The following is a 72,089-nucleotide window of genomic DNA, read 5'->3' as shown; positions in this document are numbered from 1 at the left end:
TGGTCGTTGTTTTTTGCCCATTTTGACTTTGTGATTTCATACCTTCCGGGCTCTAAAAATGTGAAGGCGGATGCTCTGTCTAGGAGTTTTGTGCCCGACTCTCCGGGTGTATCTGAGCCAGCGGGTATCCTCAAAGAGGGAGTAATTGTGTCTGCCATCTCCCCTGATTTGCGGCGAGTGCTGCAAAAATTTCAGGCTAATAAACCTGATCGTTGTCCAGCGGAGAAACTGTTTGTCCCTGATAGGTGGACGAATAAAGTTATCTCTGAGGTTCATTGTTCGGTCTTGGCTGGTCATCCTGGAATCTTTGGTACCAGAGAGTTAGTGGCTAGATCCTTTTGGTGGCCATCTCTGTCGCGGGATGTGCGTACTTTTGTGCAGTCCTGTGGGATTTGTGCTCGGGCTAAGCCCTGCTGTTCTCGTGCCAGTGGGTTGCTTTTGCCATTGCCAGTCCCGAAGAGGCCTTGGACACATATCTCTATGGATATTATTTCAGATCTTCCCGTTTCTCAAAAGATGTCAGTCATTTGGGTGGTCTGTGATCGCTTTTCTAAGATGGTCCATTTGGTACCCTTGTCTAAATTGCCTTCCTCCTTTGATTTGGTGCCATTGTTCTTCCAGCATGTGGTTCGTTTACATGGCATTCCAGAGAATATCGTTTCTGACAGAGGTTCCCAGTTTGTTTCGAGGTTTTGGCGAGCTTTTTGTGGTAGGATGGGCATTGACTTGTCTTTCTCCTCGGCTTTCCATCCTCAGACTAATGGCCAGACCGAACGAACCAATCAGACCTTGGAAACATATCTGAGATGTTTTGTTTCTGCTGATCAGGATGACTGGGTGTCCTTTTTGCCTTTGGCTGAGTTCGCCCTTAATAATCGGGCTAGCTCGGCTACCTTGGTTTCGCCATTTTTCTGCAACTCTGGGTTCCATCCTCGTTTCTCATCAGGACAGGTTGAGTCTTCGGACTGTCCTGGTGTGGATACTGTGGTGGACAGGTTGCAGCAGATTTGGACTCAGGTAGTGGACAATTTGACCTTGTCCCAGGAGAAGGCTCAACGTTTTGCTAATCGCAGACGCTGTGTGGGTCCCCGACTTCGTGTTGGGGATCTGGTTTGGTTATCTTCTCGTCATATTCCTATGAAGGTTTCCTCTCCTAAGTTTAAACCTCGTTTCATTGGTCCGTATAGGATTTCTGAGGTTCTTAATCCTGTGTCTTTTCATCTGACCCTTCCAGATTCTTTTTCCATACATAACGTATTCCATAGGTCATTGTTGCGGAGATACGTGGCACCTATGGTTCCTTCTGTTGACCCTCCTTCCCCGGTTTTGGTGGAGGGGGAGTTGGAGTATATTGTGGAGAAGATTTTGGATTCTCGTGTTTCAAGACGGAAACTCCAGTATCTGGTTAAGTGGAAGGGTTATGCTCAGGAAGATAATTCCTGGGTCTTTGCCTCTGATGTCCATGCTCCCGATCTTGTTCGTGCCTTTCATGTGGCTCATCCTGGTCGGCCTGGGGGCTCTGGTGAGGGTTCGGTGACCCCTCCTCAAGGGGGGGTACTGTTGTGAATTCTGCGGCAGAGCTCCCTCCTGTGGTCACAAGTGGTACTTCGGCTGATTCTCTCTGTGAGCTTCCGTTGGTGGAGGGAAGTGGTACTGCGGCTTCTGAGTTTCCTCCCTCAGGTGATGTGGTGAGGTCGTTAGGTGCTGCTCTACTTAACTCCACCTAGTGCTTTGATCCTGGCTTCCTGTCAATGTTCCAGTATTGGACTTGTTTTCCTCCTGGATCGTTCCTGTGGCCTGCTGCTCTGCATAGCTAAGTTTTCCTTTGCTATTTTGTTTGCTTTTCTTCTGTCCAGTTTATCTATTTGTTTGCTGGAAGCTCTGGGACGCAGAGGGTGTACCTCCGTGCCGTTAGTTCGGTACGGATGGTCTTTTTGCCCCCTTTGCGTGGTTTTTAGGGTTTTGTGTTGACCGCAAAGTTACCTTTCCTATCCTCGCTCTGTTCAGAAAGTCGGGCCTCACTTTGCTAAATCTATTTCATCTCTACGTTTGTCTTTTCATCTTACTCACAGTTATTATATGTGGGGGGCTGCCTTTTCCTTTGGGGTATTTCTCTGAGGCAAGGTAGGCTTATTTTCTATCTTCAGGCTAGCTAGTTTCTCAGGCTGTGCCGAGTTGCATAGGTAGCGTTAGGCGCAATCCACGGCTGCTTCTAGTGTTGTTGGATAGGATTAGGGATTGCGGTCAACAGAGTTCCCACGTCTCAGAGCTCGTTCTATGTTTTTGGATTATTGTCAGATCACTGTATGTGCTCTGACCTCTATGTTCACTGTGTTACTGAATTGCCTAATCATAACACTTACCCTTGGGAAAATACAAAACTGGGGGCTAAAAAATAATTTTTGTGGGAAAAAATGTTTGTTTTATTTTTACGGCTCTCCATTATAAACTTCTGTGAAGCCCTTGGTGGGTCAAAGCGCTCACCACACATCTAGATAAGTTCCTTAGGGGGTCTACTTTCCAAAATGGTGTCACTTGTGGGGGGTTTCTACTGTTAAGGTACATTAGGGGCTCTGCAAACGCAATGTGACACCTGCAGACCATTCCATCTAAGTCTGCATTCAAATGGCACTCCTTCCCTTCCGAGCCCTCCCATGCGCCCAAACAGTGGTTTCCCCCCACATATGGGGTATCAGCGCACTCAGGACAAATTGGACAACAAATTTTGGGGTCCAATTTCTCCTGTTACCCTCGGGAAAATACAAAACTGGGGGCTAAAAAATAATTTTTGTGGGAAAACATTTTTGTTTTATTTTTACGGCTCTCCATTATAAACTTCTGTGAAGCCCTTGGTGGGTCAAAGCGCTCACCACACTTCTAGATAAGTACCTTAGGGGGTCTACTTTCCAAAATGGTGTCACTTGTGGGGGGTTTCAATGTTTAGGCACATCAGTGGCTCTCCAAACGCAACATGGCGTCCCATCTCAATTCCTGTCAATTTTGCATTGAAAAGTCAAACGGCGCTCCTTCCCTTCCGAGCTCTCCCATCCGCCCAAACAGTGGTTTACCCCCACATATGGGGTATCAGCGTACTCAGGACAAATTGTACAACAATGTTTGGGGTCCATTTTCTCCTGTTACCCTTGGTAAAATAAAACAAATTGGAGCTGAATTAAATTTTTTGTGAAAAAAAGTTAAATGTTCATTTTTATTTAAACATTCAAAAAATTCCTGTGAAGCACCAGAAGGGTTAATAAACTTCTTGAATATGGTTTTGAGCACCTTGAGGGGTGTAGTTTTTAGAATGGTGTCACACTTGGGTATTTTCTATCATATAGACCCCTCAAAATGACTTCAAATGAGATGTGGTCCCTAAAAAAAAAATGGTGTTGTAGAAATGAGAAATTGCTGGTCAACTTTTCACCCTTATAACTCCCTAACAAAAAAAAAATTTGGTTCCAAAATTGTGCTGATGTAAAGTAGACATGTGGGGAATGTTACTTATTAAGTATTTTGTGTGACATATCTCTGTGATTTAATTGCATAAAAATTCAAAGTTGGAAAATTGTGAAATTTTCACCAAATTTCCGTTTTTTTCACAAATAAACGCAGGTACTATCAAAGAATTTTTACCATTGTCATGAAGTACAATATGTCACGAGAAAACAATGTCAGATTCACTGGGATCCGTTGAAGCGTTCCAGAGTTATAACCTCATAAAGGGACAGTGGTCAGAATTGTAAAAATTGGCCCGGTCATTAACCCCTTCATGACCCAGCCTATTTTGACCTTAACCCCTTAGTGACAGAGCCAATTTGGTACTTAATGACCAGGCCAATTTTTGCAATTCTGACCACTGTCACTTTATGAGGTTATAACTCTGGAACGCTTCAACGGATCCCGCTGATTCTGAGATTGTTTTTTCGTGACATATTGTACTTCATGTTAGTGGTAACATTTCTTCGATATTACTTGCGATTATTTATGAAAAAAATGGAAATATGGCAAAAAAATTTAAAATTTTGCAATTTTCAAACTTTGTATTTTTATGCCCTTAAATCAGAGAGATATGTCACGAAAAATAGTTAATAAATAACATTTCCCACATATCTACTTTACATCAGCACAATTTTGGAACCAAAATTTTTTTTTGTTAGGGAGTTATAAGGGTTAAAAGTTGACCAGCAATTTCTCATTTTTACAACACCATTTTTTTTTAGGGACCACATCACATTTGAAGTCATTTTGAGGGGTCTATATGATAGAAAATAATGAAGTGTGACACCATTCTAAAAACTACACCCCTCAAGGTTCTCAAAACCACATTCAAGAAGTTTATTAACCCTTTACGTGCTTCACAGGAACTGAAACAATGTGGAAGGAAAAAATTAACATTTAACTTTTTTTTGCAAACATCTTAATTCAGAACCATTTTTTTTATTTTCACAAGTGTAAAAACAGAAATGTAACCATAAATGTTGTTATGCAATTTCTCCTGAATACGCCAATACCCCATATGTGGGGGTAAACCACTGTTAGGGCGCACCGCAGAACTTAGAAGTGAAGGAGCGCCGTTTGACTTTTTCAATGCAGAATTGGCTGGAATTGAGATCGGACGCCATGTCACGTTTAGAGAGCCCCTGATGTGCCTAAACAGTGGAAACTCCCCACAAGTGACACCATTTTGGAAACTAGACCCCTGAAGGAACTTATCTAGATGTGTGGTGAGCACTTTGAACCCCCAAGTGCTTCACAGAAGTTTATATCGTAGAGCCGTGAAAATAAAAAATCGCTTTTGTTTACACAAAAATGATCTTTTCGCCCACAAATTCTTATTTTCACAAGGGTAACAGGAGAAATTAGACTACAAAAGTTGTTGTGCGATTTCTCCTGAATACGTCGATACCCCATATGTGAGGGTAAACCACTGTTTGGGCGCACCGCAGAGCTTGGAAGTGAAGGAGCGCCGTTTTACTTTTTCAATGTAGAATTGGCTGGAATTGAGATTGGACGCCATGTCGCGTTTGGAGAGCCCCTGATGTGCCTAAACAGTGGAAACCCCCCACAAGTGACACCATTTTGGAAACTAGACCCCTTAAGGAACTTATCTAGATGTGTGGCGAGCACTTTGAACCCCCATGTGCTTCACAGAAGTTTATAACGTAGAGCCGTGAAAAAAAAAAAATCGCATTTTTTCTACAAAAATGATATTTTTGCCCACAAATTTTCATTTTCACAAGGGTAACAGGAGAAATTAGACCACAAAAGTTGTTGTGCAATTTCTCCTGAGTACGCTGATACCCAATATGTGGGGGTAAACCACTGTTAGGGCGCACCGCAGAGCTTGGAAGAGAAGGAGTGCCGTTTTACTTTTTCAATGTAGAATTGGCTGAAATTGAGATCGGACGCCATGTCGCGTTTGGAGAGCCCCTGATGTGCCTAAACAGTAGAAATCCCCCACAAGTGACCCCATTTTGGAAACTAGACCCCCCATGGAACTTATTTAGATGTGTGGTGAGAACCTTGAATGCCCAAGTGCTTCACAGAAGTTTATAATGCAGAGCCGTGAAAATAAAAAATATTTTTTTTTCCACAAAAAAGATATTGTAGCCCCCAAGTTTTTATTTTCACAAGGGTAACAAGAGAAATTGGACCCCAAAAGTTGTTGTCCAATTTGTCCTGAGTACGCTGGTACCCCATATGTGGGGGTAAACCACTGTTTGGGCACACGGCAGAGCTCGGAAGGGAAGGAGCGCCTTTTTGGTATGCAGACTTTGATAGAATGGTCTGTGGGCATTATGTTGCGATTGCAGAGCCCCTGATGTACCTAAACTGTAGTAACCCCCCACAAGTGACCCCATTTTGGAAACTAGACCCCCCAAGGAACTTATCTAGATGTGTGGTGAGAACTTTGAATGCCCAAGTGCTTCACAGAAGTTTAGAATGCAGAGTCGTGAAAATAAATTTATTTATTTTTTTTCACAAAAAAGATTTTGTAGCCCCCAAGTTTTTATTTTCACAAGGGTAACAAGAGAAATTGGACCCCAGAAGTTGTTGTCCAATTTATCCCGAGTACACTGATGCCCCATATGTGGGGGTAACCCACTGTTTGGGCGCACGGCAGAGCTCAGAAGGGAGGGAGCACCATTTGACTTTTTGAGCGCAAAATTGGCTGTCGTGTTTGGAGACCCCCTGATGTACCTAAACAGTGGAAACCCCCCAATTCTAGCTCCAACCCTAACCCCAACACACCCCTAACCCTAATCCCAACCTGATCCATAATCCTAATCACTAACCCTAACCATAATCACAACCCTTACCCCAAAACAACCCTAATGTCAACCCTAACCATAACCCTAATCAAAACCCTAAATCCAACACACCCCTAATCCTAATCTCAACCCTAACCTCAAACCTAACCCTAATCCCAATACACCCCTAATCACAACCCTAACCTTAACCCTAATCCCAAACCTAACCCTAATCCCAAGCGTAACCCTAATGCCAACCCTAACCCTAATACCAACCCTAATCCAAACCCTAACCCTAATCCCAGCTCTAACCCTAACTTTAGCCCCAACCCTAGCCCTAACTTTAGCCCCAACCCTAACCCTAGCCCTAAGGCTACTTTCACACTTGCGTCGTTTGGCATTCCGTCGCAATCCGTCGTTTTGGACAAGAAACGGATCCTGCAAATGTGCCCGCAGGATGCGTTTTTTGCCCATAGACTTGTATTGCCGACGGATCGTGACGGATGGCCACACGTCGCGTCCTTCGTACACTGGATCAGTTGTGTTTTGGCGGAGCGTCGGCACAAAAAAAGTTCAATGAAACGTTTTTTTGTACGTCGCATCCGCCATTTCTGACCGCGCATGCGTGGCCGTAACTCCGCCCCCTCCTCCCCATGACATAGATTGGGCAGCGGATGCGTTGAAAATCTACAGCTGCTGCCCACGTTGTGCACAATTTTCACAACGTGCGTCGGTATGTCGGGCCGACGCATTGTGACGGCCCCGTACCGACGTAAGTGTGAAAGAAGCCTAACCCTAAATTTAGCCCCAACCCTAACCCTAAATTTAGCCCCAACCCTAACCCTAAATTTAGCCCCAACCCTAGCCCTAACCCTACCCCTAACCCTACCCCTAACCCTACCCCTACCCCTAACCCTACCCCTAACCCTACCCCTAACCCTAACCCTACCCCTAACCCTACCCCTAACCCTACCCCTAACCCTAACCCTACCCCTAACCCTAATTTTAGCCCCAACTGCTGTTCTCCTGCCGGCCGGCAGATGGAGACAGATGGCGGGCGCACTGGGCATGCGTCCGCCATGTTCTTCTGCCGGCGGCCAGGAGGAGCAGCAAGAGGATCCAGGGACCTAGGTGAGTATGCTAGGGTCCCCGAATCCCCCTATTTCTCTGTCCTCTGATGTGCGATCACATCAGAGGACAGAGAATTACACTTTACTTTTTTTTTTTTTTTGCGGTCGCCGGTAAACAGTTAATTACCGGCGATCGCAAAACAGGGGTCGGTAATACCGACCCCGATCATGCTCTTTGGGGTCTCGGCTACCCCCGGCAGCTGAGACCCCAAAGATTCTCCCGGTGCCGGCCGGCGGGCGCACTGCGCATGCGCCCGCCATTTTGAAGATGGCGGCGCCCACCGGGAGACACGAGGAGCTAGGTGAGTATTGGGGGGCCACCTGGGACCCCTTTTCTCTGTCCTCTGATGTGCGATCACATCGGAGGACAGAGAAATTAAAAAGAGATCGCTTTTTTTTTTTTTTTTTTTTGCGATCGCCGGTAAACGGTTAATTACCGGCGATCGCAAATGCGGGGTGGGTTAAACCCCCCCCCGAATCATGTTCTCTGGGGTCTCGGCTACCCTCGGCAGCCGAGACCCCGGAGAAAATCGGCCTCTGGGGGGCGCTATTGACTTTTTCCACAGCGCCGTTAATTAACGGCGCTGTGGTTTAAGTACCCTTAGCGGCCGCCGTTAAAAGGCGTATCGGCGGTCGCTAAGGGGTTAAAGACCTTGCCGTTTTTTTCAATTCTGACCAGTGTCCCTTTATGAGGTAATAACTCAGGAACGCTTCAACGGATCCTAGCGGTTCTGAGATTGTTTTTTCGTGACATATTGGGCTTCATGTTAGTGGTAAATTTAGGTAAATAAATTCTGCGTTTATTTGTGATAAAAACGGAAATTTGGCGAAAATTTTGAAAATTTCGCAATTTTCACATTTTGAATTTTTATTCTGTTAAACCAGAGAGTTATGTGACACAAAATAGTTAATAAATAACATTTCCCACATGTTTACTTTACATCAGCACAATTTTGGAAACAAAATTTTTTTTTGCTAGGAAGTTATAAGGGTTAAAATTTGACCAGCGATTTCTCATTTTTACAACGAAATTTACAAAACCATTTTTTTTAGGGACCACCTCACATTTGAAGTCAGTTTGAGGGGTCTATATGGCTGAAAATACCCAAAATTGACACCATTCTAAAAACTGCACCCCTCAAGGTACTCAAAACCACATTCAAGAAGTTTATTAACCCTTCAGGTGCTTCACAGCAGCAGAAGCAACATGGAAGGAAAAAATGAACATTTAACTCTTTAGTCACAAAAATTATCTTTTAGCAACAATTTTTTTTATTTTCCCAATGGTAAAAGGAGAAACTGAACCACGCATGTTGTTGTCCAATTTGTCATGAGTACAATGATACCTCATATGTGGGGGTAAACCACTGTTTGGGCGCACGGCAGGGCTTGGAAGGGAAGGAGCGCCATTTGACTTTTTGAATCAAAAATTGGCTCCACTCTTTAGCGGACACCATGTCACGTTTGGAGAGCCCCCGTGTGCCTAAAAATTGGAGATCCCGCAAAATTGACCCCATTTTGGAAACTAGACGCCCCAAAGAACTTATCTAGATGCATAGTGAGCGCTTTGAACCCCCAGGTGCTTCACAAATTGATCCGTAAAAATGAAAAAGTACTTTTTTTTCACAAAAAAATTCTTTTAGCCTCAATTTTTTCATTTTCACATGGGCAACAGGATAAAATGGATCCTAAAATTTGTTGGGCAATTTCTCCTGAGTACACTGATACCTCATATGTGGGGGTAAACCACTGTTTGGGCACATGGTATGGCTCGGAAGGGAAGGAGCGCCATTTGACTTTTTGAATGAAAAATTATCTCCATCGTTAGTGGACACCATGTCGCGTTTGGAGAGCTCCTGTGTGCCTAAACATTGGCGCTCCCCCACAAGTGACCCCATTTTGGAAACTAGACCCCACAAGGAACTTATCTAGATGCATATTGAGCACTTTAAACCCCCAGGTGCTTCACAGAAGTTTATAACGCAGAGCCATGAAAATAAAAAATAATTTTTCTTTCCTCAAAAATGATTTTTTTAGCCTGGAATTTCCTATTTTGCCAATGGTAATAGGAGAAATTGGACCCCAAATGTTGTTTCCAGTTTGTCCTGAGTACGCTGATACCCCATATGTGGGGGTAAACCACTGTTTGGGCGCACGGCAGGGCTCGGAAGGGAAGGCACGCCATTTGGCTTTTTAAATGGAAAATTAGCTCCAATCATTAGCGGACACCATGTCACATTTGGAGAGCCCCTGTGTGCCTAAACATTGGAGATCCCCCAGAAATGACCCCATTTTGGAAACTAGTCCACCAAAGGAACTAATCTAGATGTGTGGTGAGGACTTTGAACCCCCAAGTGCTTCACAGAAGTTTATAACGCAGAGCCATGAAAATAAAAAATAAAAATGATTTTCTCAAAAATTATTTTTTGCCTGCAATTTTTTATTTTCCCAAGGGTAACAGGAGAAATTTGACCCCAAAAGTTGTTGTCCAGTATCTCCTGAGTACGCTGATACCCCATATGTGGGGGTAAACCACTGTTTGGGCACATGCCGGGGCTCGGAATTGAAGTAGTGACGTTTTGAAATGCAGACTTTGATGGAATGCTCTTCGGGCGTCACGTTGCGTTTGCAGAGCACCTGATGTGGCTAAACAGTAGAAACCCCCCACAAGTGACCCCATTTTAGAAACTAGACCCCGAAAGGAACTTATCTAGATGTGTGGTGAGCACTTTGAACCCCCAAGTGCTTCATAGAAGTTTATAATTCAGAGCCGTGAAAATAATAAATACGTTTTCTTTCCTCAAAAAAAATTATTTAGCCCAGAATTTTTTATTTTCCCAAGGGTTACAGGAGAAATTGGACCCCAAAAGTTGTTGTCCAGTTTCTCCTGAGTACGGTGATACCCCATGTGTGGAGGCAAACTACTGTTTGGGCACACGTCGGGGCTCAGAAGGGAAGTAGTGACTTTTGAAATGCAGACTTTGATGGAATGGTCTGCGGGCGTCACGTTGCGTTTGCAGAGCCCCTGGTGTGCCTAAACAGTAGAAAACTCCCACAAGTGACCCCATTTTAGAAACTAGACCCCCCAAGGAACTTATCTAGATATGTGGTGAGCACTTTGAACCCCCAAGTGCTTCACAGACGTTTAGAACGCAGAGCCGTGAAAATAATAAATAATTTTTCTTTCCTCAAAAATGATGTTTTAGCAAGCATTTTTTTATTTTCACAAGGGTAACAGGAGAAATTGGACCCCAGTAATTGTTGCGCAGTTTATCCTGAGTATGCTGGTACCCCATATGTGGGGGTAAACCACTGTTTGGGCACACGTCGGGGCTCGGAAGTGAGGGAGCACCATTTGACTTTTTGAATACGAGATTGGCTGGAATCAATGGTGGCGCCATGTTGCGTTTGGAGACCCCTGATGTGCCTAAACAGTGGTAACCCCTCAATTCTACCTCCAACACTAACCCCAACACACCCCTAACTCTAATCCCAACTGTAGCCATAACCCTAATCACACCCCTAACCACAACCCTAATTCCAACCCTAACCCTAAGGCTATGTCCCCACGTTGCGGATTCGTGTGAGATTTTTCAGCATCATTTTTGAAAAATCCACGGGTAAAAGGCACTGCGTTTTACCTGCGGATTTTCCGCGGATTTCCAGTGTTTTTTGTGCGGATTTCACCTGCGGATTCCTATTGAGGAACAGGTGTAAAACGCTGCGGAATCCGCACAAAGAATTGACATGCTGCGGAAAATACAACGCAGCGTTTCCGCGTGGTATTTTCCGCACCATGGGCACAGCGGATTTGGTTTCCATATGTTTACATGGTACTGTAAACCTGATGGAACTCTGCTGCGAATCCGCAGCGGCCAATCCGCACCGTGTGCACATAGCCTAATTCTAAAGGTATGTGCACACGCTGCGGAAAACGCTGCAGATCCGCAGCAGTTTCCCATGAGTTTACAGTTCAATGTAAACCTATGGGAAACAAAAATCGCTGTACACATGCTGCGGAAAAACTGCACGGAAACGCAGCGGTTTACATTCCGCAGCATGTCACTTCTTTGTGCGGATTCCGCAGCGGTTTTACAACTGCTCAAATAGAAAATCGCAGTTGTAAAACCGCAGTGAAATGCGCAGAAAAAACGCGGTAAATCCGCCATAAATCCGCAGCGGTTTAGCACTGCGGATTTATGAAATCCGCAGCGGAAAAATCCGCAGAGGACCAGAATACGTGTGCACATACCGAAACCCTAACCCTAGCCCTAACCCTACCCCTAACCCTAGCCCTAACCCTAACCCTACCCCTAACCCTAGCCCTAACCCTAACCCTACCCCTAACCCTACCCCTAACCCTACCCCTAACCCTACCCCTAACCCTACCCATAACCCTAACCCTATTCTAACATTAGTGGGAAAAAAAAAATTCTTTATTTTTTATTGTCCCTACCTATGGGGGTGACAAAGGGGGTGGGGGTCATTTATTATTTTTTTTATTTTGATCACTGAGATAGATTATATCTCAGTGATCAAAATGCACTTTGGAACGAATCTGCCGGCCGGCAGATTCGGTGGGCGCACTGCGCATGCGCCCGCCATTTTGGAAGATGGCGGCGCCCGGGGAGAAGACGGACGGACCCCGGCAGGATCGGTAAGTATGATGGGGGGGGGGGGGGTTCGGAGCATGGGGGGTGGATCGGAGCGCGGGAGGGGTGGAACGGAGCACGGGGGGGTGGAACAGAGCACGGGGGTGGAACGGAGCACGGGGGGGTGGATCGGAGTGCAGGGGGGGTGATTGGAGCACGGGGAGGGTGATTGGAGCACGGGGGGAGCGGACAAAAGCACGGGGGGAGCGGAGCACAGGACGGAGGGGAGCCGGAGCAGTGTACCGGACAGATCGGAGGGCTGGGGGGGCGATCGGTGGGGTGGGGAGGGGGCACATTAGTGTTTCCAGCCATGGCCGATGATATTGCAGCATCAGCCATGGCTGGATTGTAATATTTCACCAGTTATAATAGGTGAAATATTACAAATCGCTCTGATTGGCAGTTTCACTTTCAACAGCCAATCAGAGCGATCGTAGCCACGGGGGGGGGGGGGGGGGTGAAGCCACCCCCCCTGGGCTAAACTACCACTCCCCCTGTCCCTGCAGATCGGGTGAAATGGGAGTTAACCCTTTCACCCGATCTGCAGGGACGCGATCTTTCCATGACGCCACATAGGCGTCATGGGTCGGATTGGCACCGACTTTCATGACGCCTACGTGGCGTCAAAGGTCGGGAAGGGGTTAACGTGCAAACCACCCTTGGGGGTAAAGGGGTTAAATACTTTTGTGGCAATGCAAATATTTTCCAGCAGGTTTTACCAAATGTCACCAATCTTTATTGATTTTGTATAAAATTTTGCTCGGGTTTCCGATCATGAATCCAAATGTGCCATTCGTGCTGAATTTATGTTTGTCAATCGTTTTCCGAACAAATTCGCTCATCACTATACACAATGCGCTGTCCGACTGTATACACCTAGCTTAGGAGGGCTCCACTACATCTTGCTGCCTGCTTCCAGTATGTGGTGGAAAATGATGCACGGACACAGCGCATTGTGACTCCTACCGCACCATTCTAGTCAGTGTCTCCGTCAGCGCATATGTGAGGGAAAGCCTGGGCCGTAGTTGTGGCTGAGGTTAGAGGCCTTTGTGAACCCTGGCCTCCGGTCACATGCAAAGAATGTACTTCTATGAGGGTACTTGCCTCTCCGTTATCCGTACTCTCCGGGTCTCGTCTGAGCTGCTGCAGACCCTTTTCGTTCGATTGCACACAAATTGAGACACAGTCTTGCTTTAACTTCAAACACAAAACTTCACTTGTTTCTGTCCACAGCACATCCTTCTCAGTTACATCTACAGCATCGGTTCCAAGCAGTCTACATCCTCCACTTTCCCTTCTTCTCTTCTTATGGCCTTCAGTACGTGCCCGGGTCGTACCGCATCTCGCGGTAACGTAACGTCCTCCCTGTCCAAACTCACTGCGCTTGGGTGTTCCCTCAGTCATTTCGCAACAGATCTGAGGCCATGACCCCAACAAATACTTATACATCCCCCTAAAATCTCCAAATAGGATAAATATTATTTATTAGGAATAAACATAATAATATATATATGAAAAATCAAATAAAATGAGTATATTCAGATGTGATGTGCATCCACATATTATTAACACCCCACAAGGCTTCAAATTGTCGATCATCTACATGATCAGGATGAAAAGATGTGATGACGAAACTTCAATCAGGAACTGCGCCATATTGATTCACTAGTATATCCGGAAGACTCAACACATTTGCACACATACAATGAATGGCAAGTAAAATACTAAATAGAATAGACAAACATAACAATAATTAGTGAAACAACAACACACAACACAACAAATAAAAAAACAAATAAAATAGTCTATTTAAAATAGACTATTCATCGTATATGTGCAAATGTGTTGAGTCTTCCGGATATAATAGTGAATCAATATGGCGCAGTTCCTGATTGAAGTTTCGTCATCACATCTCTTCATCCTGATCATGTAGATGATCGACAATTTGAAGCCTTGTGGGGTGTTAATAATATGTGGATGCACGTCACATCTGAATATACTCATTTTATTTGATTTTTCATATATATATACTAGCTATTGAACCCGTTCTATGCCCGGGTGGCGAGCATTTATATTGGTATAAGGTCTCCATCCTGGTATGTGCTGCTTCATCCTGCGTCCCCATCCTGTCATGTGCTGCACCCATCCTGCGTCCCCATCCTGTCATGTGCTGCACCCATCCTGTGTCCCCATCCTGTCATGTGCTGCACCCATCCTGCGTCCCCATCCTGTCATGTGCTGCACCCATCCTGCGTCCCCATCCTGTCATGTGCTGCTCCATCCTGCGTCCCCATCCTGTCATGTGCTGCACCCATCCTGCGTCCCCATCCTGTCATGTGCTGCACCCATCCTGCGTCCCCATCCTGCGTCCCCATCCTGTCATGTGCTGCACCCATCCTGCGTCTCCATCCTGTCATGTGCTGCACCCATCCTGCTTCCCCATCCTGTCATGTGCTGCACCCATCCTGCGTCCCCATCCTGTCATGTGCTGCACCCATCCTGCGCCCCCATCCTGTCATGTGCTGCACCCATCCTGCGCCCCCATCCTGGCATGTGCTGCACCCATCCTGCGTCCTCATCCTGCATCCCCATCCTGTCATGTGCTGCACCCATCCTGGGTTCCCATCCTGTCATGTGCTGCACCCATCCTGCGTCCCCATCCTGGCATGTGCTGCACCCATCCTGCGTCCCAATCCTGGTATGTGCTGCACCCATCCTGCGTCCCCATCCTGCGTCCCCATCCTGTCATGTGCTGCACCCATCCTGCGTCCCCATCCTGTCATGTGCTGCACCCATCCTGCGTCCCCATCCTGTCATGTGCTGCACCCATCCTGCGTCCCCATCCTGTCATGTGCTGCACCCATCCTGCGTCCCCATCCTGTCATGTGCTGCACCCATCCTGCTTCCCCATCCTGTCATGTGCTGCACCCATCCTGCGTCCCCATCCTGTCATGTGCTGCACCCATCCTGCGCCCCCATCCTGTTATGTGCTGCACCCATCCTGCGTCCCCATCCTGTCATGTGCTGCACCCATCCTGCGTCCCCATCCTGTCATGTGCTGCACCCATCCTGCTTCCCCATCCTGTCATGTGCTGCACCCATCCTGCGTCCCCATCCTGTCATGTGCTGCACCCATCCTGCGCCCCCATCCTGTCATGTGCTGCACCCATCCTGCGCCCCCATCCTGGCATGTGCTGCACCCATCCTGCGTCCCCATCCTGGTATGTGCTGCACCCATCCTGCGTCCCCATCCTGTCATGTGCTGCACCCATCCTGGGTCCCCATCCTGTCATGTGCTGCACCCATCCTGCGTCCCCATCCTGTAATGTGCTGCACCCATCCTGCGCCCCCATCCTGGCATGTGCTGCACCCATCCTGCGTCCCCATCCTGGTATGTGCTGCACCCATCCTGCGACCCCATCCTGCGTCCCCATCCTGTCATGTGCTGCACCCATCCTGCGTCCCCATCCTGTCATGTGCTGCACCCATCCTGCGTCCCCATTCTGTCATGTGCTGCACCCATCCTGCGTCCCCATCCTGTCATGTGCTGCACCCATCCTGCGTCCCCATCCTGTCATGTGCTGCACCCATCCTGCGTCCCCATCCTGGTATGTGCTGCACCCATCCTGCGTCCCCATCCTGTCATGTGCTGCACCCATCCTGCGTCCCCATCCTGGAATGTGCTGCACCCATCCTGCGTCCCCATCCTGTCATGTGCTGCACCCATCCTGCGTCCCCATCCTGGTATGTGCTGCACCCATCCTGCGTCCCCATCCTGTCATGTGCTGCACCCATCCTGCGTCCCCATCCTGGTATGTGCTGCACCCATCCTGCGTCCCCATCCTGCGTCCCCATCCTGTCATGTGCTGCACCCATCCTGCGTCCCCATCCTGGTATGTGCTGCACCCATCCTGCGTCCCCATCCTGCGTCCCCATCCTGTCATGTGCTGCACCCATCCTGCGTCCCCATCCTGGTATGTGCTGCACCCATCCTGCGTCCCCATCCTGCGTCCCCATCCTGGCATGTGCTGCACCCATCCTGCGTCCCCATCCTGGTATGTGCTGCACCCATCCTGCGTCCCCATCCTGCGTCCCCATCCTGTCATGTGCTGCACCCATCCTGCGTCCCCATCCTGTCATGTGCTGCACCCACCCTGCGTCCCCATCCTGTCAGGTGCTGCTCCCATCCTGCGTCCCCATCCTGTCACGTACTGCACCCATCCTGCGTCCCCATCCTGTCATGTGCTGCACCCATCCTGCGTCTCCATCCTGGTATGTGCTGCACCCATCCTGCGTCCCCATCCTGTCATGTGCTGCACCCATCCTGCGTCCCCATCCTAGTATGTGCTGCACCCATCCTGCGTCCCCATCCTGTCATGTGCTTTACCCATCCTGCGTCCCCATCCTGCGTCCCCATCCTGTCATGTGCTGCACCCATCCGGGGGCCTGAGCAGGCGGGGACACCGGCGCGCTGTGGGGGTCAGGTGCCGGTATCGCCGCCAGCTCAGGCCCCCCAGCACTTACTATATTTACCTGTCCTGCGTTCCACCGCTGGGAGCCGCCATCGTCCCGGTCTCCTGGCTGTGACTGTTCAGTCAGAGGGCGGCGCCGGCGCGCATTAAGCACGTCATCGCGCCCTCTGAACTGAAGGTCACAGGCCGAAGACCGGGAAGATGGCGGCGCTCAGCGGTGGAACGCAGGACAGGTGAATATAGGCGATACTCACCCTCCTGGCGGTCCCTGCTTCTCTGTTGGAGATCGCGGTGTGCGTTCAGTGTGAACGCATACCGCGATCTCCCGGGAGCGTCACTCTGTGAGGCCCAGACTGCGCCGGCGCTTGCGCCTGCGCAGTCTATAAAGGCTTCGGACAGAGTGACGCTCCCAGCGTTATATTATAGATTATTATGTTTATTCCTAATAAATACCGTATTTTCCGGCGTATAAGACGACTGGGCGTATAAGACGACCCCCAGCTTTTCCAGTTAAAATATAAAATCTTCTCAAAAGTCGGGGGATGTCTTATATGCCGGGAGTCGTCTTATAGGGTGGGTGCGGAGCAATCTGCGGTCGACGTATATAGTGGGGGGGAGTGGTCCCGATGACGAGGTGAGGGAGCGCCACACCAGGAAGGTGTAAGTGAAGCAAACTGTCAGCGCTGGGATGCCAGGGGTATGCAAAAAAGAGAGAGAGAGAGTGGTGCTGTGCCTAGAAAAACACTCCTCTTTCACTCATCTGGCTCGCCCTTGTATCCTATTATCTCCTTCTCTGCCTCTGCTTCACTTACACCGTCCCGGTGAGGCGCCCCCTCATCTCATCATTGGGACCGCTCCCCCCACAATATGCGGCGACCGCAGATTACTCCGCATCTGCCCTATAAGATGACACCTGGCGTATAAGACAATCCCCGACTTTTGAGAGAATTTTCAGGGGTTAAAAAGTAGTCTTATACGCCAGAAAATACAGTAATATTTATCCTATTTGGGGATTTTAGGGGGATGTATAAGTATTTGTTGGGGTCATATCGGGACTATTATGAGTACTGACCTGATTGTGTTATATAAACAGGAACACATGGGCTACTTGCACAGTGAACAAGTCTGTATGATCATGTTCACACACCACCAAGAAACCTGAAGACACAAAAGAGAATAGTAAAACCAAAAACACTCAGTTTGAAAAAATGTTGCAGTAATCCGCAAGTGCTAGTAAAAGATGTAAAATACAGGGTATTTGGTTGATACGTTTTTTGCAAAAAATGTATACTAAGCTGCTCTACCAATCTTCACGGTATACCCTTATCAGAGCAGTCCTAACTAATGTATGCAATCCCTATCTGATGTATTTAAAAACCTGATCATCTGTATATAACCTGTGTGAACAGGGTTCAGAGAGGAAAAATCCATGTGTGCATACAGGGTAGAACAGCTTTTGTGCAGATAGAGCAGCTTAGTATACATTTTTTGCAAAAAACGTATCAACCAAATACCCTGTATTTTACATCTTTTACTAGCACTTGCGGATTACTGCAACATTTTTTCAAACTGAGTGTTTTTGGTTTTACTATTCTCTTTTGTGTCTTCTGATTGTGTTATATGTAATAGTTGGTATTGTGGTCCTATTAATATGCTGCTTTTCTCCGTTTTCTTTTTCCGTTTTATCAAATCACTTTCACTTTGCGGCACCAATCACATTTCATTGTCCTTCCCCCTATATATGTGTTTTTTTCTGTCCATGCACTATACACTTACGGCATCTCCCTGGCTTCTATTGTGATGAGCGATATCCTTCTTGCGGCGCCTACTATTTTCTGTTGATTCCTAGCGCGCATGTCCTCTGCGGTCGGTCTTCGGGGCATTGTGGGCGGCGCCCTGTAATGGCGTTTGCGGTCCAGTGGCGTCATTGCACGCGACTGTGAACCGCAGCGCCATGTTGGATGCCGCGCGGGATGCAGTTCCCGGCGCGACTGACGGAGGACATGTGCCGCAATTAGGGACACCTGATTCCGGACTCCGGGCAGTATATATTCCATCCCAATACAATGCACGGCACTGCCCCCTGACGAAGTCGATGCAAAACGCGCGTTGGGGCCTCGGCGGTGACCCCTGTTACATAGTTACATAGTTATTAAGGTTGAAGGAAGACTATATGTCCATCTAGTTCAACCCATAGCCTAACCTAACATGCCCTAACATGTTGATCCAGAGGAAGGCAAAAACCATGTGGCAAAGAGTAAGCTCCACATTGGGGAAAAAAATTCCTTCCCGACTCCACATACGGCAATCAGACTAGTTCCCTGGATCAACGCCCTATCAAGGAATCTAGTGTACATACCCTGTAACATTATACTTTTCCAGAAAGGTATCCAGTCCCCTCTTAAATTTAAGTAATGAATCACTCATTACAACATCATACGGCAGAGAGTTCCATAGTCTCACTGCTCTTACAGTAAAGAATCCGCGTCTGTTATTATGCTTAAACCTTTTTTCCTCCAAACGCAGAGGATGCCCCCTTGTCCCTGTTTCAGGTCTATGATTAAAAAGATCACCAGAAAGGTCTTTGTACTGTCCCCTCATATATTTATACATTAAAATAAGATCACCCCTTAGTCTTCGTTTTTCCAAACTAAATAGCCCCAAGTGTAATAACCTTTCTTGGTATTGCAGACCCCCCAGTCCTCTAATAACCTTGGTCGCTCTTCTCTGCACCCGCTCCAGTTCAGCTATGTCTTTCTTATACACCGGAGACCAGAACTGTGCACAGTATTCTAAGTGTGGTCGAACTAGTGACTTGTATAGAGGTAAAATTATGTTCTCCTCATGAGCATCTATGCCTCTTTTAATGCATCCCATTATTTTATTTGCCTTTGTAGCAGCTGCCTGACACTGGCCCCTGAATATGAGTTTGTCATCCACCCATACACCCAGGTCTTTTTCATTGACGGTTTTGCCCAGAGTTTTAGAATTAAGCACATAATTATACATCTTATTACTTCTACCCAAGTGCATGACCTTACATTTACCCCCATTAAAGCTCATTTGCCATTTATCAGCCCATGCTTCTAGTTTACATAAATCATCCTGTAATATAAAATTGTCCTCCTCTGTATTGATTACCCTGCAGAGTTTAGTGTCATCTGCAAATATTGAAATTCTACTCTGAATGCCCCCTACAAGGTCATTAATAAATATGTTAAAAAGAAGAGGGCCCAATACTGACCCCTGTGGTACCCCACTGCTAACCGCTACCCAGTCCGAGTGTGCTCCATTAATAACCACCCTTTGTTTCCTATCCCTGAGCCAGCTCTCAACCCACTTACACATATTTTCCCCTATCCCCATTATTCTCATTTTATGTATCAACCTTTTGTGTGGCACCGTATCAAAAGCTTTTAAAAAGTCCATATACACTACATCCACTGGGTTCCCTTGGTCCAATCCGGAACTTACCTCTTCATAGAAACTGATCAAATTAGTCTGACATGAACGGTCCCTAGTAAACCCGTGCTGATACTGGGTCATGAGGTTATTCCTCTTCAGATACTGTGTTCCCTTCTTATGGGTAAGCGCTATTTAACCGGGCTGAGTAGGATATTCGCCGAATATGGTGATCGGTATCCCACTGCGGGAAGTATATGGATAGACTCTGAGTTATCCGGTTTATGTAGCGCCCTTTGCTTTAATATGCACTTTTGGCACTTTGAGATGGTAAATTAACTGGGATTCACAGGGGCTGCAGCCCTGTAGATTTTTTCAGTGTTTTCCTCTGATTCCTTTCTGTGTACATTATGTTTGTAATGATTTGTTGTCTTAAATGATATGTTATGTGACAGGTTTTTGACTAATAAAGATATGTATTTATACTTTTTCTAATGGGACTTATACTCCGTGTTTTTCTGTGGTGTTTTCCTTTGTACCCTCCCTGTACCTAATGCTTAGCTTATGGCATGTGGCAGCCTTGTCCGATCCCAACAGAAGCTTCTACGCGCTACCTATTCAGCTATATGATCGCTCCCTCAGATTAGATCAGATGAGAGTTTGTTCAGCTACCTTCGAGGAAGGAGGCGGAGCCACAATGTCGGTGCGAGAAGAGGATTCTCCACCACGGAGATACAGAACAGAAACTTTCTTGCCTATCATTGATCAGTTTATCGCTTCTCTTGACCAACGTTTTCAAGCATATAAAGATATATCAAGCAAATTAAGCTTTTTTAGCCATCTGAAAGAACTGTCTTAAGGCCACAGCAGAGCAACTCGTCAGGTCTTATTTTGATGACTTGGACATTACATTCAGGGGCGGATTATCAGAGGGTCAATATGGGCGGTAGCCCAGGGCCCAGTGGTCTGGGGGGGCCCTGGACTACCGCACAGATTGACCCTCTGATGATCATCTGTGAATGCCGGCGGCCGCCGCCGCCGGCATTTATGTTCCCCCGCCGTACCCGGTGGGCAGAGAGAGGGGGCCCGCATCGGGCCCCTTCTCATCTGCTCACCGGGCCCCTTCCGGCGCTGCGGCGGTTTCCTATTGATGTGCGGGCACGCGCCCGCACGTCAATAGTTAACAACAGCCGCCAGCCAATTGGAGGCTGGCGGCTGATGTCGGCCGCAGCGCACACGTCTCCGGCGTCTGACGTCATTGTCAGTCGCCGGCGACTGACGTCATTGTCAGTCGCCGACGAGTGTGCTCTGTTGGAGGGAGCTCACCGCTGGAGCGAGGACAGGTGAGGACGGAGACTTTGTTTTTTGTTTTGTTTTGTTTTTTTTATAACGGTGGACACACTGAGGGCAATGCTGGAGGACACTGGGGCAGATTGCTGGATGACACTGGGGCAATGCTGGAGGACACTGGGGCAGATTGCTGGAGGACACTGGGGCAGATTGCTGGAGGACACTGGGGCAGATGGCTGGAGGACACTGGGGCAGATTGCTGGAGGACACTGGGGCAGATTGCTGGAGGACACTGGGGCAGATTGCTGGAGGACACTGGGGCAGATTGCTGGAGGACACTGGGGCAATGCTGGAGGACACTGGGGAAGATGGCTGGAGGACACTGGGGCAGATGGCTGGAGGACACTGGGGCAGATGGCTGCAGGACACTGGGGCAGATGGCTGGAGGACACTGGGGCAGATGGCTGGAGGACACTGGGGCAGATGGCTGGAAGACACTGGGGCAGATGGCTGGAGGACACTGGGGCAGATGGCTGGAGGACACTGGGGCAGATGGCTGGAGGACACTGGGGCAGATGGCTGGAGGACACTGGGGCAGATTGCTGGAGGACACTGGGGCAATGCTGGAGACACTGGGGCAATGCTGGAGGACACTGAGGCAGATTGCTGGAGACACTGGGGCAATGCTGGAGGACACTGGGGCAGATTGCTGGAGGACACTGGGGCAGATTGCTGGAGGACACTGGGGCAATGCTGGAGGACACTGGGGCAATGCTGGAGGACACTGGGGCAATGCTGGAGGACACTGGGGCAGATGGCTGGAGGACACTGGGGCAGATTGCTGGAGGACACTGGGGCAATTCTGGAGGACACTGAGGCAGATTGCTGGAGGACACTGAGGCAGATTGCTGGAGACACTGGGGCAATGCTGGAGGACACTGGGGCAGTTTGCTGGAGACACTGGGGCAGATTGCTGGAGACACTGGGGCAGATTGCTGGAGACACTGGGGCAGATTGCTGGAGACACTGGGGGAAATGCTGGACATACTGGGGCAGATTGCTGGACACACTGGTGGTAATATTCTGGACACACTGTCTGGGGGCAATGCTGGACACACTGGGGCAGATTGCTGGACACACTGTCTGGGGGCAATATGCTGGACACACTGGGGGTAATATGCTGTACACACTGGGGCAGATTGCTGGACACACTGGGGCAGATTGCTGGACACACTGTCTGGGGGCAATGCTGGACACACTGGGGGCAATATGCTGGAGACACTGGGGCAGATTGCTGGACACTGGGGCAATATGCTGGACATACTGGGGCAGATTGCTGGACACAATGGGGGCAGGACTGGAGGCATGGGCAGAATATAGACACGGGGCATGATTGGAGACACGGGGCAGAATTAAAGACATGGGGCAGGATGGATACGATGGAGACATATGGGGCAGGATGTGGAGATCATATGGGGTAGAATGGATACTCATGAGGGCAGGATGCGAGAACATATGGCTGGAGCCAGGAATGAGACACACGGGGCCAGGATGTGGAATATTATTACCATAGGGGCTAATTAAGGGATATTATTACTGCAGTGATGTATTTATTTTATTTTTTGAGTATACTGTTTTAAATGGGGGTCGTGTCATGATTCCAATGGCAGGGAATCACAAAAGGACAAGCACCAACGAGCTCTAGGGTGATGGAACCTGAGCTGACCGCGACCCTAAACCTGAACACACAAATAACAATAGCCGGGGAACGTGCCTACGTTGATCCTAGATGTCTCGCACCAGCCGAAGATCTAACTTCTCCTATTAGAAGAAACACAGACCTCTCTTGCCTCCAGAGAAATACCCCACAGAAATAGCAGCCCCCACATATAATGACGGTGAAATGAGAGGAAGGCACATACACAGTATGAAATCAGATTCAGCAAAATGAGGCCCGCTAAAACTAGATAGCAGAGGATACAAAAGTAAACTGCGCGGTCAGCAAAAAAACCTTCAAAAAACCATCCTGTAATTACTTGAACTCATGTTCCAACTCATGGAACATGAGGAGCAATTACAGCCCGCTAGAGCAACCAGCAGCAAAGAAACAATTAAATGCAAGCTGGACAAGACAAAAATAAATCAAAACGTGGAACAAGAAAATCAAAAACTTAGCTTGTCCTGAAGATTACTGAAGCCAGAAGCTGAGGTAACAAAACACTCTGATAACCTTGATAGCCGGCGGGGAAATGACAAGAAAGCCCGGTTAAATAGGAAACTCCAAAATCCTAATAGAACAGGTGGACACCAGAGACAGCAGAACACAAATCACCCAGTACCATCAGTAACCACCAGAGGGAGCCCAAAAACAGAACTCACAACAGTACCCCCCCCTTGAGAAGGGGTCACCGAACCCTCACGAGAACCACCAGGGCGACCAGGATGAGCCCTATGAAAAGCGCGGACCAAATCATCAGCATGAACATCAGAGGCAACCACCCAAGAATTATCCTCCTGACCATAACCCTTCCACTTGACCAAATATTGGAGTTTCCGTCTGGAAACACGAGAATCCAAGATCTTCTCCACAACATACTCCAATTCTCCCTCCACCAGCATCGGAGCAGGAGGCTCAGGCGAAGGAACAACAGGTACCTCATACCTCCGCAACAACGACCGATGGAACACATTATGAATAGCAAACGATGCTGGGAGATCCAAACGAAACGACACAGGGTTAAGAATTTCCAAGATCCTATAAGGACCGATGAACCGAGGCTTGAACTTAGGAGAAGAGACCTTCATAGGAACAAAACGAGAAGACAACCACACCAAGTCCCCAACACGAAGTCGAGGACCCACGCGGCGACGGCGATTAGCAAACTGCTGAGCCTTCTCCTGGGACAACTTCAAATTGTCAACCACATGACTCCAAATCTGATGCAACCTATCCACCACCATGTCCACTCCAGGACAATCAGAAGGTTCCACCTGACCAGAGGAAAAACGAGGATGAAACCCCGAATTACAAAAGAAAGGAGAAACCAAGGTAGCAGAACTAGCCCGATTATTAAGGGCAAACTCGGCCAGCGGCAAAAAGGTAACCCAGTCATCCTGATCAGCAGAAACAAAACACCTCAAATAAGTTTCCAAGGTCTGATTAGTTCGCTCCGTCTGGCCATTCGTCTGAAGGTGGAATGCAGACGAAAAGGACAAATCAATGCCCATCTTAGCACAGAACGTCCGCCAAAATCTAGACACAAACTGGGATCCCCTGTCAGAAACGATGTTCTCCGGAATCCCATGCAAACGAACCACGTTCTGGAAAAACAGAGGGACCAACTCAGAGGAGGAAGGCAACTTAGGCAAGGGTACAAGATGAACCATTTTAGAAAAGCGGTCACACACAACCCAGATGACGGACATTTTTTGAGAGACAGGGAGATCCGAAATAAAGTCCATGGAAATGTGCGTCCAAGGCCTCTTCGGGATAGGCAAAGGTGACAACAATCCACTGGCTCGAGAACAGCAAGGCTTAGCCCGAGCACAAACCTCACAAGACTGCACAAAAGAACGCACATCCCTAGACAAGGAAGGCCACCAAAAAGACCTGGCCACCAAGTCTCTGGTACCAAATATTCCAGGATGACCTGCCAACGCAGAAGAATGGACCTCAGAGATGACTCTACTGGTTCAGCTATCCGGAACAAACAGTCTCTCAGGCGGACAACGATCAGGTTTACCCGCCTGAAACTCCTGCAAAACACGTCGCAAGTCTGGGAAGACGGCCGACAAAATCACCCCATCCCTAAGGATACCAGTGGGCTCAGAATTTCCAGGGGAGTCAGGCACAAAACTCCTAGAAAGAGCATCCGCCTTCACATTCTTTGAACCTGGCAGGTATGAAACCACAAAATTGAAACGAAAGATAAACAGTGACCAACGAGCCTGTCTAGGATTCAGACGCCTGGCAGACTCAAGGTAAATCAGATTTTTGTGATCAGTCAAGACCACCACACGATGTCTAGCACCCTCCAGCCAATGACGCCACTCCTCAAATGCCCACTTCATGGCCAAAAGTTCCCGATTACCCACATCATAATTCCGCTCAGCGGGCGAAAATTTTCTAGAAAAGAACGCACATGGCTTCATCACCGAGCAATCGGAGCTTCTCTGTGACAAAACCGCCCCCGCTCCAATCTCGGAAGCATCAACCTCAACTTGGAAAGGAAGCGAAACATCAGGCTGACGCAACACAGGAGCAGAAGAAAACCGGCGTTTAAGTTCCTGAAAGGCCTCCACAGCCGCAGGAGACCAATCAGCACCCTTCTTAGTCAAATCCGTCAAAGGCTTAACAACACTAGAAAAATTAGTTATAAAACGACGATAGAAATTAGCAAAGCCCAAGAACTTCTGCAAACTCTTAAGAGATGCAGGCTGCGTCCAGTCACAAATAGCCCGAACCTTGACGGGATCCATCTCAATAGTAGAAGGGGAAAAAATATACCCCAAGAAAGAAATCTTCTGGACTCCAAAGAGACACTTTGAGCCCTTTACAAACAAGGAATTAGCCCGCAGGACCTGAAACACCTTCCTGACCTGCTGAACATGAGACTCCCAGTCATCAGAAAAAACCAAAATATCATCCAAATACACAATCATAAATTTATCCAGATATTCACGGAAAATATCGTGCATAAAGGACTGGAAGACTGAAGGAGCATTAGAAAGTCCGAAAGGCATTACCAAATACTCAAAATGACCCTCAGGCGTATTAAATGCGGTTTTCCACTCATCACCTTGCTTTATTCGTATAAGATTATACGCACCCCGGAGATCAATCTTAGTGAACCATTTAGCCCCCTTAATGCGAGCAAACAAATCAGTCAACAAAGGCAAAGGATACTGATATTTTACGGTAATCTTATTCAAAAGACGATAATCTATACAAGGTCTCAAGGACCCATCTTTCTTGGCCACGAAAAAAAAACCTGCTCCCAAAGGGGACGAAGATGGACGGATATGTCCCTTTTCCAAGGACTCCTTAACATAATCCCGCATAGCAGTATGCTCTGGCACTGACAGATTGAACAAACGACCTTTAGGAAATTTACTACCAGGAATTAAATCTATAGCACAATCGCAATCCCTGTGAGGAGGAAGCGAACTGAGCTTAGGCTCCTCAAAAACATCCCGATAATCCGACAAAAATACAGGAACCTCAGAAGGAGTAGATGAAGCGATAGAAATCGGAGGTGCATCATCATGAACCCCCTGACATCCCCAGCTTAACACAGACATTGTTTTCCAGTCAAGGACTGGATTATGAGTTTGTAACCATGGCAGACCAAGTACTAGAACATCATGTAAATTATACAACACCAGGAAGCGAATCACCTCCTGATGAACGGGAGTCATACGCATGGTCACTTGTGTCCAGTACTGAGGTTTATTCATAGCTAAAGGTGTAGAGTCAATTCCCTTCAAAGGAATAGGGACTTCCAGAGGCTCAAGACTAAACCCACATCGCTTGGCAAATGACCAATCCATAAGACTCAGGGCAGCGCCTGAATCTACATAGGCATCGACGGAAATGGATGATAATGAGCAAATCAGAGTCACAGACAGAATGAACCTAGACTGTAACGTACTAATGGCAACAGACTTATCAACCTTTTTTGTGCGTTTAGAGCATGCTGATATAACATGAGCTGAATCACCACAATAAAAGCACAACCCATTTTTCCGCCTATAGTTTTGCCGTTCACTTCTAGACTGAACTCTATCTCATTGCATTGTCTCAAGTGCCTGTTCAGAAGACACCGCCAAATGGTGCACAGGTTTGCGCTCCCGTAAACGCCGATCAATCTGAATAGCCATAGTCATAGACTCATTCAGACCCGTAGGCGCAGGGAACCCCACCATAACATCTTTAATGGCCTCAGAAAGGCCATCTCTGAACTTTGCAGCCAGGGCGCACTCATTCCACTGAGTAAGCACTGACCACTTCTGAAATTTCTGACAATATATTTCTGCTTCATCTTGCCCCTGAGAGAGAGCTAATAAAGCTTTTTCAGCCTGAATCTCTTGGTTAGGTTCCTCATAGAGCAAACCCAATGCCAGAAAAAACGCATCCACATTAAGCAACGCAGGATCCCCTGGTGCCAATGCAAATGCCCAATTTTGAGGGTCACCCCGCAGGAAAGATATAATAATCTTAACCTGCTGAGCAGGGTCTCCAGAAGAGCGAGATTTCAAAGAAAGGAACAGCTTGCAATTGTTCCTAAAATTCAGAAAACTAGCAAAAAACTAGAAAATCTCCAGCAAAGAACTCTGGAATAGGAATTCTAGGTTCAGACATAGGAGCATGTACAACAAAATCTTGTATATTTTGAACCTTAGCAGCAAGATTATTCAAGCTGGAAGCTAAACTCTGGACGTCCATGATAAACAGCTAAGGTCAGAGCCATTCAAGGATTAAGAGGAGGAAAAAAAAAAATCAGCCAGGCTGCAATTAGGGCTAAGCAGCAACCTCAGAGGAGAAAAAAAAAAACTTCCTCAGACTACTTTTCCTCCTACTTCAGCCCAAACATTTTTGGCCGGCTATACTGTCATGATTCCAATGGCAGGGAATCACAAAAGGACAAGCACCAACGAGCTCTAGGGTGATGGAACCTGAGCTGACCGCGACCCTAAACCTGAACACACAAATAACAATAGCCGGGGAACGTGCCTACGTTGATCCTAGACGTCTCGCACCAGCCGAAGATCTAACTTCTCCTATTAGAAGAAACACAGACCTCTCTTGCCTCCAGAGAAATACCCCACAGAAATAGCAGCCCCCCACATATAATGACGGTGAAATGAGAGGAAGGCACATACACAGTATGAAATCAGATTCAGCAAAATGAGGCCCGCTAAAACTAGATAGCAGAGGATACAAAAGTAAACTGCGCGGTCAGCAAAAAAACCTTCAAAAAACCATCTTGTAATTACTTGAACTCATGTTCCAACTCATGGAACATGAGGAGCAATTACAGCCCGCTAGAGCAACCAGCAGCAAAGAAACAATTAAATGCAAGCTGGACAAGACAAAAATAAATCAAAACGTGGAACAAGAAAATCAAAAACTTAGCTTGTCCTGAAGATTACTGAAGCCAGAAGCTGAGGTAACAAAACACTCTGATAACCTTGATAGCCGGTGGGGAAATGACAAGAAAGCCCGGTTAAATAGGAAACTCCCAAATCCTAATAGAACAGGTGGACACCAGAGACAGCAGAACACAAATCACCCAGTACCATCAGTAACCACCAGAGGGAGCCCAAAAACAGAACTCACAACAGGGTCGGTCCTGTTACTGTGCAGAGTGACACTATATCGCCTTTTTTTCTTCATGTGGTGTAATGTAGAAGTTGTGAAAAATTAAGTAATGTGTTCTGCAAGCGGAGCTCGAGATAACTGTGTTATTTCCTGCAGAAACGAGTCCTGGCTGGAAGAAATGATGGCGGTCTGTGCTGGATGAAAGATGAAGGACTTCACCTAGAGACGTCACTGGTGAGTCAATGTTACCTATACACTGACACTATACACTGTATACTATATAGAGGTCCTGTGTATAATACCACCAGTGATCTCTGTATTACCTCTACACAGACACTGCATACTAAGTACAGATCTCCTGTGAATACTGGCACTTATCGTTATAGTATTGTGTTGTTGTTTTTTACTGATCAGTATTGTAGTATTCAGTCACTATGTGGTGGTAATATGTGGTCTGGAAATGGTGTTGTGGTATTTGTCCCTTGTATGTGATATTTGGTCACCAAGTGGTGGTAATGTGGTCTTAACATGGTGCGGTGGTATTTGTTCCTTGTATGTGATATTATTCGATCACTGTGGTTGTAATTTGTGGTCTGGTCATGGTGCGGTGGTATTTGTTCCTTGTATGTGATATTATTGGTCAAAATATACCTAAATTGTATTGCAGATTCTAACAAATATTTAATAGGTTACAGTAGAGTAGGGCCCGGCTATTTTTCTGGAATAATCTGGTTCGGGTATATCATGACCCCCGTCACATGACCCCCGTCACATGACCCCCGTCACATGACCCCCGTCACATGACCCCCGTCACATGACCCCCGTCACATGACCCCCGTCACATGACCCCCGTCACATGACCCCCGTCACATGACCGGGGGGGGCCCACAGTGTCTGAACAGCCCGGGGCCCTGGCTACCCTTAATCCACCCCTGATTACATTTATCGATGAACTGTATCAGTTTGTAACATTTGCCAATTTATTCACAGACGAGGAGCCAAAAGGTATCAGCACTGAACTTTCATGTACAAGCTTATCATGGAAAAGGGTGTGCAGGACACTTTCCCAAAAATTGAGACAGCTCTAAAGATATATCTAATTTTAATGGTAACAAACTGCAGTGGTGAGCGTTCCTTCTCAAAACTCAAATTAGTTTAAAACCGATTAAGGACATCCATGAAGCAGGAACGACTTGTAAATTTGGCTATCATGAGCATCGAGTCAGATATACTGCGTGAATTGGACTTTAGTGACATCATTAGTGATTTTGCAGCATGAAAATCAAGGAAAGTGCCCGGATTGTAAAAAATGAATGATTTTACCTGAATTACTCTGCGTAAATTATTTCTGTAAATAAACTTGCATTCGTTTCATTTTGTGTTTTTGCATTACATATTGCAACACCTTTAAAAATGGGCCTCCCTCCAAAATGGGCCCTGGGCCACCCACCTGTTAAATCCGGCCCTGGTTCAGACGCAAGCCCCTCTTCATGTGTCAGGAGCATGTGACTCCAGCACGTCCCCTCATCAGGACCAGCATGAACAGCGCCAGGTTTGATCATTGTTTCCCAGACTTCAGTTCTCACAGCCCCCAACATGTCAGGTGATGGAATTTTTACTAAGGTAAGGTAAGGTAGTGCAACACTAAGGCTACTTTCACACTAGTCCGTCGGCACGGACCGTCGCAAACCATCGGCCCGACGTACCAACGGACAGTGTGATTGATTAGCACAACGTGGGCAGCGGATGCAGCTTTACAACGCATCAGCTGCCCATTGTGAGTTCCGGGGAGGAGGGGGCAGAGTTTCGGCCGCGCATGGCGGACCCGACACACAAAAAAAATTGAACGTTTTTTGTGCGTCACGGCCACCAAAAACACAACGTATGGCCACACGTCACAATGCGTCGCTAATGCAAGTCTATGGAGAAAAAACGCATCCTGCGGGCAACTTTGCAGGATGCGTTTTTTCTCCAAAACGACGCATTGCGACGCCCGTCACACGACGATAGTGTGAAAGTAGCCAAGGGACCCTGACATGATGTGTTGGGGGCTGTGAGGACAGGGTGTGGGAAATTCTGGTCTTGCTGGACTGGACTCAATGTCTTTACACTGTGGAGTGGTCGAGGTTTTCCTTGACAGGAGAAAGCCGGCAAAGGTTGGCAATGAAAAGCCATGAGCGGGTTATAGTGCCGGCTACCAGGGGGCAGAGAAATGGCAGGCAGGGCATGTATGTATTTCCCAACATATTACTCATTCACATCCATCCCTCCACCGTGCGCAGACGCCATTGCTGTGGCCGGGTACATTGCCCCCAGTGCTGGAGCCTGGCGGTCATGTGGCTGAGCTTAGGGGTATGACGTCACGCAGACAGCCCTACTGCCAGCAGCACTGCACACTTCACCTGCACCTGTACGCTGTGGACACGCCCACGTTAGAGATTGGCCGTTGGTCACGTGACTGCCGTAGCCTGGGGCAAGGCATCTCGTTAGCGGCGAGCTCACAGCCGTTGGTCTGTACGGTCCAGTCGCCATGCCGTCTCTCCGGGAGCGCTTCACCGGGTTCCTGAACGGGGATAACATAATCTCCAGACTGCTGGGGAAAGCGGAGGAGAAAACCGGCATCAAGAAGGATTATCTGGCGACCGGTAAGCTGCCGTTTATCAGAGGTGCCGGGCGCTGTCAGTCGGGGCACACAGGTGTCAGGGGCAGGCGCTGCTGTAGTAAAGGAACTGGGCATGGGCAATGGGAACTGGGCATAGCATGCATAGATGTGATCCCTGTGTATCCATATATAACTGCTGCTGGCCGTGATTAGTGCTGATAAGGATTACACAGGGGAGGGGCGCCTGCCTAGTGACACTGCCTGCTGTCATTGCTGACCCTGCCTGCCTACTGATACTGGTGACCCTGCCTGCCTACTGATACTGGTGACCCTGCCTGCCTACTGATACTGGTGACCCTGCCTGCCTACTGATACTGGTGACCCTGCCTGCCTACTGATACTGGTGACCCTGCCTGCCTACTGATACTGGTGACCCTGCCTGCTGACCCTGCCTACTGATACTGGTGACCCTGCCTGCTGATACTGGTGACCCTGCCTGCTGACCCTGCCTACTGATACTGGTGACCCTGCCTGCCTACTGATACTGGTGACCCTGCCTGCTGACCCTGCCTACTGATACTGGTGACCCTGCCTGCCTACTGATACTGGTGACCCTGCCTGCCTACTGATACTGGTGACCCTGCCTGCCTACTGATACTGGTGACCCTGCCTGCCTACTGATACTGGTGACCCTGCCTGCCTACTGATACTGGTGACCCTGCCTGCCTACTGATACTGGTGACCCTGCCTGCCTACTGATACTGGTGACCCTGCCTGCCTACTGATACTGGTGACCCTGCCTGCCTACTGATACTGGTGACCCTGCCTGCCTACTGATACTGGTGACCCTGCCTGCCTACTGATACTGGTGACCCTGCCTGCTGACCCTGCCTACTGATACTGGTGACCCTGCCTGCTGACCCTGCCTACTGATACTGGTGACCCTGCCTGCTGACCCTGCCTACTGATACTGGTGACCCTGCCTGCTGACCCTGCCTACTGATACTGGTGACCCTGCCTGCTGACCCTGCCTACTGATACTGGTGACCCTGCCTGCTGACCCTGCCTACTGATACTGGTGACCCTGCCTGCTGACCCTGCCTACTGATACTGGTGACCCTGCCTGCCTACTGATACTGGTGACCCTGCCTGCCTACTGATACTGGTGACCCTGCCTGCTGACCCTGCCTACTGATACTGGTGACCCTGCCTGCCTACTGATACTGGTGACCCTGCCTGCCTACTGATACTGGTGACCCTGCCTGCCTACTGATACTGGTGACCCTGCCTGCCTACTGATACTGGTGACCCTGCCTGCCTACTGATACTGGTGACCCTGCCTGCTGACCCTGCCTGCCTACTGATACTGGTGACCCTGCCTGCCTACTGATACTGGTGACCCTGCCTGCTGACCCTGCCTGCCTACTGATACTGGTGACCCTGTCTGCTGACCCTGCCTACTGATACTGGTGACCCTGCCTGCCTACTGATACTGGTGACCCTGCCTGCTGACCCTGCCTACTGATACTGGTGACCCTGCCTGCCTACTGATACTGGTGACCCTGCCTGCCTACTGATACTGGTGACCCTGCCTGCTGACCCTGCCTACTGATACTGGTGACCCTGCCTGCCTACTGATACTGGTGACCCTGCCTGCCTACTGATACTGGTGACCCTGCCTGCCTACTGATACTGGTGACCCTGCCTGCCTACTGATACTGGTGACCCTGCCTGCCTACTGATACTGGTGACCCTGCCTGCCTACTGATACTGGTGACCCTGCCTGCTGACCCTGCCTGCCTACTGATACTGGTGACCCTGCCTGCCTACTGATACTGGTGACCCTGCCTGCTGACCCTGCCTGCCTACTGATACTGGTGACCCTGTCTGCTGACCCTGCCTACTGATACTGGTGACCCTGCCTGCCTACTGATACTGGTGACCCTGCCTGCCTACTGATACAGGTGACCCTGCCTGCTGACCCTGCCTACTGATACTGGTGACCCTGCCTGCCTACTGATACTGGTGACCCTGCCTGCCTACTGATACTGGTGACCCTGCCTGCTGACCCTGCCTACTGATACTGGTGACCCTGCCTGCCTACTGATACTGGTGACCCTGCCTGCTGACCCTGCCTGCCTACTGATACTGGTGACCCTGTCTGCTGACCCTGCCTACTGATACTGGTGACCCTGCCTGCCTACTGATACTGGTGACCCTGCCTGCCTACTGATACTGGTGACCCTGCCTGCCTACTGATACTGGTGACCCTGCCTGCTGACCCTGCCTACTGATACTGGTGACCCTGCCTGCCTACTGATACTGGTGACCCTGCCTGCCTACTGATACTGGTGACCCTGCCTGCCTACTGATACTGGTGACCCTGCCTGCCTACTGATACTGGTGACCCTGCCTGCCTACTGATACTGGTGACCCTGCCTACTGATACTGGTGACCCTGCCTGCTGACCCTGCCTACTGATACTGGTGACCCTGCCTGCTGACCCTGCCTACTGATACTGGTGACCCTGCCTGCTGACCCTGCCTACTGATACTGGTGACCCTGCCTGCTGACCCTGCCTACTGATACTGGTGACCCTGCCTGCTGACCCTGCCTACTGATACTGGTGACCCTGCCTGCCTACTGATACTGGTGACCCTGCCTGCCTACTGATACTGGTGACCCTGCCTGCCTACTGATACTGGTGACCCTGCCTGCTGACCCTGCCTACTGATACTGGTGACCCTGCCTGCCTACTGATACTGGTGACCCTGCCTGCCTACTGATACTGGTGACCCTGCCTGCTGACCCTGCCTACTGATACTGGTGACCCTGCCTGCCTACTGATACTGGTGACCCTGCCTGCCTACTGATACTGGTGACCCTGCCTGCCTACTGATACTGGTGACCCTGCCTGCCTACTGATACTGGTGACCCTGCCTGCTGACCCTGCCTGCCTACTGATACTGGTGACCCTGCCTGCCTACTGATACTGGTGACCCTGCCTGCTGACCCTGCCTGCCTACTGATACTGGTGACCCTGTCTGCTGACCCTGCCTACTGATACTGGTGACCCTGCCTGCCTACTGATACTGGTGACCCTGCCTGCCTACTGATACTGGTGACCCTGCCTGCTGACCCTGCCTACTGATACTGGTGACCCTGCCTGCCTACTGATACTGGTGACCCTGCCTGCCTACTGATACTGGTGACCCTGCCTGCCTACTGATACTGGTGACCCTGCCTGCCTACTGATACTGGTGACCCTGCCTGCCTACTGATACTGGTGACCCTGCCTGCCTACTGATACTGGTGACCCTGCCTGCTGACCCTGCCTACTGATACTGGTGACCCTGCCTGCTGACCCTGCCTACTGATACTGGTGACCCTGCCTGCTGACCCTGCCTACTGATACTGGTGACCCTGCCTGCTGACCCTGCCTACTGATACTGGTGACCCTGCCTGCTGACCCTGCCTACTGATACTGGTGACCCTGCCTGCCTACTGATACTGGTGACCCTGCCTGCCTACTGATACTGGTGACCCTGCCTGCTGACCCTGCCTACTGATACTGGTGACCCTGCCTGCCTACTGATACTGGTGACCCTGCCTGCCTACTGATACTGGTGACCCTGCCTGCTGACCCTGCCTACTGATACTGGTGACCCTGCCTGCCTACTGATACTGGTGACCCTGCCTGCCTACTGATACTGGTGACCCTGCCTGCTGACCCTGCCTACTGATACTGGTGACCCTGCCTGCCTACTGATACTGGTGACCCTGCCTGCCTACTGATACTGGTGACCCTGCCTGCCTACTGATACTGGTGACCCTGCCTGCCTACTGATACTGGTGACCCTGCCTGCTGACCCTGCCTGCCTACTGATACTGGTGACCCTGCCTGCCTACTGATACTGGTGACCCTGCCTGCTGACCCTGCCTGCCTACTGATACTGGTGACCCTGTCTGCTGACCCTGCCTACTGATACTGGTGACCCTGCCTGCCTACTGATACTGGTGACCCTGCCTGCCTACTGATACTGGTGACCCTGCCTGCTGACCCTGCCTACTGATACTGGTGACCCTGCCTGCCTACTGATACTGGTGACCCTGCCTGCCTACTGATACTGGTGACCCTGCCTGCTGACCCTGCCTACTGATACTGGTGACCCTGCCTGCCTACTGATACTGGTGACCCTGCCTGCCTACTGATACTGGTGACCCTGCCTGCCTACTGATACTGGTGACCCTGCCTGCCTACTGATACTGGTGACCCTGCCTGCCTACTGATACTGGTGACCCTGCCTGCCTACTGATACTGGTGACCCTGCCTGCTGACCCTGCCTGCCTACTGATACTGGTGACCCTGCCTGCCTACTGATACTGGTGACCCTGCCTGCTGACCCTGCCTGCCTACTGATACTGGTGACCCTGTCTGCTGACCCTGCCTACTGATACTGGTGACCCTGCCTGCCTACTGATACTGGTGACCCTGCCTGCCTACTGATACTGGTGACCCTGCCTGCTGACCCTGCCTACTGATACTGGTGACCCTGCCTGCCTACTGATACTGGTGACCCTGCCTGCCTACTGATACTGGTGACCCTGCCTGCTGACCCTGCCTACTGATACTGGTGACCCTGCCTGCCTACTGATACTGGTGACCCTGCCTGCTGACCCTGCCTGCCTACTGATACTGGTGACCCTGTCTGCTGACCCTGCCTACTGATACTGGTGACCCTGCCTGCCTACTGATACTGGTGACCCTGCCTGCCTACTGATACTGGTGACCCTGCCTGCCTACTGATACTGGTGACCCTGCCTGCTGACCCTGCCTACTGATACTGGTGACCCTGCCTGCCTACTGATACTGGTGACCCTGCCTGCCTACTGATACTGGTGACCCTGCCTGCCTACTGATACTGGTGACCCTGCCTGCCTACTGATACTGGTGACCCCTGCCTACTGATACTGGTGACCCTGCCTGCTGACCCTGCCTACTGATACTGGTGACCCTGCCTGCTGACCCTGCCTACTGATACTGGTGACCCTGCCTGCTGACCCTGCCTACTGATACTGGTGACCCTGCCTGCTGACCCTGCCTACTGATACTGGTGACCCTGCCTGCTGACCCTGCCTACTGATACTGGTGACCCTGCCTGCCTACTGATACTGGTGACCCTGCCTGCCTACTGATACTGGTGACCCTGCCTGCCTACTGATACTGGTGACCCTGCCTGCTGACCCTGCCTACTGATACTGGTGACCCTGCCTGCCTACTGATACTGGTGACCCTGCCTGCCTACTGATACTGGTGACCCTGCCTGCTGACCCTGCCTACTGATACTGGTGACCCTGCCTGCCTACTGATACTGGTGACCCTGCCTGCCTACTGATACTGGTGACCCTGCCTGCCTACTGATACTGGTGACCCTGCCTGCCTACTGATACTGGTGACCCTGCCTGCCTACTGATACTGGTGACCCTGCCTGCTGACCCTGCCTGCCTACTGATACTGGTGACCCTGCCTGCCTACTGATACTGGTGACCCTGCCTGCTGACCCTGCCTGCCTACTGATACTGGTGACCCTGTCTGCTGACCCTGCCTACTGATACTGGTGACCCTGCCTGCCTACTGATACTGGTGACCCTGCCTGCCTACTGATACTGGTGACCCTGCCTGCTGACCCTGCCTACTGATACTGGTGACCCTGCCTGCCTACTGATACTGGTGACCCTGCCTGCCTACTGATACTGGTGACCCTGCCTGCTGACCCTGCCTACTGATACTGGTGACCCTGCCTGCCTACTGATACTGGTGACCCTGCCTGCCTACTGATACTGGTGACCCTGCCTGCCTACTGATACTGGTGACCCTGCCTGCCTACTGATACTGGTGACCCTGCCTGCCTACTGATACTGGTGACCCTGCCTGCCTACTGATACTGGTGACCCTGCCTGCTGACCCTGCCTGCCTACTGATACTGGTGACCCTGCCTGCCTACTGATACTGGTGACCCTGCCTGCTGACCCTGCCTGCCTACTGATACTGGTGACCCTGTCTGCTGACCCTGCCTACTGATACTGGTGACCCTGCCTGCCTACTGATACTGGTGACCCTGCCTGCCTACTGATACAGGTGACCCTGCCTGCTGACCCTGCCTACTGATACTGGTGACCCTGCCTGCCTACTGATACTGGTGACCCTGCCTGCCTACTGATACTGGTGACCCTGCCTGCTGACCCTGCCTACTGATACTGGTGACCCTGCCTGCCTACTGATACTGGTGACCCTGCCTGCTGACCCTGCCTGCCTACTGATACTGGTGACCCTGTCTGCTGACCCTGCCTACTGATACTGGTGACCCTGCCTGCCTACTGATACTGGTGACCCTGCCTGCCTACTGATACTGGTGACCCTGCCTGCCTACTGATACTGGTGACCCTGCCTGCTGACCCTGCCTACTGATACTGGTGACCCTGCCTGCCTACTGATACTGGTGACCCTGCCTGCCTACTGATACTGGTGACCCTGCCTGCCTACTGATACTGGTGACCCTGCCTGCCTACTGATACTGGTGACCCTGCCTGCCTACTGATACTGGTGACCCTGCCTGCCTACTGATACTGGTGACCCTGCCTGCTGACCCTGCCTGCCTACTGATACTGGTGACCCTGCCTGCCTACTGATACTGGTGACCCTGCCTGCTGACCCTGCCTGCCTACTGATACTGGTGACCCTGTCTGCTGACCCTGCCTACTGATACTGGTGACCCTGCCTGCCTACTGATACTGGTGACCCTGCCTGCCTACTGATACTGGTGACCCTGCCTGCTGACCCTGCCTACTGATACTGGTGACCCTGCCTGCCTACTGATACTGGTGACCCTGCCTGCCTACTGATACTGGTGACCCTGCCTGCTGACCCTGCCTACTGATACTGGTGACCCTGCCTGCCTACTGATACTGGTGACCCTGCCTGCCTACTGATACTGGTGACCCTGCCTGCCTACTGATACTGGTGACCCTGCCTGCCTACTGATACTGGTGACCCTGCCTGCCTACTGATACTGGTGACCCTGCCTGCCTACTGATACTGGTGACCCTGCCTGCTGACCCTGCCTGCCTACTGATACTGGTGACCCTGCCTGCCTACTGATACTGGTGACCCTGCCTGCTGACCCTGCCTGCCTACTGATACTGGTGACCCTGTCTGCTGACCCTGCCTACTGATACTGGTGACCCTGCCTGCCTACTGATACTGGTGACCCTGCCTGCCTACTGATACTGGTGACCCTGCCTGCTGACCCTGCCTACTGATACTGGTGACCCTGCCTGCCTACTGATACTGGTGACCCTGCCTGCCTACTGATACTGGTGACCCTGCCTGCTGACCCTGCCTACTGATACTGGTGACCCTGCCTGCCTACTGATACTGGTGACCCTGCCTGCTGACCCTGCCTGCCTACTGATACTGGTGACCCTGTCTGCTGACCCTGCCTACTGATACTGGTGACCCTGCCTGCCTACTGATACTGGTGACCCTGCCTGCCTACTGATACTGGTGACCCTGCCTGCTGACCCTGCCTACTGATACTGGTGACCCTGCCTGCCTACTGATACTGGTGACCCTGCCTGCCTACTGATACTGGTGACCCTGCCTGCTGACCCTGCCTGCCTACTGATACTGGTGACCCTGCCTGCTGACCCTGCCTACTGATACTGGTGACCCTGCCTGGTGACACTTGTGACCCTGCCTGCTGACACTACCTGCCTGGTGACTCTGCCTGTTTACTGATGCTGGTGACCCTGCCTGCTGACCCTGCCTACTGATACTGCTGACCCTGCCTGCTGACACTTGTGACCCTGCCTGCTGACCCTGCCTACTGATACTGCTGACCCTGCCTGCTGACACTTGTGACCCTGCCTGCTGACACTTGTGACCCTGCCTGCTGACCCTGCCTGCTGACACTTGTGACCCTGCCTGCTGACACTTGTGACCCTGCCTGCTGACCCTGCCTGCTGATACTGGTGACCCTGCCTGCTGACACTACCTGCCTGCTTACTGATGCTGGTGACCCTGCCTGCTGACACTGCCTGCCACAGGAGGATTACACATTAATTCTTCTCAGCACTGTTGGGTGATAAGCCTGAGCTCTGGCTGGCACCACTAACCTGCCCTTCTCTCTCCTTAGGCTCGCTGTGCTCTCTGGGCTTGTACCTTGTGTTTGGCTATGGAGCTTCCTTGGTCTGCAATCTAATTGGCTTTGTGTACCCGGCTTATAGATCGTAAGTACTGGGGGTTTCCTGTGCAGAATCGGTGGTCTCCTTGTACTGCGGCATAGGCTGGCCTTACACACTGTATAGCTGATGTCAGAGGAACGCTATGTCTCCATGTAACCCTGCATGCTGGGGTGATGTGAGCATAGTGACACTTCCGGCATCTCCTTATAGGTAGAGTTGAGTGAATTTTTCAAAATTCAATTACGATGATCATTGGAGTCAATGGGAGTAAAAATGACCAAATATGTTTGGAATTGATCATCCAACATAAATTTGGCACGAATATGGCAAACATATTCACTCAACTCTACTTATAGGCACCAATGATCGGGCATGCGGACATCTAACCTGCTTCTATAATGTGTGTGCGCTTATTGGGGCAGCTGAAGGTTTGCCCGGGACATTGTGCTGCTACAGATCTCAGAGGCTCAGCCCCCTTCTCACTACCAAAAGTAACATACACACTCTCGGCTAATCCATGCATGGATATTAATGGGGTTACCTGATCTTAAACAGAACCTGTCGCCTGCTTTTATGCTATTGAACTGCCCCCAATGTCTTGTTAGTGATGCACCACTTGTCAGTGACCACGTTAGTTTGTGAGCGTGCACTATGCGTGCTATGTCTTCCCGCTCAGCGGCTCCAGAACATGCGCACATAGGATATGAAGCTGAGATCTACACCAGATTCAGTGCGCATGCCCGGAAGGCTGAGTCATTGCTCAAGTGCGGGATCTGCTGGGAAATTGAGGTTCCATAGGGAGCAGTGTCAGGAAGGGTAAATATTGATGGGTGTGGAGAGTTTGGAAAAGGCATTTGACTGGTAAGCTAGAGATCCACACCACTATGACGGAAGCAGAAGGTATGTAGGGCAATCAAGGTATAAAAAGTGATTCTTGCGCTAAATACTGGGATGCTTTGATGGAGATAAACGTGTTAGTGATGCAATGTGCATGAGTAACAAGACATTGGGGGCTATTGCAGCGTCCCAGAGTCCTGGTCGTTGCAGTAATGTTGTTCTTTCACCTGGGAAAGTGATGTGACGTCTGAAAGCAATGAAGGAGATCATCTGTCCAGTTATCACAACCACAAAACACACTTCACACTCCAGGCTGCCAGGGGAGCCATGCTTCTATCTATTAGGGCACTCCTCACAATTAGGTAAAACTGGTAGTCTGGACATAAAGTGAGAACGAGGAGAGGAGAGCAGACAGAGGTCTGTGGGAGAACGAGGGTTCACGGAGCTGCGCCTGCCCCACGTGCGGCAGCATCCAAAGAAAGAGACATTGAAAGGAATTGTGTTGCAGTGAGTGAGAAACGAAGTCATAGCAAAAGGAGAGGAACATCAGGGGGAGACCAGCTAGAAGCAGGCTGCCTCCTTCTGAAGTGCAGTAACCGGTAGCCAGAACACCGAGGGAGTAAGGATCTCTATGCTTTACTTCAGAGACTGGCAGAACAGTTGATTCCACGTTGGCTGCCCGACCATATACCCAGGAGGCACGGTGGCAACTTGTGGAGGCCGGGGTGTCTCTAGGGTCCCTATAAAAAGCCTCAGGCCACCAGTCATACGGGTTTGTCCTATTCGTCAGGGGGACAGAGGGGAAGAGACTTAACACCTACAATAGTTGTGAGGACCTTACCGAGTTGCTCAGCAGGGAGGGACTACAACACTCAGGCGCTAGAGGAAGGCTATTGAATTCCACCTGGATAAGGGGACTCTGGATTTGCCTTCAGACTGGCTAGACTCTGCCTACCCTGTGGTCCCTACCCTGGACTGTGGATGCTGAAGCCTTCAGTAAAGGTAAAGAGACTGCAACCTTGTGTCCTTGTTATTCACTGCGCCTTACATCATCCACCATCTACACTCTGGGAAGCCCTGGAGATACACTTCACCTGTGGGAAGGTATACCATCTAGCTGCCATAACCTCACCCCAGCGGACCCCTAAGCGGCGTCGGTCACCCTGACCGAATACCACAGGTGGAATCACGAACATTATCCCTTTAAAGACCTTTCCCCCATACTACAAGGGACGTTCCCCTAGGGCCACGGACCGGGTCAGCCACCGTGACATCCCCACTGAGAACAGAAGGGCCCGGTACCGAGTACCCCATAGCCCTTGGGGGCGCTCCACTATAATAGCAATAAAGGATGTGACCGGTTCCCTTTAACTTTGGGGCTCTGAAATGCCATGTTGGAATTGACTGGTGGTTGTGCTTGTGTATCACCGCTTCATTCATTGTCTAAGGTCCCAGCGGGCAGACCCTCAGCAATCTGCAAGTTGTCATGTATCCCGTGCACAGGTGGAACTTGCTCAGATGGAACTAATTCTTTAGGGGGTTCATACTTGTCAATGAACAATGTTAACCTGAGTCCTTGCTCATCTACGGATGCCCGTCTGCATCTCTTGGCAGCAAAAAAAACTCGCTTTTTGCTTCTGTTTTTGTACAGCAATGAAGGGGCCTTTTTTGAGAAAAATAAAGATTTATTTATTTTTTTAAAGTGGTGTAATTTCTTAGTTCAACACTTTTTTTTTTTTTTTTTTTATTATTATTATTTTTTTTACACATTACATTAAAATGACACAGTGGACTCCTGTGTCATTTTAATAACCAGCTGAGGGAAATCTGAGGGCTGTTGTTAATATTCTGGGAAGGAGCCAATAGCCATAAAGGTTACCAGGCTATTAATATCAGCTCACAGCTGGTTGCTTAGCCTTTGACTGTTCTACATGTGAGACACTCTAGATTATGTGGACTAAGACAGGCAGGTAAGTATATGGTGTGGTTTTTTTTGTTTTTTTTAATATACCGTAAGTTTGAGTACAGACGCCGGCTGATGAGAGACTTCTCCCATCAGAAGCTCCTGCTATCACTGTTATCTGTGACAGCAGACGCAACCTGATGGGAGCAGTAATCTCTCATCGGCCCACGCCTGCTGACCTTCGGTAAGCGTTTTACCGTGGGTCACAGTATCTGACATCTGATAGCGTGACCCCGCAGCCCTCTGACCAACGGTTGCGTTACCGCCGATCAGCCCGTAAAAAAACGCAAACCTTTTTATACCTGTGTTTTTGCTGTGGCTTAGACTGACTCAGTTGAAGTTAATGGGTGAAAAACCCTAAAATTCTGGCACAAAAAATTACCTGCTGCAGAAAAAAAAAAAGCACTGCAAATACTGAAGGAAAATTACTGATCATTTGCACAACACTTCATGATTCTCATTAAATTAGCTGGCATAAAGATTCCATAGCGTTTTGGCCCATTTCCGTGCAGAAAAAATGCAGCGAAAACACACCGTGTGCACTTAGTCTTTACCCCCTTCCTGATTTCCTATTATTTCACATGTTTGTCACACTTAAATGTTCCAGATCACCAAACAAATGTAAATATTAGAGATAAAACAAGTAAGCAGAAAATGCAGTTTATAAATTAAGGTCTTTATTATTAAGGGAAAAAGAAATCCAAACCTTTTATTTTAAAGCTTGATGATTTAACTACTATACTCTGTTTAAAAACTGTAAAAAAGGTCATGTCTGGTGTTGTAATATAAACAATTGATACACGTATATTTAAATATTTGATATTACTTTTTTTTTAGTTTAGTATTAAACATATGATTAGGATGACCCTGTATTTAGAAAATCACACTTAAAAAATATGATCCCAAGAAGAGCCCAACTTGAATCCTTGTACAAATGTAACACATGCCTTTTTTTTTTTTTTTATTATAAACTTTTTTTTTTGATAATTGTGTCAATTTTTTGACTCCTCAAAAACAAAATCTCAACAATTTTTTTTGTTTACTAAATTTATTTTCTGAAATAAATGGTGTAAGGTTCCCCTTAAACTTTTATTAACCAGCAGAAGAAAAGCGAACAGCTAGAGGCAGATGTTTATAGCTTGGGAAGGGGTAATGTGGAGCTTATTTACGGTATTTACTTTTTTTTTCCTTTTAAACATTATTTTGAAAATCGGGTAATGACGGTGCCTTTTTATGTTCGCAAGTGGGATACAGGCCTGCGTTGTTGTGCCATTCCTCTTATTTTCCTTTCAGAAATTCATGCTCCACATTTGGTTATATTATGGGGAATACTGAAATCAAGATTGATGATAAATGCTGAGACAGGGCCATCCAAAAGTATTGTCATGTACCCACTGATGTCTACATCCCTTTTAAGGCTTTTTTTTTTTAACACTTTTTTTACAGCTTATTGCTTAAGTTAATTGTCTTCCAGGATTAAAGCCATTGAAAGTGAAGATAAACAGGATGACACAATATGGCTGACATACTGGGTGGTCTATGGTGTGTTCAGTGTAGTGGAGTTCTTCTCGGATATCTTCCTTTTCTGGTTTCCGTTTTACTATCTGGGAAAGGTAAGCAGATGACTGCCAAAAATGCGTAATGGGTGCATAAACTTTCCACATTCACTTGCGTCTCTACAAGTTATTTAACCCAAGTTCAGGTACGAGATCGGTGCTGCTCGTTTCCTGATTTTGCTAAATATTTGTGGTTACAGATCTTGAAAATTGAGTACAAGCATGGATCAATATCTCTGGCCAAAATGAGCTCTGATCAGCGAAGCAGAATATTTTAAAGAAGCACTCCAGCATTTTGTTTTGCCAATATAAAGCAGCATAGGCCCTTCTGTATAGCTTTGGTAGATGATGTGTCCTGTCTGGGTTGTCTGCCATCTTGATTTCTTCATTCCTCCCAGCCCCAATGCAGATTACACTTCCTGTAACATTGATCAAAAAAGATTTGCGTGATCTGTGGCCCTGGGACCAGTCCCTAGCAAACCGCCTTCTGACTTCTCATTTCATTAATAGGCCCGTTCGCAGGGCTCTTGTCCGGGTGCTGTGGACTACAGGGTCCTTCTATTCTCACTATTTTTTTTTTTTTGCAGCTTTCTAATGGTTGTCAATTATAGACCACAGAACTGCTGACTAGTGATGAGCGAATATACTCGTTACTCGAGATTTCTCGAGCATGCTCGGGGGTCCTCCGAGTATTTTTTAGTGCTCGGAGATTTAGTTTTTCTTGCCGCAGCTGAACGATTTACATCTGTTAGCCAGCATAAGTATATGTGGGGGTTGCCTGGTTGCTAGGGAATCCCCACATGTACTTATGCTGGCTAACAGATGTAAATCATTCAGCTGCGGCAAGAAAAACTAAATCTCCAAGCACTAAAAAATACTAGGAGGACCCCTGAGCGTGCTCGAGAAATCTCGAGTAACGAGTATATTCGCTGATCACTACTGCTGACTTCTGTATACCGCAGAGTCTCCACATATTTTGTGATGTGTGTAGCAATGTCTTGCCTATTATAGCAAAAATTCCTGACACTGACAAAAAAGAAAAGCCACCAATCTCAGCATAGCTTTAATTTTACCAAAGCTTCATACAAAATGAAAGCTGCTCTTTAGTTGGTTATGGGCAGCAAATTCAGTTTTTGCCATTCTAACTTTTCGCTGCATGTCCGGAGGATATATGGGCCCATTATAGACTAACATTGGCCAAGCCCATCGATATCGACTGGTTTATCTGAGAGTAATGTGTGAGGGGTCCCCTATAGATGATTAGCCATACTAGATCCTTCTCTCATGACCGTTTTGGACTTCTGATCCTTTTGTTCTACACACATAAGATGCCACCCAGAGATGTCTGGCAGCAACTGTCATTCAGAAATCTGGAGTTCTCAGTCATGTGTTGAAGAGTTGGGCAAGATGGCTGCTAGCCAAACCATCATTTGGCCAATGGCTATGCTATCTAACGTCTATGGGGGGCTGTAGAGTGGGACAGAGGGCGTTGACTGGAGAGCTGCCAGGAGGGGTTTGATGGGTGATGACATCTTGTTTTTGATAATGGCATCTATACTGTTTGTCAGACTGGAGACCACGTGACCCAACTTCCTAATAGAGGTGAAATGTATACATGTAACTGAGGTGAGATGAACGTCATCTGAGAGCACACAGTTGGTGTCAGCCACGCACCAACGCTGCTAATCTGGCCTGTCAATTAGCACACCATGGGGCTAGGGGGGGCACTCCTGAAAATTTATGTTGCAAAGACCCTTTTAATGTTTGAGCAATTTACATTTTCCTCATTCATTAAAGGCTGTTGGGTCATTTGATCTCCGGTCAACGACATTCACTGATGTGTACACAGTAGTAAGTCTTATGAACTGCAGGATGACCTCTTCTGGCAGCTCTCAACACTCGTTTTCTTGAGAATTACAACCCCTTTGTTAACAGAACAATATTTACATGTAAGGAAGAGGACCATAGCTCAGGAACATCCCATATAAATGAGCGCAAAAACAGGTGTTGCGTTTTAGATTTTGTTCAGTATATTTCTAAAGGTGCTATTGTCATGAACGTCTCACCAGATGTTGGTAACAGCCCATCCAATCCACTCTGGCAAATAAATCGCACTGTAAGTCAGGGGATGCAACTCCACTGCTTCCAACTGCCTGATTGACAGGTTGGTCACACTTGTCAAACATAGTGTTTGACAAGCGTGACCAACGTTTTACTATTGATGCTGCCTATGCAGCATCAATAGTAAAAGAATGTTAAAAATAATAACAACATAAAAAAATCGTGATATTCTCACCTTCCGGCGTCCCCAGCAGCCTTCCCGATCCTAGCGATGCTCGTTGCAGCTCATGTTCCCAGTGATGCCTTGCGACAATGACCCCAGATGATGAAGCATCACGTGAAATGACGCAAGGCGTCCCTGGGAACATGAGCTGCCGGGAGCATCGCTAAGGCCTGGGCTGGATCCGGGGGCTGCCAGAAGGTGAGTATATAACTATTTTTTATTTTAATTCTTTTTTTTTTTAGGGCCTGGAGGAGAGTCTCCTCTCCTCCACCCTGGGTACCATCCACACATGATCTGCTTACTTTGCGCATGGTAGGCATAGCCCCATACGTAAAGTAAGCGGAGCAATGAATTCCTATGTGTACAGACTCGCCGCTATTCCGCATAAAGAATGAGCATGCTGCATATTTTTCCGCAATGTGATTCCGCCGCAGCAAAAAATGCAGCAAAAAACGCATACAATCCGCAACGTGTGCTCATAGCCTTATAGGACTTTAAAAAAAAAAATAAAAAAAAAGACGTGTCGGATGCACTTAACCCTGCAGCGCTCAACATCTCGGCCTTTTCTAAACATTTCTTTCAATTTCTCCAAAGAGATATTATAGCCCTACTTATGGGCATAGAGCGTTTTTAATCCGGTGAGAGACGGCGATTTGTGCCCAAGGGTGTGTTTATTAATTAGGACCGGTTTGTGATGGATTCACTTTTACCTGTGATCACGATAGCCTGCTATATACCATGATTAAGGCTTAGCTGCCGAAAGGCGTAGTCTGACCAGTCCCCTGTTGGGTACCAGCTATGATACTTTTTAATTGAAGTAAAGGCAACGTTTTCCTCATATTAATCTTTTCAACCCTGGATGTTATTTTTTTTTGTTTCTTCCTACAATTTACTTCCCATCTCTCAACTTAGTATGCTATTTACATTTTGTTCTATTTAACAACCTTATTGGTATTTAATCTGTGATGCAGCCATCATGTTTAATTTATTGGTAGGAATGTAATCCGGTTGCTGCTTGTAACCAGTTGTCTTTGGTGTGAGGCATTGCCTTCTAGGGCCTGTGCACACGTTCCAGATTTGTTTTTCGTTTTCCTCTGTTGAGGTGTCGCAAAACCTGGAGGGTTTCCTAATGCCAGCAAAGCGAGTGTGAATCCTGATGTCTCGTTCACACACTGCATATTTTTGACTTGCAGACTTAAATCTGCACGTTGTCAATTTCAGTGTTTTTGCTGCATATTTCACTCGCACTGAGTGGGGGAAAATCTGCATGAAATAAGGGCCAGTTTTATACATTGATCAGAACGGCTCCAGCAGCAAAACGTTGTGCGGACGCAACTTTTTACTATGTTTTTAAATAATTGATTTCAGCCGGATCCTGTAAGCAAAAAAACCCAGATCCATTACAAATGAAAGAAAAAGGATGGCCAACTAGTCCGTTTTCAATAGACGTCAACGTTAAAAAAAAAAAAAAAAAAAAAACAGATCCAGCTTTAATTAGTTATTTAAGCGGACTAATCATAATTTATTATTATCTATACTTGTATAGCTCCAACATATTCCGCAGCACTTTACAATTAAAGTCTGCACAACTTTTTTTCCAATGGAGGATTGCTGCTGGATCCATTCTATCTGATCACTACTGGACATGTGAACATAGCCTAGTTTAATTAGTGGACAACCTCTTTAAAAATTGAAAAAAAACATGCTGGTGCTTGTTTTTTGATTACACGCCATTAATGAGAAACTAAAGTTTGATAATGTCTTTTGTTTTCCTTATTGGCAGATCAGTGACATTCTAGGTGCAAGGCCCTCACTGATCAATCGGTAGCCCCCCCTTTCCCAACTAAATAAAAGCACAGGCCAGCAGAAGGAGCGCACATAGAGCGGAGTAGGGATTCAACAAGTAAAGACTAAAAAAAAAACTTGTATGCTTTCTATAGAATCCGTATATGTCTGTGCGCTCTCATTCATGAGTCATACAGCTGGCTGCTAAGCTATGCACTGTTTGGGGGTCTACAGACCCAATGGGTAGGAATTTCAATACCCAAAAGCCACATTTGGTAAAACTTATTCAACATTTAGTTACTCTTCAAAGGGGTAGTCAGAAAACCCACGGGTGCAGGATTTGCTCCCCCTAGAAGCCCAACATTGATTCTCTACCATTGCTCACCGTGTGTTACTGTCTCAGCACCTCGTCCCATCACCACCTCTGGCAGAGCTGCTGAGCTCCGTTATCTGCACCACTGTTGGTGGGACGTCAACACTGCAGACACTGGGATCAGAGCTTGAGACTTGACCCTGGACCAGTAGACTGTGACTAAATAAGAAACCAGAAAATCTAATTATATATGTATATCTATGTTGGTACGCTGTTTAGTATTGCCGTACAGTCCAATAGAATGGACTATAAATGATGTCCTATAGGCACAGTCCCTGGAGGAGAGTAACGCCGTATACTCCTTATTTTTCCTGACAGTGTGCTTTTCTGCTCTGGTGCATGGCTCCTTGTACATGGAACGGCTCGCAGACCTTATACAGCCGCTTCATCCGGCCATTCTTCTTAAGACATCACCAAACTGTAGATAGCGTAATCAGTGATCTTGGCGGTCAGGCTCTCCACACAGCAGAAAACGTCACTAGACAAGGTACGTGGTTTCCTAAATGTGGCTGTGGATTTTCCCCTGTTCTGTGTATCCACTGGTGTAAATCAATGTCTTCCTTTCTCTAATACCGCAGTACTGCAGACGCTAAACAGTGGCAGATCTCTTCTGGCTCCACAGGGAGGCCAGCAGGCCCTTCCCAGCACCTCTGTATGTACCTAAATGCACGCCGAGAGCTCAGCTTGGTCTTAGATTAGATCCTGTTTTCCAACATTTAAATCGAGCATTCATGAGATTGAAATAGTCTCTGCATAAACAGACCAGTCTTCAGCTTCAATGTGGAGAGTAAACACTAACTCTCACAATACATTCTTATTTATTAATTTTTTGAAGTTATAATATTCGCTCCAGACAACATTGCACCCACACCAAGACCAGAAACCTTTTCCTCCACCACATGCAAGAGGCAACACCAACCCTCACCACAAGAAGATGCCACCTGTTCTCTGGTGATTCACGGAGGAGACAGCGTGCCGTCATCCTGTGGTTTGCACAAGCAATGGTGTGGCCTCCATTAGAAAGTGGGAAAACGTGGATCACACTGGGCTCAATCGTGCTACTACTATGGAGTTCTTGTTTTTTTGTGCATTCCTGTCCTTGCTGCCAGAAACAGAACATTAAGATATATGGTCACTTTTTAGCTGAATAAATATATTGACAATTTGCTATTCCAAGCTTGGCTCTCTTGTGAAGTTCTTGAGGAAAAAAAAAGTTCCAAGTTCTGCTCACACAGAATTAATCACTCCTTCTACACCAGAAAACTTTCATCAAATAATCACAAAATCTGTTTCAAATTGTATTTTTCGCCATTTGTTTCCTTTTGCATTGGTCCTGCACTTTTTCAGAAAGTGGGCAGATCATAACAAAAATTGTGTGTGGCCTACTGCCTCCAAACAAATTGACTGTAATACATGTCAGAGGACTGGCATGCACTGTAGATGACCCCTACACCAGATCGTGGCTGGTGGAAAGTTAATTTTCTGGCGCACGGAAAGCCCAAAAGATGCACTAGATTTTTTAAGTGGCTGTGGCTCTCAATAAACTTAAAACATCTTACTCCAGTGGGTTATAGGTTCAAGACTAGTGTACTTAATAGTGATGGGTCGTTCGTGAAGGAGCAGGCACCCCAATGAGAGCCACTGAATTCTCTGACTGGCTCTCACTGGGCGTAAAATTCCCAGTTTCGGAGGACGTAACTCTGTCCATCTGACCCAAACCCGCCCATTCATCAATTTAATTGGCTGCAAGTAGGCAAGGTTTGGGCCATGAGTGGGCAGAGTTTGACCATTCACGTCATTTTAAATAAGTGTTCACATATTGTGAACATATACAGCTCTGGCAAAAATTAAGAGACCACTGCAAAATGTTCAGTTTGTCTGATTTTTCTCTTTATAGGTATATTTTTGAGTAAAATGTAAATTGTTAATTTATTCTATAAACTACTGATAACATGTCTCCAAGGTTCCAAGCAATAAATTTTGTATTTTTTTTTTCTGAAAATGAGAATTGGTCAAAATAAAAAAAAAAATAAAAAAAGAAACCCCAGTGCTTTCAGACCTCAAATAATGCAAAGAAAACAAGTTCATAATTTAGAAACAACAATACTAATGTGTTAACTCAGGATGAGTTCATAAATCAATATTTTATGGAATAACCATGATTGTTAATCACAGCTTTCATGCGTCTTGGCATGCTTTCCACCAGTCTTTCACACTGCTTCTAGCGCAAAAATGTAAGCAGTTCTTCTTTGTTTGATGGCTTGTGACTATCCATCATCCTCTTAAATACATTACAGAGGTTTTCAATGGGGTTCAGGTCTGGAGATTGGGCTGCCCATGACAGGGTTTTGATGTGGTGGTCTCTTAATTTTTGCCAGAGCTGTATTTAATAGGGATCCATTTAGGATCCAAAAGAGTCGGCTCTTCTTGGTGAGCGGGAGCCAGATCACCAAAAAGAGCAGGACTGCCCATCACTATTCCTAACACCAGTTTTGATAAATTTTTCACATAGGCTTTTCTATTCTCATTGGTTAAAAGCTTTCCTCCAGCAGACCGAAGTACTAAAATGTGTTTTAAGTCCCTTGTCTGAGGGTTGTTGGTAATTACTGGGAGCTATTAGCAGCCATTCCAACAATTTCTTTTTACTGCAAATTGGCGTTTTCTGCCTGCATGCTCGTTCCTGAAAAGATACAGCTGACTTTGGCGTTTTATATTGTGGAAACTATCAGCAAGTTATTGATTGCACAGTATTACTTTGGTTATGAAGTACGTTCTGGGGACAGTCTTCTTCTCCAGACCTTTGAACTGCCAACAAATAGCAGCTCCTGCTTAGAGGGCTTATCAAAACCATGGAATATGTGGTCACCCCCCTACAATCAAATGCAGCAGCTGTTTTGAGAAATATAGTATTCGCCCTTGACAATATTAGCAAGTCATGTTGTGTTTCAGCTGCATCTGCATTATAATTATCAGTCAATCCCGCTCAGTTCTGTCTGACCAGCCGATCAGCTAAAGTGTATGGAAACCTTCCACTTGTTCTATAGCAGTTGGGTGGGGGACGGGTAAATACACAGTTGAAATTCAGGGAGTTTGGCAAAAACCAAAGGATCTACCAATTAGTACAGTGGTCTGCTGGGTCTTTTATCACATAGTGTATTATAGAATACAGAGTCCTGAAGGTAAAAGTCCATGAATCTTGTGCCCATTGCCCATGACTTGGAAATACTCGTGTGATAAGTTTCCTTACCCTATATCATACCATAGAAACGTACCTTATGTTAATTCTTTCAATGATGATAACTAGTATTTAACAAGTAAACGATTTAGCAGGGCTGTAGAGTCAGTACAAAATAAACGGACTCCGACTCCTAAAATATATAATAAATTGTGTACAGTAATACAAGTGTGCTGTACATGTTCTCATAATCCAGGAACGTTATGAAATGTCCTATAAATGTCTGTCCTGTTCCTGATCGAAGGATCTCGGCTCTTAGCTGAGATGAATCTGTTCTGCACTTTATGTACAGGCTCAGTAGTGAGGCAGGGCTGTGGGGTCGGCGGTTTGGCTTACTCCACAGCCCTAGATTTAGCAGTGTTTATTACCTAGGCAAACTGTCGGGGGTAAATCTCAATTTACCAAGTATTTCTAATCCTAGAGTATGGGCTTTGTGCATAAGCTTCCAGCTAATAGTGATAGACAAATAGATTCTGTGCACAATGTGTAGATCTAGATGACCTGTCTTAGTCTCTTGTTTCTTTGTAGCTCTTGTTCAGTCTTGTGGCAAATCATATGTGTTTTTTGTAGAGCTGTGTAATGGACAATCCCTTCTATAGTGGGCACAAGACTGTAGTTTATTCACATTCCACCTCATGTTAAAAGAGGGACAGAATATCCTGTACATAACCTGGTTCTGCAGCCTCAGTTTGGCTACTCGTAGGTATAAAGGCCCAAGTGATTGGTGTGATTCCTTGACTATGATTATTGTTCTTTTCTTTTTTAGCAGTCAAAGGAGCAGTGATGAGTTCCCTGGAAGAGGAAAAAAGCAAGTGATGACTTGCTGTAGGACATCAAATTCTGAAGAAACGTAGCCCTAAGGAGAGACTCACTGTTAGCCCTGTTTCTCTCACCTTTAATGTCATACTAGAGTTTATCCCCCCCACCCCCACACAGTCAGTTTTGGTTTTTGGTTCCGCACACCATCACACCACTTTTTTAAAGGGGTTATCCACTACTAGGACAACCCCATTCTTGATCGAAATGTTTGGCCCCCATACAATAAGTTTAAACTCTCATCCCTTGCCAACGCTGTTCTCAGTGTCGGCACTTGCTTTCCCCTGGGCTTTTGTGCAGTGCTGTGACACCGCCGCTCAATAAACATGGCGTCACTGTCTCCGCCTTCGGACATTTTGAACATTAAGAGAGAGTCCACGCTGCAACTGATTTCGGAGTTCCACTTCATGCTTAAAACGTCCGAAGGCAGATAGTGATGCCAGCGCTGATTGGGCCCCGGGCTCATGTGTCACAACACCGCACGACAGCCCAGGAGAGATTGAGTGCTGACACCACAGGAATCGCGCCGGCATGGTAGAGGAGTATAGGCTTTATTATGCTATTGGGGCCAAGCTTGGGAGTATGAGGAGTTGTCCAAGTAGTGGACAACTTCTTTAAGTGGAAATGGTCACTGTTTATTCCAGATTATAGCTCAGGTTTAATTTATCTGTATGTCATGTATCAGATGGTGAGATATGAAAATGCTTCTATAATTAAAATTTTGACGGTACCATAATAAACTTGAATTCCTGGTTGTAAAATTGTTTCTTTTTGCTTTGTCCCCTTTACCCCCCCACCACCCCCACCCCACCACCACCACCACATATAATGCTTGGTTGCTATTAATATGCCCTTAGTGACCGGGCAATTTTTTTTTCCATATCTGACCAGTGTCACTTTTTTGTTATAAAGGTACCTTCACACATAACGATATTGTTAACGATATCGTTGCTATTTGTGACGTAGCAACGATATCGTTAATGAAATCGTTCTGTGTGACAGCGACCAACGATCAGGCTCCTGCTGGGAGATCGTTGGTCGCTGAACAAAGTCCAGAACTTTATTTCGTCGCTGGACTCCCTGGAGACATCGCTGGATCGGCGTGTGTGACACCGATCCAGCGATGTCTTCACTGGTAACCAGGGTAAACATCGGGTAACTAAGCGCAGGGCCGCGCTTAGTAACCTGATGTTTACCCTGGTTACCATGCTAAAAGTAAAAAAAAACAAACACTAGATACTTACCTACCGCTGTCTGTCCTCCAGCGCTGTGCTCTGCACTCCTCCTGTTCTGTCTGTGAGCCGGAAAGCAGAGCGGTGACGTCACCGCTCTGCTTTCCGGCTCACAGACAGTACAGGAGGAGAGCAGAGAAGCAGAGCGCAGCGCTGGAGGACAGACAGCGGTAGGTAAGTATCTAGTGTTTGTTTTTTTTTACTTTTAGCATGGTATCCAGGGTAAACATCGGGTTACTAAGCGCGGCCCTGCGCTTAGTTACCCGATGTTTACCCTGGTTACCGGCATCGTTGGTCGCTGGAGAGCGGTCTGTGTGACAGCTCTCCAGCGACCAAACAGCGACGCTGCAGCGATCCGGATCGTTGTCGGTATCGCTGCAGCGTCGCTTAATGTGAAGGGGCCTTAACTCTGGAACGCTTCAACACATCCCAGTGATTTTGGGACTTTTTTTTTTTTTACATTTTACTTTAGGATAATAGTAACATTTCTGATATTTTTATAAATAAATGCAAAAAATATTGACAAATTTACTAACATTTCACAAAAATAAGCAATTTTCAAATGTTGACTGTTTAGTGATTACCCCTTTAATCCAGATAGTCATACCACACAAAAACATTAATAAATATCATTTCCCTCATGTCTGCTTTACATCAGCACCATTTGTAAAACTTTGTTTTGTTTGCATTTTAAAAGGTTTAAAAATATAACAGTAATCATTTTTTTAAGGAAATTTACAAAACTTATTTTTAGGGACCTATTAAGTTTTGAAGTGGCTTTAGAGGTCCTATATAGTGGAAAACCCCCAAAAGTGATACCATTTTAAAAACTCTGCCCCTCAACGTATTCAAAACTGCTTTCAGGTAGTTTACTAACCCTTCAGGTGCTTTTCAGGAATTAAAGCAACGTGGCATGACGAAAGAAAAATTGTATTTTTACCACCTCAGGCTATGTGTGCTTACTGAAATTTCTGCACTGTTTCTGCATCTCTTGGCAGGAAAAACATGTTTTTTGCATGTTTTTTTGTACAGCAATGAAGGCTTTTTTTGAGCTAAATAAATATATTTAAAAAGAAAAGTTTTGTGATGTCATTTCTTGGTTCAACACCACCTTTTTCATGCTGATGCTGTATCAGGGTAATGGGATTAGGGCTTGGTGTCAGCAGCTGTCATTGACACCTAGCCCTAGTAATGAAAAGGTGTCAGCCTGACATTCTCATTACTAAGCCTATAAGTAAACACTAACCACATGCACACACATTGTCACCAACCTATGTAGAAGTGTTAGCAGAACAATAGTACATAGGCTGTAACCAGACAGAAACTGTTAATTTTAAAGAAAAATGAAGAAAATTGGGTGGGCTCCCGCATAATTTTAATAACCAGCAGAGGGAAAGCCAAGGGCTGATCATATTCTGGGAAGGAGCCAATAGCCATAAAGGTTCCCAGGCTGTTAACCCCATAATGACTGCCGATACACCTTTTAACGGCGGCAGTTAAGGGTACTTATTCCCCAGCGCTGCTTTTTAACGGTGCTTAGAAATGTGTATAGCACCCCCAGTGTCGGAAAATCTCCGGGGTCTCGGCTGCCGGAGATTTAACTTTTTTTTTAAATTGTGAGCACAGGCGCTGGCCGATACGTCTCCCATCAGCAGCACCTGCTGTCACTGATCAGTGACAGCAGACGTAGCCCGATTGGGAGCAGTAGTTTCATCAGCCCACACCTGCTGACTTGCTGTAAGCTTTTTACCGCAAATGACCGTTGAGTCACGGGCACAGCTGTGGGGTCACGCTGACATCTGACAGCATAATCCAGCAAGCGCTCTGGCCAACTTTGTTACCGCCGATAAGAACTACCACGCTGGTATTTCCCACTCTGTCACACAGATGACAGCGTGGGATACACCATAGGAAGCCGGTAAAACTCATTAAACAAAAACTCAACGAATCCGCAAACATTTTTATACCTGCGGATTTGATTGACCCAATTGAAGTCAATGCTTGAAAAACACTGCAGAAACGTACAAAGAATTTACATGCTGCAGAAAAAAAATGCATTGTAAATACTCTCAGAAAATTACTGATCATATGCACAACACTTCAGGATTGTCATTGAATTAGCTTGCATAAGGATTCCATAGCGTTTTTGGTCCATCAAAAATGCACTGTATGCACATAGCCTAAATGTCAAGATCTCAGGGTGCCGATGGGGTTAAAGAGGGAGCCCCATACTCTGTTAACCATCTAATTTAATAAATATTGACAGCAGCATTTAAGGGGTTAAACGACTACAGTTGGTACCCTCGCTAATCATGCAGCAATAAAACAAAAAAACACATGGGCCACCTGCACAGCGAACAAGTCTGTAGAAACCTGTTCACACCACCAAAGAACTTGAAAACACAAAAGTGCAGAGATAAAAAAATACTCTGTTGTAAAAGAAGTCACAGTAAATAAGCAAGTGCTAGTCAAAAAATGAAAAAATACAGGGTATTTAGTTAATACGTTTTTTGCAAAAAAAAAAGTATGTTAAGCTGCTCCACCAATCGCCAAGGTATACCCATAATAGAGCAGTCCTATCTAATGTATATAATCCCTATCTGATGTATTTAAAAACCTGATCATTTGTATATTACCTGTATGAACAGGGTTCAGAGAGAAAATATCCACGTAGAACATGCGAGATGGAACAGCTACAATGCAAATGACCCACAGAGTGGTGGACTCCCCAGTCTTGTAGGAACAAGAGAACTATAAAACCAAAAACACATGGGCCACCTGCACAGCGAACAAGTCTGTAGAAACAAAAAACGTATTAACTAAATACCCTGTATTTAATCATGCAGCAAGTTGTCAGCTATAGTGTATAGCTGACAGCTAAAGAATTGTCACCAGTCAGTTGATGCTAGTCTCTTATAACTCAGGTCAGTAAAAAGATGTATTAGTGGTCACTAAGGAATTATCTATAATATCCCCCCTCCTCGTAGAGGGAGATTATATGACTCTTCTGATAACCAGTCCTGTACATGCGCTATAAAGTCACTCTGTGAGCTCATCACCTATTGAATCTCCTTGCTGTTTTCAGACTCCTGACTATCATGACCTGGCTGTACCCACCTTGTCTATTTCTTCTGATGTAGCTAAAGATATCGACAAAGACCTATTCAAGGGAAAACATTTTCTCCTTGTGGAGAGTGACTTGTCAAGCCTGGCATGCTGTGGTGAGGAGAATTAAGCCTTACAATGCTCCTCTGGGAAATTGTCACATGATCTTTTGTACAGCACAATAAAATAATCATTCTGAGAATTATGGTAGCCTATCTGCACTGAACAATCTAGTATACATCGCTCAGTGTGCATTGTTTAATTTGGTCTGCCTGTGTAGACATTTAACCCCTTAGTGACCGCCGATACGCCTTTTAACGGCGGCCGCTAAGGGTACTTAAACCACAGCGCCGTTAATTAACGGCGCTGTGGAAAAAGTGAATAGCGCCCCCCAGTCGGATTTTCTCCGGGGTCTCAGCTGCCGGGGGTAGCCGAGTCCCCAGAGAACATGATTCGGGGGGGGTTTTTAACCCACCCCGCATTTGCGATCGCCGGTAATTAACCGTTTACCGGCGATGGCAAAAAAAAAAAGCGATCTTTTTAATTTCTCTGTCCTCCGATGTGATCGCACATCGGAGGACAGAGAAAAGGGGTCCCAGGTAGCCCTCCAATACTCACCTATCTCCCCCGATGCTCCTCCATCTTCAAAATGGCGGGCGCATGCGCAGTGCGCCCGCCGGCCGGCCCCGTGACAATCTTTGGGGTCTTGGCTGCTGGGGGTAACCGAGACCCCAAAGAGCATGATCGGGGTCGGTTTTACCGACCCCTGTTTTGCGATCGCCGGTAATTAACTGTTTACCGGTGACCGCAAAAAAAAAAAAAAAAAGTAAAGTGTAATTCTCTGTCCTCTGATGTGATCGCACATCAGAGGACAGAGAAATAGGGGGATTCGGGGACCCTAGCATACTCACCTGTGTCCCTGGATCCTCTTGCTGCTCCTCCTGGCCGCTGGCAGAAGAAAATGGCGGGCGCATGCGCAGTGCGCCCGCCATCTGTCTCCATCTGCCGGCCGGCAGGAGAACAGCAGTTGGGGCTAAAATTAGGGGTAGGGTTAGGGCTAGGGTTGGGGCTAAATTTAGGGTTGGGGCTAAATTTAGGGTTCGGGTTGGGGCTAAATTTAGGGTTAGGCTTCTTTCACACTTACGTCGGTACGGGGCCGTCGCAATGTGTCGGCCCAACATACCGATGCACAATTTTCACAACGTGCGCAACGTGGGCAGCAGCTGTAGTTTTTCAACGCATCCGCTGCCCAATCTATATCCTGGGGAGGAGGGGGCGGAGTTACGGCCACGCATGCGCGGTCAGAAATGGCGGATGCGACGTACAAAAAAACGTTTCATTGAACGTTTTTTTGTGCCGACGGTCCGCCAAAACACAACTGATCCAGTGCACGACGGACGCGACGTGTGGCCATCTGTCACGATCCGTCGGCAATACAAGTCTATGGGCAAAAAACGCATCCTGCGGGCACATTTGCAGGATCCGCTTCTTGTCCAAAACGACGGATTGCGACGGAGTGCCAAACGACGCAAGTGTGAAAGTAGCCTTAGGGCTAGGGTTGGGGCTAAAGTTAGGGTTAGAGCTGGGATTAGGGCTAGGGTTTGGATTAGGGTTAGTATTAGGGTTGGCATTAGGGTTACGCTTGGGATTAGGGTTAGGTTTGGGATTAGGGTTAAGGTTAGGGTTGTGATTAGGGGTGTATTGGGATTAGGGTTAGGTTTGAGGTTAGGGTTGAGATTAGGATTAGGGGTGTGTTGGATTTAGGGTTTTGATTAGGGCTATGGTTAGGGTTGACATTAGGGTTGTTTTGGGGTAAGGGTTGTGATTATGGTTAGGGTTAGTGATTAGGATTATGGATCAGGTTGGGATTAGGGTTAGGGGTGTGTTGGGGTTAGGGTTGGAGCTAGAATTGGGGGGTTTCCACTGTTTAGGTACATCAGGGGGTCTCCAAACACGACAGCCAATTTTGCGCTCAAAAAGTCAAATGGTGCTCCCTCCCTTCTGAGCTCTGCCGTGCGCCCAAACAGTGGTTTACCCCCACATATGGGGCATCAGCGTACTCGGGATAAATTGGACAACAACTATTGCAGTCCAATTTCTCCTGTTACCCTTGTGAAAATAAAAACTTGGGGGCTACAATATCTTTTTTTGTGGAAAAAAAAAATATTTTTTATTTTCACGACTCTGCATTCTAAACTTCTGTGAAGCACTTGGGCATTCAAAGTTCTCACCACACATCTAGATAAGTTCCTTGGGGGGTCTAGTTTCCAAAATGGGGTCACTTGTGGAGGGTTTCTACTGGTTAGGTACATCAGGGGCTCTGCAAACGCAACATAATACCCGCAGACCATTCTATCAAAGTCTGCATTCCAAAACGGCGCTCCTTCCTTCCGAGCTCTGCCGTGCGCCCAAACAGTGGTTTACCCCCACATATGGGGTACCAGCATACTCAGGACAAATTGGACAACAACTTTTGGGGTCCAATTTCTCTTGTTACCCTTGTGAAAATAAAAACTTGGGGGCTAAAAAATCTTTTTTTTGGAAAAAAAAAATTTTTTTTTATTTTCACGGCTCTGCATTATAAACTTCTGTGAAGCACATGGGGGTTCAAAGTGCTCACCACACATCTAGATATGTTCCTTAAGGGGTCTAGTTTCCAAAATGGGGTCACTTGTGGGGGCTTTCCACTGTTTAGGCACATCAGAGGCTCTCCAAACACGACATGGCGTCCAATCTCAATTCCAGCCAATTCTACATTGAAAAAGTAAAACGGCGCTCCTTCACTTCCAAGCTCTGCGGTGCGCCCAAACAGTGGTTTACCCTTACATATGGGGTATCGACGTATTCAGGAGAAATCGCACAACAACTTTTGTGGTCTAATTTCTCCTGTTACCCTTGTGAAAATAAGAATTTGTGGGCGAAAAGATCATTTTTGTGTAAACAAAAGCAATTTTTTATTTTCACGGCTCTACGTTATAAACTTCTGTGAAGCACTTGGGGGTTCAAAGTGCTCACCACACATCTAGATAAGTTTCTTAAGGGGTCTAGTTTCCAAAATGGTGTCACTTGTGGGGGGTTTCCACTGTTTAGGCACATCAGGGGCTCTCTAGACGTGACATGGCGTCCGATCTCAATTCCAGCCAATTCTGCATTGAAAAAGTCAAACGGCGCTCCTTCACTTCTAAGTTCTGCGGTGCGCCCAAAAAGTGGTTTACCCCCACATATGGGGTATTGGCGTATTCGGGAGAAATTGCATAACAAAATTTATGGTTACATTTCTGTTTTTACACTTGTGAAAATAAAAAAAATGGTTCTGAATTAAGATGTTTGCAAAAAAAAGTTAAATGTTCATTTTTTTCCTTCCACATTGTTTCAGTTCCTGTGAAGCACATAAAGGGTTAATAAACTTCTTGAATGTGGTTTTGAGAACCTTGAGGGGTGCAGTTTTTAGAATGGTGTCACACTTCATTATTTTCTATCATATAGACCCCTCAAAATGACTTCAAATGTGATGTGGTCCTTAAAAAAAAATGGTGTTGTAAAAATGAGAAATTGCTGGTCCACTTTTAACCCTTATAACTCCCTAACAAAAAAAAATTTTGTTTCCAAAATTGTGCTGATGTAAAGTAGACATGTGGGAAATGTTATTTATTAACTATTTTTCGTGACATATCTCTCTGATTTAAGGGCATAAAAATACAAAGTTTGAAAATTGCAAAATTTTAAACATTTTCGCCATATTTCCGTTTATTTCATAAATAATTGCAAGTAATATCGAAGAAATGTTACCACTAACATGAAGTACAATATGTCACGAAAAAACAATCTCAGAATCAGCGGGATCCGTTGAAGCGTTCCAGAGTTATAACCTCATAAAGTGACAGTGGTCAGAATTGCAAAAATTGGCCTGGTCATTAAGTACCAAATTGGCTCTGTCACTAAGGGGTTAAACAATGTACTGACCGGCAGCATGATACGACTGCCCATCAGTAAAGTTTTAAAGTGTCAATAGGGTTTTGTTTTTATTTTCAGCAAAGTGAGTGAACAAAATAGAAATTCAAATCAATATTGGGTGTGACCACACTTTGCCTTCAAAACCGCATTAGTTCTAGGTACACTTGTACAAGGTCAGGTATGGTATTAGTCAGATGTATGAGTTGCCAATTATACCAAACATGTAAAGTCAGTCATTATTACCTATGATAATCATTAACAAAACAATGGTGTTGGAGGAGGCATAAAACTGGGTGAGGAACAGACACTCTTCTACATAGGTGAAATTGTGAAAGACCATTTCATGTCACAGGTCAAGAAATAGGCCGCTTAGGATGTTCCACACTGCCAAGGAAACTTAGTGCCGCAGCTGAAAGACTTATGGTTACCTCCATTTGAAATGGGAAGATATCCAGAAGTGCCATCAGTTCAGAACTGCCAGCAACGAGTGTGACCCAGCTTCACCCATCTACTGTTAATTGTTAAAAATATACTTAACACTCCTATGTTTTTTAAGCCTTTTACTTTGTAGCATTTTTTTCCACACCAGCGTTAATTTTTTTGCCCAGTACTGTAATCCAAAACCCAAAAGAACAAAGGATGATCAAAAGGCCAGTAATTTAATAAAAATATATAACTTTATTAGAACACATAATATTTTTTTTATATAAAACCAGAGTGGAACGGTGGATAAGACCATAGTGCATATAAACAAGAAGGATGGGATGGGTGATCCGCGGCTAAGAATAATACATATCATTCATATAGGTCATGACATACATTAAATGGAATAATATATCTTACATGATAGTCATGCTCTACATATATAGTCCAAGAATATCAATAGCTCCGTTACCCCAACGGATAGTGTGATGGAAAAATATATATCTGCCACAAATAATAGCTGGAATGAAGGTGCAGGCAAGATAATAATAGCCTAATAACGCATACCTCAATCGGACCAGAAACGGTCACCCGAAGTGGCTATGAAGGGGTGCAGGAGAGAGCCAGGGTGATGTGGTGATCGCTGGCTCTCTCCTGCACCCGGGAGTGGGAAGAGAGGGGCTAAGTGACGGAATTGGTGCATCTTACAGATGCGCCATTTCTGGGGCGGCTGCGGACTGGAATTTGTAGCCGGGGGGGGGCAGTATCCATGGCCCCTCTCTAGGCTATGAATATCAGCCTGCAGCTTTCTGCGTAGCCTTTCTGGCTATAAAATATAGGGGGACCCCATGTCATTTTTTTGGGGGGGGTCCCCCTATTTTAATAGCCAGTAAAGGCTACGCAGACAGCTGCGGGCTGGTATTCATAGCAGGCTACAGATATTGGCCCCGGCCGTCGGCTTTCCCCCTCTGGCGCAGAAAATTGCGCGGGAGCCCACGCCGTTTTTTTCCGCTTTTTTTTTTTTTTTTAAATTCAACGCTTATTAAGGCCTCTTTCACTCTTGCGTCGGTACGGGTCCATCGCTATGCGTCGGGCCGACGTACCGACGCACATTGTGAAATTTGTGCACGACGTGTGCAGCGGATGCAGTTTTTCAACGCATCCGCTGCCCATTCTGAAGTGCGGGGAGGAAGGGGCGGAGTTTCTGCCGCGCATGCGCGGTAGAAAATGGCGGGCGCAACGGCCAAATAATTTCTCAATTGAACGTTTTTTCGTGCCGTTGGTCCGCCAAAACACGACGGATCCGTAGCACAGTATCGACGTAGAAATCCCGCGTCTCTGACGATGATGTCATAAAGGTTGCCTCGACCAATCAGCGACGGGCACAGTCTGCCGCGAATTCTGGAATCATCATTGTCCATATACTACGGGAACATGTATATTCTAGAATACCCGATGCGTTAGAATCGGGCCACAATCTAGTGTATATATATACTAGATATATACTATAGATATACTATAGATATATACTATAGATATATACTAGTATATATATATACTAGATTGTGGCCCGATTCTAACGCATCGGGTATTCTAGAATATGCATGTCCCCGTAGTATATGGACAATGATGATTCCAGAATTTGCGGCAGACTGTGCCTGTCGCTGATTGGTCGAGGCAACCTTTATGACATCATCGTCGCCATGGCAACCATTATGACATCTACGTCGATACTGTGCCCGTCGCTGAATCAGAAATGTGGGATTTCTACGTCCTTTATGACATCGTCGCTGTGCCCGTCTCTGATTGGTCGAGGCCTGGCTGCCTCGACCAATCAGAGACGCGGGATTTCCAAGACAGACAGACAGAAAAACCCTTAGACAATTATATATATAGATATATCTATCTAATATCTATCTATCCATCCTATATCTGTGTATCTATCCTATATCTGTGTATCTATTTATCTAATATCTATCTAATATCTATCCTATATCTATCTATTTATCTAATATATCTATCTATCTATCTATCTATCTCTGTGTAATGGAGTGTGGGTTGAACAAATGTAAAAGAGGAGTTGGACAGAAATGACATCACAAATCTTTTTGGAGGGAGAGGAGGGAGGGGTTTGGGTGTGTTTTTGGAGTGGGTGTGCTAGGTTCGGGCTTAGTGGCAGTGCAAAGCATCATGGAACTTGTAGTATTAGAGCACAATAACTCAGGAGAAAGGAAGTTGTCGATTAACCCCATGAGAGCTGAATCCAGCACTGAAGATGTGCTGCTACAGCATGATAACAGGTAATATTGCTAAAATAAACACAGTGGATGTTTTCAGTGGCACATAATAGCAAGATTTATGAAAAAAAAAAACTTTATAGCAGTGGACAACTTCTTTAACAAACTTTCACCAACTAATCCAGTTGGAGTAATATATATATATATATATATATATATATATATATATATATATATATATATATATATATATATATATATATATATATATATATGTATATATATATTAACTTTTAACTAACACAAAATTAATTCTTAGCTCCTAGAATACATTATCAGAGGATTATCATGTGGTACTATATCACATGCCCCAAACTGCATCTGCAATTGTGGTCTGTGACCACTGAGTTGATTTTTAAATATTAAAGGGAACCTGTCACCTCGTTTTTTCAGTAGGAGATAAAAATACCATTAATTCGAACTCGGCTTCAGGAAAATGGCCGTCACGATGTCCATCTGCGCACGTGCGGCATCCCGCGGCCATTTTCCTGAAGCCCCGGGAAGCAGGAGACTCCATCTGCGCACGCGCGGCCTCAGGAAGATGGCCGCGCCCACCGAAAAACCGCTGAATAGCGGCGAGCGCGCTCGTTTTCTATAGCTGCGCAGTGCATTCGGCACTTGCGCATGCGAGAAGCACTACGCCACCAATGGGAACATAAGCAAGATGTGGGGGAGAAACAGCGCTGTGACCACGCCCATCTGACCTGACCAGCCTGATTGACAGGCGAAAAAGGACACTTTTGTAAGGTATTTCGGCAGCATAGGTAGGGAATCAGGGGACAAAAAATACCCTATTGTAAAGCACAGCTCAGGCCCTATTTAACGGTATTTTTATCTCCTACTGAAAAAACGGGGTGACAGGTTCCCTTTCAAATAGATTACGGTAAGTATTTTTCGCTTGTTAATTTAACCCCTTCAAGACCCAGCCTATTTTGACCTTAAAGACCTTGCCGTTTTTTGCAATTCTGACCAGTGTCCCTTTATGAGGTAATAACTCAGGAACGCTTCAACGGATCCTAGCGGTTCTGAGATTGTTTTTTCGTGACATATTGGGCTTCATGTTAGTGGTAAATTTAGGTCAATAAATTCTGCATTTATTTGTGATAAACACGGAAATTTGGCGAAAATTTTGAAAATTTCGCAATTTTCACATTTTGAATTTTTATTCTGTTAAACCAGAGAGATATGTGACACAAAATAGTTAATAAATAACATTTCCCACATGTTTACTTTACATCAGCACAATTTTGGAAACAAAATTTTTTTTTGTTAGGAAGTTATAAGGGTTAAAATTCGACCAGCGATTTGTCATTTTTACAACGAAATTTACAAAACCATTTTTTTTAGGGACCACCTCACATTTGAAGTCAGTTTGAGGGGTCTATATGGCTGAAAATACCCAAAAGTGACACCATTCTAAAAACTGCACCCCTCAAGGTACTCAAAACCACATTCAAGAAGTTTATTAACCCTTCAGGTGCTTCACAGCAGCAGAAGCAACATGGAAGGAAAAAATGAACATTTAACTTTTTAGTCACAAAAATTATCTTTTAGCAACAATTTTTTTATTTTCCCAATGGTAAAAGGAGAAACTGAACCACGAACGTTGTTGTCCAATTTGTCCTGAGTACGCTGATACCTCATATGTGGGGGTAAACCACTGTTTTGGCGCACGGCAGGGCTTGGAAGGGAAGGAGCGCCATTTGACTTTTTGAATCAAAAATTGGCTCCACTCTTTAGCGGACACCATGTCACGTTTGGAGAGCCCCCGTGTGCCTAAAAATTGGAGCTCCCCCACAAGTGACCCCATTTTGGAAACTAGACGCCCCAAGGAACTTATCTAGATGCATAGTGAGCACTTTGAACCCCCAGGTGCTTCACAAATTGATCCGTAAAAATGAAAAAGTACTTTTTTTTCACAAAAAAATTCTTTTAGCCTCAATTTTTTCATTTTCACATGGGCAACAGGATAAAATGGATCCTAAAATGTGTTGGGCAATTTCTCCTGAGTACACCAATACCTCACATGTGGAGGTAAACCACTGTTTGGGCACATGGTAAGGCTCGGAAGGGAAGGAGCGCCATTTGACTTTTTGAATGAAAAATTATTTCCATCGTTAGCGGACACCATGTCGCGTTTGGATAGCTCCTGTGTGCCTAAACATTGGCGCTCCCCCACAAGTGACCCCATTTTGGAAACTAGACCCCCCAAGGAACTAATTTAGATGCCTAGTGAGCACTTTAAACCCTCAGGTGCTTCACAAATTGATCTGTAAAAATGAAAAAGTAATTTTTTTTCACAAAAAAATTCTTTTCGCCTCAATTTTCTCATTTTCACATGGGCAGTAGGATAAAATGGATCATAAAATTTGTTGGGCAATTTCTCCCGAGTACGCCGATACCTCATATGTGGGGGTAAACCACTGTTTGGGCACTCGGCAGGGCTCGGAAGAGAAGGCGTGCCATTTGACTTTTTGAATGGAAAATTAGCTCCAATTGTTAGCGGACACCATGTCGCGTTTGGAGAGCCCCTGTGTGCCTAAACATTGGAGCTCCCCCACAAGTGACCCCATTTTGGAAACTAGACCCCCCAAGGAACTTATCTAGATGCATATTGAGCACTTTAAACCCCCAGGTGCTTCACAGAAGTTTATAACGCAGAGCCATGAAAATAAAAAATAATTTTTCTTTCCTCAAAAATGATTTTTTAGCCTGGAATTTCCTATTTTGCCAAGGATAATAGGAGAAATTGGACCCCAAATATTGTTGTCCAGTTTGTCCTGAGTACGCTGATACCCCATATGTGGGGGTAAACCACTGTTTGGGCGCACGGCAGGGCTCGGAAGGGATGGCACGCCATTTGGCTTTTTAAATGGAAAATTAGCTCCAATCATTAGCGGACACCATGTCACGTTTGGAGAGCCCCTGTGTGCCTAAACATTGGAGATCCCCCAGAAATGACACCATTTTAGAAACTAGACCCCCAAAGGAACTAATCTAGATGTGTGGTGAGGACTTTGAACCCCCAAGTGCTTCACAGAAGTTTATAACGCAGAGCCATGAAAATAAAAAAAAAAATTATTTTCTCAAAAATGATCTTTTAGCCTGCAATTTTTTATTTTCCCAAGGGTAACAGGAGAAATTTGACCCCAAAAGTTGTTGTCCAGTTTCTCCTGAGTACGCTGATACCCCATATGTGGGGGTAAATCACTGTTTGGGCACATGCCGGGGCTCGGAAGTGAAGTAGTGACGTTTTGAAATGCAGACTTTGATGGAATGCTCTGTGGGCGTCACGTTGCGTTTGCAGAGCCCCTGATGTGGCTTAACAGTAGAAACCCCCCACAAGTGACCCCATTTTGGAAACTAGACCCCCAAAGGAACTTATCTAGATGTGTGGTGAGCACTTTGAACCCCCAAGTGCTTCATAGAAGTTTATAATGCAGAGCCGTGAAAATAATAAATACGTTTTCTTTCCTCAAAAATAATTATTTAGCCCAGAATTTTTTAATTTTCCCAAGGGTAACAGGAGAAATTTGACCCCAATATTTGTTGTCCAGTTTCTCCTGAGTACGGTGATACCCCATATGTGGGGGTAAACTACTGTTTGGGCACATGCCGGGGCTTGGAATTGAAGTAGTGACGTTTTGAAATGCAGACTTTGATGGAATGCTCTGCGGGCGTCACGTTGCGTTTGCAGAGCCCCTGATGTGCCTAAACAGTAGAAACCCCCCACAAGTGACCCCATTTTGGAAACTAGACCCTGAAAGGAACTTATCTAGATGTGTGGTGAGCACTTTGAACCCCCAAGTGCTTCATAGAAGTTTATAATGCAGAGCCGTGAAAATAATAAATACGTTTTCTTTCCTCAAAAATAATTATTTAGCCCAGAATTTTTTATTTTCACAAGGGTTACAGGAGAAATTGGACCCCAAAAGTTGTTGTCCAGTTTCTCCTGAGTACGCTGATACCCCATATGTGGGGGTAAACCACTGTTTGGGCACACGTCGGGGCTCAGAAGGGAAGTAGTGACTTTTGAAATGCAGACTTTGATGGAATGGTCTGCGGGTGTCACGTTGCGTTTGCAGAGTCCCTGGTGTGCCTAAACAGTAGAAACCCCCCACAAGTGACCCCATTTTAGAAACTAGACCCCCCAAGGAACTTATCTAGATATGTGGTGAGCACTTTGAACCCCCAAGTGCTTCACAGACGTTTACAACGCAGAGCCGTGAAAATAAAAAATCATTTTTCTTTCCTCAAAAATTATGTTTTAGCAAGCATTTTTTTTAGATTCACAAGGGTAACAGGAGAAATTGGACCCCAGTAATTGTTGCGCAGTTTGTCCTGAGTATGCTGGTACCCCATATGTGGGGGTAAACCACTGTTTGGGCACACGTCAGGGCTCGGAAGTGAGGGAGCACCATTTGACTTTTTGAATACGAGATTGGCTGGAATCAATGGTGGCGCCATGTTGCGTTTGGAGACCCCTGATGTGCCTAAACAGTGGTAACCCCTCAATTCTACCTCCAACACTAACCCCAACACACCCCTAACCCTAATCCCAACTGTAGCCATAATCCTAATCACAACCCTAACCCCAACACACCCCTAACCACAACACTAACCCCAACACACCCCTAACCCTAACCACAACCCTAATTCCAACCCTAACCCTAAGGCTATGTGCCCACGTTGCGGATTCGTGTGAGATATTTCCGCACCATTTTTGAAAAATCTGCGGGTAAAAGGCACTGTGTTTTACCTGCGGATTTTCCGCGGATTTCCAGTGTTTTTTGTGCGGATTTCACCTGCGGATTCCTATTGAGGAACAGGTGTAAAACGCTGCGGAATCCGCACAAAGAATTGACATGCTGCGGAAAATACAACGCAGCGTTCCCGCGCGGTATTTTCCGCACCATGGGCACAGCGGATTTGGTTTTTCATATGTTTACATGGTACTGTAAACCTGATGGAACACTGCTGCGAATCCGCAGCCAAATCCGCACCGTGTGCACATAGCCTAATTCTAAAGGTATGTGCACACGCTGCGGAAAACGCTGCGGATCCGCAGCAGTTTCCCATGAGTTTACAGTTCAATGTAAACCTATGGGAAACAAAAATCGCTGTACACATGCTGCGGAAAAACTGCACGGAAACGCAGCGGTTTACATTCCGCAGCATGTCACTTCTTTGTGCGGATTCCGCAGCGGTTTTACAACTGCTCCAATAGAAAATCGCAATTGTAAAACCGCAGTGAAATGCGCAGAAAAAAACGCGGTAAATCCGCCATAAATCCACAGCGGTTTAGCACTGCGGATTTATCAAATCCGCAGCGGAAAAATCCGCAGAGGACCAGAATACGTGTGCACATTCCTAACCCTAACCCTAGCCCTAACCCTAGCCCTAACCCTAACCCTACCCCTACCCCTACCCCTAGCCCTACCCCTAACCCTACCCCTACCCCTAACCCTACCCCTAACCCTACCCCTAACCCTAACCCTACCCCTAACCCTAACCCTATTCTAACAGTGGAAAAAAAAAAAATTCTTTATTTTTTTATTGTCCCTACCTATGGGGGTGACAAAGGGGGGGGGGGTCATTTATTATTTTTTTTATTTTGATCACTGAGATAGATTATATCTCAGTGATCAAAATGCACTTTGGAACGAATCTGCCGGCCGGCAGATTCGGCGGGCGCACTGCGCATGCGCCCGCCATTTTGGAAGATGGCGGCGCCCGGGAGAAGACGGACGGGACCACGGCAGGATCGGTAAGTATGATAGGGTGGGGGGGGACCACGGGGGGGGGGGGATCGGAGCACGGGGGGGGGGGGGATCGGAGCACGGGGGTGGGAATCGGAGCGCGGGAGGGGTGGAACGGAGCGCGGGGGGCGTGGAACGGAGCACGGGGGGGCTGGAATGGAGCACGGGGGGGTGGAACGGAGCACGGGGGGGTGGATCGGAGTGCAGGGGGGGTGATTGGAGCACGGGGGGGTGATTGGAGCACGGGGGGAGCGGGCACGAGCACGGGGGGGAGCGGAGCACTGGACGGAGGGGAGCCGGAGCAGTGTACCGGCCAGATCGGGGGGGGTGGGGGGGCGATCGGAGGGGTGGGGTGGGGGCACACTAGTATTTCCAGCCATGGCCGATGATATTTCAGCATCGGCCATGGCTGGATTGTAATATTTCACCCGTTATAATGGGTGAAACATTACAAATCGCTCTGATTGGCAGTTTCACTTTCAACAGCCAATCAGAGCGATCGTAGCCACGAGGGGGTGAAGCCACCCCCCCTGGGCTAAACTACCACTCCCCCTGTCCCTGCAGATCGGGTGAAATGGGAGTTAACCCTTTCACCCGATCTGCAGGGACGCGATCTTTCCATGACGCCGCATAGGCGTCATGGGTCGGAATGGCACCGACTTTCATGACGCCTACGTGGCGTCATGGGTCGGGAAGGGGTTAAAAGATATATTTAATATATTATTCCAAGTGGATTAATCGGTGACTGTCCAATACTGCAGTGTATCCTATGTCATTGAACTGTCACCGCTGCCACTAGCAAGGAGCAACAGCAATGTGATGAAAATCTGGCATCTTGGGAAATGTAGTCTGCGTTAGGGGAACCGTATCAGAGAGGAAAACTGAATCAAGATGGCAGACAACCCACACATTGCACAAAAATAGGTGTACACAAGCAAAACACACTTCCACAGTATTAACAGCCTATGTTGCACTTTTCAGGCAAAAAACAACATGCTGGAGGGAGATCTTTAATTAGAGGTGCATTCATGTGTATTGAGGGGTTTTGTTAATTTATTTTTTTACTTACAGCAAAATACTAGATTCTACAAGTTGGTGAGTGCGAGCGGAGGGTTTGGCTCACCCACCAGGGAAATGTTTGGCTTTAGCATATACACACACACCTTTAGGCCATGTTCACACAGTGCGTTTTTTACCGCGGAACCGCGGCGGTTTTGCCGCTGCGGTTCCGCAGCTGTTTTCCATGCAGGGTACAGTACACTGTACCCTATGGAAAACAGGACACACTGTGCACATGGTCCGGAAATTGTAAAAAAAAAGACGCGCTGAATAGCTCCCGGAAAAAAGAAGGAGCATGTCAATTCTTTTTCCGGAGCCGCAGCGGTTCTGCACCCATAGACCTCCATTGTGAGGTCCAAACCGCAGTAAAACCCGCAGATCAAAAATATATCTGCGGGTTTTACTGCGATTTGATGTGCAGAACCGCTGCAGCAGGAAGTGCGGGGAGCGGGCGGAAGTGCGTGGGCGGAGTGTGGCTGCCCCCCCCGTGTTCCGATCCCGCCCCCCGTGCTCCGATGCCCCCCCCCAGTGCTCCGATGCCCCCCCCCAGTGCTCTGATGCCCCCCCCGTGCCCTAATCTCCCCCCCTTATACTCACCCGGCGTCCCGGTGTCCGTCCGGCCGTCTTCTCCCTGGGCGCCGCCATCTTGCAAAATGGCGGGCGCATGCGCAGTGCGCCCGCCGAATCTGCCGGCCGGCAGATTCGTTCCAAAGTGCATTTTGATCACTGAGATATAACCTATCTCAGTGATCAAAATAAAAAAATAGTAAATGACACCCCCCCCCCCCTTTGTCACCCCCATAGGTAGGGACAATAAAAAAAATAAAGAATTTTTTTTTTTTTTTTTTCACTAAGGTTAGAATAGGGGTAGGGGTAGGGTTAGGGGTAGGGTTAGGGGTAGGGTTAGGGTTAGGGGTAGGGTTAGGGTTAGGGGTAGGGTTAGGGGTAGGGTTAGGGTTAGGGGTAGGGTTAGGGGTAGGGTTAGGGTTAGGGGTAGGGTTAGGGTTAGGGGTAGGGTTAGGGGTAGGGTTAGGGTTAGGGGTAGGGTTAGGGGTAGGGTTAGGGTTAGGGGTAGGGTTAGGGTATTTTCAGCCATTTTAACCCTAAAAAAATTCCTAGAAAACACACAGACTCTGGCTAGAAAACTGCATAAAAAAAACGCATCAAAAAACGCATCAAAAAACGCATCAAAAACGGACCAAAAAAGGACCAAAAAAAGGACCTGCGTTTTCTGCCAAGAGCTGCAGTTTTTTAAAAAACAGTCAGGAAAAAAAAAGGATGGAAATCCTGAACGTGTGAACATACCCTTAGGCATCATTCTCACACCCATGTTTGAACACATACCTGAAAAACATAGTATTAGTGTTTTGGATCAACGTGTCCCTATTTACCAGTGCATCATCAATGTTTTCATGGATGGATAAAGAAAGAAGTGGCAACATTTATCCTATACTTTGCAATGTTAAACACTGACTGTACACTGATGCCATCGTATGTTGTACTTATTTTTCACGGGCCCATAGACTTGTATTGGATCTCGTTATCCATGCTGCCAGAAACAAAATGGATCTGTTGTCTTGTGTTTTGCATGGACCAAGTCCGTGTAAAAATGAGGATATCTGAACAGCAGCATAAATTATAATGGGTACGTGAGTAAAAATGATGCAACAAGACCATCGGGATGAGGCCTTAGGCAGCTGTTTATTGACCAGATATTCTGTCTTGGCATGAATTTTAATTTACCAAACAGGTGTGCTGCGTCTCTGATGACCAGAACCTTCAAGTTGGTATAACAAGCTATCCTGCAACCAGAATTTCCAATTTGCACCTCTCCAGTAACAGGACAGAAGTATATTTTTAGGCCTCCTACTACAATAAATATACATTTTATCTGTTGCACTGGAATAGTGACACTTCATAGATGCATAATGAAAATCTGAAGGGAAAACCCGGTTATTTCATTCATTACTTTCTGCAATGGCTTTACAGTACTACATTTTTCTTTAACCCCTTTCTTACATGTGACGTACGATCCCGTCGAGGTGGG

General features: G+C 47.0%; 1 protein-coding gene across 1 annotated transcript; it reads left to right on the top strand.

Annotated features, from left to right (window-relative positions):
- The first annotated feature begins 30,811 nt into the window (after positions 1 to 30,811).
- On the top strand, positions 30,812 to 52,974 carry REEP6 (receptor accessory protein 6). The gene is made up of 5 exons (XM_069739554.1): positions 30,812 to 31,163; positions 39,316 to 39,409; positions 43,639 to 43,777; positions 48,481 to 48,649; positions 52,164 to 52,974. Exons 1-5 carry the CDS (start codon positions 31,049 to 31,051, stop codon positions 52,211 to 52,213), a joined length of 567 nt encoding a protein of 188 aa, XP_069595655.1. The 5' UTR covers positions 30,812 to 31,048; the 3' UTR covers positions 52,214 to 52,974.
- Positions 52,975 to 72,089: the final 19,115 nt, after the last annotated feature.

Source organism: Ranitomeya imitator, chromosome 1 (assembly GCF_032444005.1).
Source record: "Ranitomeya imitator isolate aRanImi1 chromosome 1, aRanImi1.pri, whole genome shotgun sequence".
NCBI lineage: Eukaryota > Metazoa > Chordata > Amphibia > Anura > Dendrobatidae > Ranitomeya > Ranitomeya imitator.
The sequence above is the reverse complement of the archived record's forward strand: the minus strand, read 5'-3'. Positions and strand labels throughout refer to the sequence as shown.

What these genes read in the sequence shown, in the direction of transcription:
- REEP6 (XM_069739554.1), top strand. Translation starts at nt 31,049, where the DNA reads ATGCCGTCTCTCCGGGAGCGCTTCACCGGGTTCCTGAACGGGGATAAC. An exon ending in GTGTACCCGGCTTATAGATC is followed by an intron (nt 39,410 to 43,638) that starts GTAAGTACTGGG and finishes ATTGTCTTCCAG; the next exon opens with GATTAAAGCCATTGAAAGTG. An exon ending in CGTTTTACTATCTGGGAAAG is followed by an intron (nt 43,778 to 48,480) that starts GTAAGCAGATGA and finishes TTTTCCTGACAG; the next exon opens with TGTGCTTTTCTGCTCTGGTG.